The sequence below is a fragment of the Suncus etruscus genome, chromosome 7 (genome assembly GCF_024139225.1).
Source record: "Suncus etruscus isolate mSunEtr1 chromosome 7, mSunEtr1.pri.cur, whole genome shotgun sequence".
Classification (NCBI taxonomy): domain Eukaryota; kingdom Metazoa; phylum Chordata; class Mammalia; order Eulipotyphla; family Soricidae; genus Suncus; species Suncus etruscus.
The window spans coordinates 123,201,904-123,266,954 of NC_064854.1; the positions used below are offsets into that span (position 1 = coordinate 123,201,904).

General features: G+C 52.9%; 2 protein-coding genes across 3 annotated transcripts in view; both read left to right on the top strand.

The window, feature by feature from the left end:
* SLC38A3 (solute carrier family 38 member 3) overlaps positions 1 to 9,673 on the top strand; it is a 16,672-nt gene extending 6,999 nt beyond the window's left edge. The window contains exons 2-16 of one of the 2 annotated variants that reach the window (XM_049777362.1): positions 2,099 to 2,257; positions 2,347 to 2,428; positions 2,583 to 2,698; positions 3,089 to 3,162; positions 3,232 to 3,324; positions 3,410 to 3,491; positions 5,140 to 5,222; positions 5,299 to 5,357; positions 5,731 to 5,898; positions 5,978 to 6,057; positions 7,071 to 7,171; positions 7,360 to 7,484; positions 7,570 to 7,714; positions 9,339 to 9,442; positions 9,532 to 9,673. In XM_049777362.1, coding sequence (XP_049633319.1) covers positions 2,157 to 2,257; positions 2,347 to 2,428; positions 2,583 to 2,698; positions 3,089 to 3,162; positions 3,232 to 3,324; positions 3,410 to 3,491; positions 5,140 to 5,222; positions 5,299 to 5,357; positions 5,731 to 5,898; positions 5,978 to 6,057; positions 7,071 to 7,171; positions 7,360 to 7,484; positions 7,570 to 7,714; positions 9,339 to 9,442; positions 9,532 to 9,636 — 1,518 coding nt within the window. In that variant the 5' untranslated portion in view covers positions 2,099 to 2,156 and the 3' untranslated portion in view covers positions 9,637 to 9,673. The remainder of the gene's footprint in view (positions 1 to 2,098; positions 2,258 to 2,346; positions 2,429 to 2,582; positions 2,699 to 3,088; positions 3,163 to 3,231; positions 3,325 to 3,409; positions 3,492 to 5,139; positions 5,223 to 5,298; positions 5,358 to 5,730; positions 5,899 to 5,977; positions 6,058 to 7,070; positions 7,172 to 7,359; positions 7,485 to 7,569; positions 7,715 to 9,338; positions 9,443 to 9,531) is intronic. The other variant, XM_049777363.1, reaches the window with a different exon arrangement.
* A 28,263-nt stretch (positions 9,674 to 37,936) lies between these two features.
* GNAI2 (G protein subunit alpha i2) lies at positions 37,937 to 60,742 on the top strand. The gene is made up of 9 exons (XM_049777389.1): positions 37,937 to 38,121; positions 54,084 to 54,126; positions 54,365 to 54,506; positions 54,645 to 54,805; positions 57,591 to 57,719; positions 58,151 to 58,280; positions 58,361 to 58,514; positions 58,724 to 58,938; positions 60,268 to 60,742. Exons 1-8 carry the CDS (start codon positions 38,004 to 38,006, stop codon positions 58,912 to 58,914), a joined length of 1,068 nt encoding a protein of 355 aa, XP_049633346.1. The 5' UTR covers positions 37,937 to 38,003; the 3' UTR covers positions 58,915 to 58,938; positions 60,268 to 60,742.
* Positions 60,743 to 65,051: the final 4,309 nt, after the last annotated feature.

The following is a 65,051-nucleotide window of genomic DNA, read 5'->3' on the forward strand; positions in this document are numbered from 1 at the left end:
AGATATAGGCCAGTGTCTTTGTGGGGGGACTAGAGACCCTGAAGCCAAGACCTCAGACACCTTGATCATGGGGCCATGACCATGGTCTCTCTGGAGGCCGCCCGGCTGCTCGGAAAGGTTCTCAGGGCAGAGAAGGGTGCTCTGTCCAGCTGCAGTCTCAGCACTCTCTCAGGGCCTGTCCCAACCTGCCCAAGGCTGGGAGCCCTGCAAGAGCAATGCAGCTGAGTGCCAGGGGGTCCTCAGAAGTGGCTCTGGCACCCCCCTCACTCCACTGAGCTCCTTGGAGAGGGCACTGAAGTGAGGCTCAGGCAGGCGTGTGAGGAGATGAGAGAGAGCTAGCTGATCTCAGTGGCCAGCCTGAGTGGGGCAGGGCCAGAAGGGTAGAATTTACAGTATGGTCCCAGATGAAGGAGAGGCTAGTTGAGGGAGTCCAGGCATGGGGTCCCCAGGATCAAGATGCCTGGGGTCTTCACTCTGTGCCATCAGGACAGCCAGCCCCCACACTTGAGAGAGTTACCAGGCGCCATGCAGAAGAGCAACTGTCCGCACAGGAACCCCTATTGCTAGGTAGAGGGGGGTGGGTTGGCACTTCAGGCCCAGGCTTTAGCAGTGTACCCCTCTCTGGTCTTCATCTTGGCCTCACCTCTTGTCATGGTGGCCTTCAGAATGTCCTCACAGGGGCCAGAGCCATAGCATAGCAGTAGGGTGTTTGCCTTGCACGAGGCCAACCCTGGATGGATCCTGGTTCGATTCCCAGTATCCCATATGGTCCCCCCCAAGCCTGCCAGAAGCAATTTCTGAAGCACAGAGCCAGGAGTAATCCTTGAGTGCTGCCAGGTGTGACCCCCCCCCAACCAAAAAACAAATTAAAAATAAGTAAATAAACTGTCCTCACAGATGTCACTGTGAGTCAACGGGCACAGGTCTCTCTCTAACCAACCAAGGACCTGAGCTCCTGGCCAGGGACACTAAAAGTCGAGGGGTCAGCTCAGAGTCCACTCCTAGAGGGTCTGCCCCTCAGAGTGGAGGTTCCCCTAGCAGAGGAGGAGAAGCTTGAGGGAGAACAGAACCCTGAGCCAGGACTGTACAGAAGGCAAGGTCTGTGTGGCCCAGAAAACTGGGCCCTGGGGCACCAGTTTCCTGGAAGGCCCCCGAGGGCCCTTCGCAGCCGGGTGGGAAGGGTCCAGGTGTCAGCCACCAGTGCCGCCTCAGGCCTCCTGGGGGGTGGGGGGGCAGCCTGTGCGCCTGCCGATCTCTGCGCCAGCGGTCAGCCTACAGAGGGCCTTTTGTTCCGGATGCCAGCAGTGCCCGCCGGGCAGCTGGGAACGGGGCCCACAGCCCTCACCCTCTCCCGAGGCCTCTAGCCGTCAGGCAGTGCCATTCTAGGTTGGCTAGGAGGCCCCTGGCACACAGGGTGAGCACAGGAAACTGTCTCCCAGTGTTAATGTCAGAGATGGGGATTTGGTCCAGGGCCTCCCTGCAGAGTGAGGTTGGGAGCCTGGGCCCAGCATCCCAGGGCCTGGCCATGGACCATGAACTCGGGTCATCCTGCCAATCTTCTCCCCAAGCAGCAAAACAGTGGCCCCCCCCAGGGCCTTTCTGGGCTGGTATGGGGAATGGTTGCCTGTCTTGACCGAGGTATTCTAGTGGGACATCCTGAAGCACCTGGTGTCTGAGATCTGTGTCCCCGAAGCCAGGTCTGGGATAGGATCCTGAGCAATAGTTAGGAATCAGGGCCCTCGCCTTGCATACACCTGACCCCAGTTCAATCTTCAGCATCACAAGCCCCATCCCACCCCCTAGCATCCCTGTGCGTGTCTCATGAGGCTTTGAGCATCACTGGGGTGGGTCAGGTGGTTCCTGGCATCACAGAGCATCTTTGGGCCCTTGAACTGTGAGACTGAGTTGGTTAGGGCTGTCTGTGAGTGGCCCCAGGCCCCCTCAGCATCTCCCAGATCCCCCCACAAGACAAATTCCAGGGAGCTGGCAGCAAGTTAAGCTCACGTGCACATGTGTTAAAAAATGACCCCCTCTAGGGTGCTCTGGCTGCATTGCTGTCATGGGCCTGGAAATAACTGGGTGGGGGGGGGGGTTGCAGCTCTGCAAACTTGTTATTAGTGTGTGAGCTGCTACTCCTGGGGTCGGGTCCCTGAGCCATGGAGGCACCTCTGCAGACAGAGATGGTGGAGCTGGTGCCCAACGGCAAACACTCAGAGGGGCTCCTTCCAGTCATGAGCCCTCCAACCGGCAGCCATCGGTGAGTACAAAGTCTGGGCACCCCGATTCAAGGTGGGGGCAGGTTGGGCAAGGGAGGTAGCTAAGAGCTTTGCCCGGCCATGCCCACAGGGTGGAGGGCCCACGACGCAGCTGCGTGGAAGGCGAGGGCTTCCTGCAGAAAGGCCCCAGCAAGGAGCCACAGTTCACCGACGTGAGCCTGGGCAGCGAGGGAGGATCGGGGGCACCCATGGGAGCTTGGGTGCAGCCATGAGGTGCTCTGGGGCTGCGGTGGGAGGCTGAGGGATGGAGAGGGGGGCACTGTGATGGCCTCGGCGCCTTGCTAATGCTCTCCCCCATGCCCGCAGTTTGAGGGGAAAACGTCATTCGGGATGTCGGTGTTCAACCTCAGCAACGCCATCATGGGCAGTGGTATCCTGGGGCTCGCCTATGCCATGGCCAACACGGGCATCATCCTCTTCCTGTGAGTGCCTGCCACACCCCCAAGGGCCTCAACAGGACACCAAACATGGCCTCCACTTATTTCCCTGGCCTACCGCCCTGAAGGTCTGGGCACTTGCCCTTAGCTCAAACCACAGATACAAACACCAGGCATCGTCAGACCAACAGACCTCACTTCCTGTGGACCCTATAGCATTACAGCCTGAGGTCTATCACATCTCCCATGTGTCCCCCGATACTGCATCCTACCACCTGCTTGTCCCAAGAACTCCAGGGACCCTTTTAGTCCTGACCTGCTGAGCCCACATGCATCCTATTAGAGGAACGGAACTCCCTCATCACAGTGTCCCAGAACTCAGCTTCTGCCTGTCCAGGGTGTCCCAGCGGCTTCTCTTTGTCCACTCCCACCCAGGTTCCTGCTCACAGCAGTCGCCCTGCTCTCCAGCTACTCGATCCACCTGCTACTCAAGTCCTCGGGAATCGTGGGTGAGCCTGAACCCAGCTTTTAGAAGGGATGGGGGGCTTAGGGGCTGGTCCTGACTCCTTTCCTGGCAGGCATTCGTGCCTACGAGCAGCTGGGCTACCGTGCCTTCGGAACCCCGGGAAAGCTGGCGGCAGCTCTCGCTATCATACTGCAGAACATTGGAGGTGAGGTGGGCATCGGGGGCCAGTGGGCACCCTGAGCTGGTTGCCTCAGCTGCCCCTACCCTGACTCACCCCTCTTCCCCCTTAGCCATGTCCAGCTATCTGTACATCATCAAGTCAGAGCTGCCCCTGGTCATTCAGACCTTCCTGAACCTGGAGGAGCGAACCTCGTGAGCCCCAGGGTCGGGAGGGAAGTGGGGAAAGGTGGGAGACCCCCTCAGTGTCCATCCAGGTTGTAGGGGCAAGCAGGGCTTGCTGGGAGGAATGACAACAATGATAGCAGGTGATAGAGAATGACTAGCAGAACTAATGCTAAGGAAACCCCTCCTTGGAAGGGCAGCAGAGGCAGGGTGGGGTGAGGTGGGCCTGAGGATGTGGGCTGCAGCCTGTGAACCTGGGAAGGCCTGAGACCCTGATCTTAGCTCTGACACCTGTTATTCCTGGCCACCCCTTGGTGATCGTGCTCTCCAGTAAGCCCCAGGCTGCCCACTTGCCCATCAAATTAGCCAGCATGGATGGGGTGTTGACAGCCAGGCAAGCGGGGCTGAGGCTGAGAGGTTAAGGATTCAGAAGGCAGGAACCAGGCAGGATCTATGGGGCCCCCTCAAGTCCCTGGGCCTTCCCCAGAAAGCCAGCTTTACCCCCGAAGTCCCCAGGTTCCCTTTCTGGGGCACCACAGAGGATCTGGGTGGTTGGTAAGTCCCTGAGATCATCATGGAAAAGACCCCATCCCAAGAGAGTTTTTTTGTTTTGGTTTGGATTTTTGGACCACACCCAGTGGCATTCAGGGGTTATTCCTGGTTCTGAGCTCAGAAATTGCTCCTGGCAGGCTCAGGGAATCATATGGGATGCTGGGAATCAAACCCATGTACAAGGAAAATGCCCTACTCGTTGTGCTATCCCTCTGCTTCCCTCCCAAGAGGTTTTTTTTTTTTTTTTTTTTTTTTGGTTTTTGGGTCACACCCGGCAGTGCTCAGGGGTTACTCCTGGCTCTATGCTCAGAAATCGCCCCTGGCAGGCACAGGGGACCATATGGGATGCTGGGATTCGCACCACCATCCTTCTGCATGAAAGGCAAACGCCTTACCTCCATACTATCTCTCCGGTCCCGGTTTTCTTTTTTTTTTTAATTTTTTCTTTTTTTGGCGAACCAGGTTCGTCCTGGGTCAGCTACGTGCAAGGTAAACGCCCTACTGCTATGCTATGCTCTGGCTCCCCAGGAGGTTTTCTATTATATCCACCTCTGTGTGTCTGTCACAAACACATTCTGAGAGAGGTGCATCCCGACCCGACCCAACCCAACCCTCAGGGTCTGAGATTCGTCCGGTCCCTTCCATAACATTGGGGGTCTACTGAGCTCTCCATGACACTGGTGCTTGTTTGATAAATGGAGACAGGAGAGTGTTTTTTTTTATTATTATTAATATCTTTATTTAAACACCATGATTACAAATATGATTGTAGTTGGGGTTCAGTCATGTAAAGAACACCCCATTGGGAGCCGGAGAGATAGCATGGAGGTAGGGCATTTGTCTTGCATCCAGGACTGTGGTTCGAATTCCGGCATCCCATATAGTCCCTGAGCCTGCCAGAAGCAATTTCTGAGCGTAGAGCCAGGAGGAAACCTTGCGCACTGCCGGGTGTGACCCAAAAACCAAAACCAAAACCAAAAAAAAAGAACACCCCCTTCACCAGTGCAACATACCGGACAGGGGAGTCTTGACTATGGATGAGTCTGTGACTCTTCTTGGGGTAGAAGCGAGAAGCGAGGAACCCAGCTTTAAGAGCTGGTGCTAGAGCCTCCCCTTAATTCCGCAGGGACTGGTACATGAATGGGAACTACTTGGTAATCCTGGTCTCCATCACCATCATCCTCCCGCTGGCACTCATGCGGCAACTCGGTAAGCAGGTGGAACCAGGGCCCGAGGGGGCTGTGTGGTGGGGGACCCCAGCCTCACAGTCTCCCCCACTTTGCAGGTTACCTGGGATACTCCAGCGGCTTCTCCCTCAGCTGCATGGTGTTCTTTCTCATTGCAGTGAGTCACCCTCAGGGCTGGTCAAAAGTGGGAGGCAGGGGGGCCGGAGAGATAGCATGGAGGTAAGGCGTTTGCCTTTCATGCAGAAGGACGGTGGTTCGAATCCCGGCATCTCATATGGTCCCCTGAGCCTGCCAGGGGCGATTTCTGAGCATAGGAGTAGCCCCTGAGCACTGCCGGGTGTGGCCCCAAAAAACAAAACAAAACAAAAAAGTGGGAGGCAGGCGGGCATTCTAGAAGATTCCTCCCCTGAGGGTTGTGAGGTCATCCTGGCAAGTCTTGGTCAGAGATCTAGACGTGGTTTCTCTGTCATTCCTCACTTCCTCTGCAGCCTGTCTGGCCCTGAACCCTTGTCCTCCCCTCCCTGAACCAGGTTATCTACAAAAAGTTCCAAGTGCCCTGCCCACTGCCCCTACATGCTGCTAACATGACCGGCAACTTCAGTCTCAAAGATGGCGCCCAGGAAGAGGTGGCATGGCAGCAGCATGGCGCTGAGGCTGACGAGGCCTGCAGCCCCAGATACTTCATGCTCAACACTCAGGTTCCGACCCTTTGGGGGTGGGGGCTTGGGCCCAGGCAGGTTGTGGGGGCTGTGCTGACATGGTCCCTTATTTCCCCAGACGGCGTACACCATTCCCATCATGGCCTTTGCCTTCGTTTGCCACCCCGAGGTGCTGCCTATCTACACTGAGCTCAAGGAGTAGGTGGCCTCGGGGTGTGGGTGGAGCTGCCTCGAGATGAATGTGACCTGACCTGGGGGAGGCATCCCTGGAGGCAGCTCAGAGCAGTAGAGCACATGTTGGGCATGTGGGTGCACTTTTCAGGCCCCCCATGGTACCCAAGTATGGCAGAGTGTCCCCGATGACTTCTAGCAGCACTATCAGCCAGGCCAAGTATTTTTAGGAGGGCCCCCCAGAACCTACTGACCATTGTTTGGGACCAATTGCTGACCAATGGGACCATTGCTGATCTCCCAAAAGAACTTCCAGGGGCCGGGCGGTGGCGCTGGAGGTAAGGTGCCTGCCTTGCCTGCGCTAACCTAGGACGGACCGCGGTTCGATCCCCCGGCGTCCCATATGGTCCCCCAAGAAGCCAGGAGCAACTTCTGAGCGCATAGCCAGGAGTAACCCCTGAGCCTCACAGGGTGTGGCCCAAAAACCAAAAAAAAAAAAAAAAAAAAAAAAGAACTTCCAAAGATCTTGGGCTGGAGAGATAGCATGGAGGTAAGGCGTTTGCCTCTCATGCAGAAGGTCATCGGTTCGAATCCCGGCGTCCCATATGGTCCCCCATGCTTGCCAGGAGCGACTTCTGAGCCTGGAGCCAGGAGTAACCCCTGAGCACTGCCGGGTGAGACCCAAAAACCAAAAAAAAAAAAAAAAAAGAACTTCCAAAGATCTCTAGGACATAGAGCAAGAGCAATAGTACAGCAGGTAGGGTGGTTGCCTTGCATGCAGCCAATCCCAGTTCAATCCCCGCTGCCACTAATGGTCCACTAAGCACTAGAATAATGCATCGTGAGTAATCTCTGAGCATCACTGGCTGTGTCCCCAAACCAAACAAACACCCAAAGATTTTCAGGACTGCTATAAGGGGGAGTTGGGAGCAGGAGGGAGGCTCCCTCAACTGTCAGATGTTTTGGGGAGCTTGGGGGGGGGTAATCTCTCCTGTGACCCAGCTTGGTTGGCACTAATCCCCTCCCTGCTGCCCATCTAGCCCCACCAAGAGGAAGATGCAGCAAATCTCGAACATCTCCATCGCAGTCATGTACGTCATGTACTTCCTGGCTGCTCTCTTCGGCTACCTCACCTTCTATGGTACGGCTGGATGTGGGGGTAGAAGCCAAGCTGGGGGGGTGAGGGGTTACCCAGGGCTCTGTACAGGGACACCCATCCCAGTATGTGGGTTTGCAGCCATGGAGGTGAGCCTGGTTGCCATGCCCCCCACACTGAGCTATGGGAGCCAGGCCCCCTGCTGATCCCCTTCCCATCTGCCTGCCACACAGATGGGGTAGAGTCGGAACTGCTGCATACCTACAGCAAGGTGGACCCCTTTGACGTGCTAATCCTGTGTGTCCGCGTGGCTGTGCTGACGGCTGTCACGCTCACGGTGCCCATTGTCCTGTTTCCGGTAAGCCTGTGGGCTGGAGTCTGAAGCAATGGGATCAGGGGGCAGACACCTGAGCGCTTGTTCACTTGTCCCCTCTGGCCCCCAGGTGCGCCGTGCCATCCAGCAGATGCTCTTCTCCAACCGGGACTTCAGCTGGCTGCGACATGTGCTCATTGCCGTCATCCTGCTTACTGGCATCAACCTACTGGTCATCTTTGCTCCCAACATCCTGGGCATCTTCGGGGTTATCGGTAAGATTCTGGCCCTCTGGTGTATGAAGGTGGGGTACCACCCCAGAGGCTTTTTCAATGGTAGATCCCTAAACTGGAATCCTGCATTTAAACCATGGCAGAGAATCAGCTGCAGGGCTTAGACTCCCATCTGAACAGTTGTCCTATGGCAGTTGTCACCACAATTGTTCTCACTGAGGTTGGGGATCACTGAGCTAGGGTTCATTGATCTTCACAGAGGATCCTGTTAGATCCTGTCCCTACTTTTCCTATGAGAAACTTGGGTTCAGGTAGACAAAGGAAATAGAAAAGTTGAACTCCTGACAAATAGGGAGAATTTATTAGGTTCCAGAATCAGGTAATCATTGTTTGATGCTCTGTCCTCTGTCCTGTCTCCATTGAGCCTCTGAGTTGGAAGATCAGACAATTCATATACATCTCTGGGGGACCCTATTTAAGAGTCTGACTCCCCAGCTGAATTCTTTAGGAATTAACAGAGCTTTTGGTACTGAGTATCTTGGATCAAAGGGTCTTGGTACTAGGGGCTGGAGCGATAGTACAGCTGTGGGGAATTTGCCTTGCAAGTGTCTGATCCAGGTTTGATCCCCGAATCCTGTATGGTTCCCCTGAGACTTCCAGGAATAATTCCTAAGCACAGAGAGCCAGGAGTAATCCTGAGTACCAGCAATGTGGTTCAAAAACCAAACCCAAAAATATTTTTCTTGGTTCTAGATGATTGAAATCTGACTAAAAGTAATTTCAGCACAAAGGAATATATTGACATAAATAATGGAGAGACTGTGGGGGCCGGAGAGATAGCACAGTGGTAGGACATTTACCTTGCATGCAGTTGACCTGAAACGAACCCTGGCTTGATTCCTGGCATCCCATATGGTCCCCAGTGCCTGCCAGGAGCAATTTCTGAGTGCAGAGCCAGGAATAACCCCTGAGTACCTCCGGTGTGACCCAAAAACAAAAGCGAAAACAAAAAAAGGAGAAACTTTCAGGAAGCATTCTATTCAGGATTCAATAGTCTCATAGCTATCCAGGAGTCCAAGAGCTATTGCCTGCCTTTCCTCCTTGCCAACTGGATTCACTGACAGATTCTCTGACACCAGCAGTATTAGAGTCCTATCTTGATTGACAGAAAATAAGGGAATGGGCAGATCAGCTCTCTAGAATCAGGGAGTGCACTCTAGTGAAATAACAAGATGGATCCCTCAATCAATATAGAGTGTTTGGAGACCAGAGAAATAGTACAGCAGGTAGGGCATTAGCCCTGAACCAAGTCAATCTGGGTTTCATTCCCAGCATCTCAAATGGTCCCTGGAGCCCACCAGGAGTAATTGTTGAGTGCAGAATCAGGAGTAACCCCTGAGTACCTCCGGATGTGCCCCCCCCAAGAACACTTTATAGTTTGACCCTGGTTGAAGAGAAAATATAAGAGCTAAGGCACTTGCTTTGCATGCAGTTGACCCCAAAGTTATCAATGATATCACATAGGGTCCCCCAAGTACCACCAAGACAGAGCACACAGCCAGTAGTAAGTCCTAAGCATTACTGAGTGTTATCCCCCCAAAAATTCAGACCTCAATGAACCTTTGCTAAGAACAAGCCAACATTGATGAATCCTTCTCTGCTGTAGGTGCCACATCTGCCCCGTGTCTCATCTTCATCTTCCCTGCCAGCTTCTACTTCCGCATTGTACCCACTGAGAAGGAACCTGCTAAGTCTATCCCCAAAATTCTGGTGCGAAGGGCCTGGAGGTCGGTGGTGTGGAGGTGGGGGTTCTGGGGCTACACTAACCTTAGCTTTAACCTTGATTTCTGACCTTGCAGGCCCTGTGCTTTGCTGTATTTGGCCTCCTGCTGATGACCATGAGTTTGAGTTTCATCATCATTGACTGGGCCTCAGGAACTAGCCGGCAAGGAGGAAGCCACTAGGAGACCCCCTCTGTCACCTCCTTGGTCCTAACAGCACCCACCCCGACTTCTCAGCTCCTACATCCAGGGGGCAAAGGTGTGGGAGGTGTGGTCAGCACTACGACTGTTTGGTCTGCCCCACATCCACTCTGTGGAAGACTTTCGTTAGGGGCCCAGGACCAAAGTCTTTAGACCACGACCCTGCTGGGTTCCTAAGGCGCAGGGGCTTCCTGAGCTGGGAGGAGGGTGGGACTTCAGCACCACTTTCATTCTCTTGCCTCAGAACTCCCCAGAACCTCTGTCCTACTGCACATTTGCATGCACTGAGGCCCAGCAGTGGCCTCTGGTGGGGGGACTGTCACATCTCCTACTGGAGCATGCAGAACTAGAACACAGTTTGTATCTTGCACTCTTGCCCCTCACTTTCTGTCTCTGTCCCCGTTGGCTCTGTCAGCCCTTGGATATCCTTGTCCCCGCCTCTGTCTCCTGCCCCAAGAGCAAAGTGGATACTTGGAAATAGCAGATTCTTCTGGAGGGGAGGCTTCACATGGGTTCCCCGAGTCCTGGGGAGGCTGGGCCTCCTCCACCCCCAATCCAGGGCCACAGCTCACATTCCACGACTGGGGGGAAGAGACTGTCTCTGCCCTGGGGAGACAAAGACCCGCCGAGGGACCAGCCTGGGGCGGGGTGGGGGGAGAGGCTGGCACCCCCTTTTATAAATATGATACATAAGACCAGCTGTGTTTTATCTTCTCCAACTTCATGATCCCTGGACTCCTGACGAGTGGGCTAAGTGTGGGGCTGTGATGGACGATGGGGCCCCTCACCCCTCTTTCCCTGGATGAGGTAGGAAGCCGGGATTCTCCACCCTGCCCACCCCTGCCTCCCAAACCGGCTAAGTGGCAATGTAAGATCCAGCTTTGGACCTGAGCCAGGCTTAACACAGACCTGCTTTCTCACGGGGTGAGGTGGGGAAGAATTAATGAGGCCCCAGGAAATGGGACAGAGCGAGGCCTCCGGAAGGAGGCAACGTGAGGTGCATCTCCAGCAGCCATAGGGAGGGTCTGAGCGAGGGGCAGCTGAGCCCCCACTGAAGCCAGGGTAAGAACCCCCCTGCCCGCCCGGGCTGCCATGTCAACCCGCTGTCAACGTCTTGAGCCTGGAACAAAAGTCCAGGGATCTTGGGCCCTTAGGCTGATCTTTTGATTACTAATAAAAAGCACTCTGAATAAAGGTGTCCTGACAGGGCACCCTGAGTGTTGAGTGGGGGTATCTGAGGTAGGGTAGGGACTACGAGGGTTCAGGGCAGCCCCAGGTGCCCTAGGCTGGGTAAAACTGGGAAACTTTTGCCCGAGGCAGGCCTGAACCAGCTGGGGCCCAGCGGGCTGGAACTGCCCAAGCATTGGCACCAAAACCTCATTAGGAGAGACCCCGCACAGGCAAGGCTGCTGGGGGAAAGAGCAGCAAGAAAAATCTAGTTTGAACTTACAAGGCAGCAGCCAGCTTGGGAAACCCTTGAAGAAAGAACTTCCTCAAGCTGGTGGCTGCGAAGCCCAGGACAGTGCCAGCTAGTCAGAGGGGGGCTTCCTGAATCTGGTTCCCATCAGCCTCAGGCGCCTGACTCCAGCCTGGGGACTTGCTTAAGAGTCCTGTGGTCCCAGAAAAGGAGCTGGACACTGGCCTGGAGGTGGCTGCACCTCAGCAGGCCTCGGGCATGTTCCGAGGGGCCTATGGGGCTCCTTCATCAGATGGTTCCATAGCTCTGCAGGGTCTCAGGCTCCTGTGAGCATAAAGTGTTTCAGGAAAGCTGCCACCTATGGATAGAAAAGACCTGAGAGTCTTTTCTCATTTTCTATTTTTTCTTGGGGGGGGGGAATAGAGCCGGGGGATCGAATCTCGATCCTTCCTTGGCTAGCGTTTGCAAGGCAGACAGACACCTTACCCCTAGCGCCACCTCATCTGCCCCCTTTCCTCATTTTCATTCAAAGAAGGCTACCGAGATTCGCTGGAGATCCTGGTTTGTCTTCAGTGCTGGAGGATGTGCAGATGGTGATTATACCAGCTGCGCCCATGCACAGAGCTGAGGTGGATGAAGGATCAGATTCCATGAAGCTTCTCTGCCCAGAAAGGCTTCATTCAGCCTAATCAGTGGGCAGCAAGCTGCAGGGCCATGCAGTAGGTGACACGGTGGTCACACTATATCCAGATTTTTGTTTTGTTTTTGGATCACACCCGGCAGCGCTCAGGAGTTACTCCTGGCTCTACGCTCAGAAATCACTCTCCTGGGCCCGGAGAGATAGCACAGAGGCGTTTGCCTTGCAAGCAGCCGATCCAGGACCAAAGGTGGTTGGTTCGAATCCCGGCGTCCCATATGGTCCCCCGTGCCTGCCAGGAGCTATTTCTGAGCAAACAGCCAGGAGTAGCCCCTGAGCACCACCGGGTGTGGCCCAAAAACCAAAAAGAAAAAAAAAAAAAAAAAGAAATCACTCTCCTGGAAGGCTTGGGGGACCATATGGGATGCCGGGATTTGAACCACCATCCTTCTGCATGCAAGGCAAATCACTCTACCTCCATGCTATCTCTCTGGCCCATATCCAGATGTTAAGTACCCAAATAATTGAGTGTATGTCAATTTCCAGCCACTCAGCCCATACGGTATTGGTCATTTCTTTTTTTCTTTTTTGGTTTTTGGGTCACACTCGGCAGCACTCAGGGGTTACTCCTGGCTCTATGCTCAGAAGTCACCCCTGGCAGGCACAGGGGACCATGTGGGATGCTGGGATTTGAACCACCAACCTTCTGCATGAAAGGCAAATGCCTTACCTCCAGGCTATCTCTCTGGCCCCAGTATTGGTCATTTCTAAATAGTTCTGGAATTGGGGGGGAGCCACAAGTACTCAGGTGCTACTCCCATCTAGGTGCTCAAAGGCAGTGGTTAGGGGGATCATGTATTACTGGGGATCAAACCCATTCCTCTTGCATGCAAAGTATATCTTCTATCCCTTAGAGCCATGTCCACTTCTGTATGATTTATTTTATTTTGTTGGGTTTGGGGTCACATCCGACTATACTTAGGTTCTGCTCAGAAATCATGCCCTGGGGCCCGGAGAGATAGCCCAGCGGCGTTTGCCTTGCAAGCAGCCGATCCAGGACCAAAGGTGGTTGGTTCGAATCCCAGTGTCCCATATGGTCCCCCGTGCCTGCCAGGAGCTATTTCTGAGCAGACAGCCAGGAGTAGCCCCTGAGCATCGCCGGGTGTGGCCCAAAAACCAAAAGAAAAGAAAAAAAGAAAAAAAAGAAATCATGCCCTGGAGGAGTTTGGGGGACCTTATGTAATTCCAGGAATTGAGCTCAGATCAACTCTGTGCCAGGCAAGCACTTTGCTCACTATATTATCTTTCTGACCCCCATTTTTGTATATTTAAAATTTTTTCCTAGATTTTTGGTCTGTTTTATTGAGGGGCACTATTTTTTGTTTGTTTGTTTGTTCGGTTTTTTGTTTGTTTCTGGGCCACAGCCAGCAGTACTTATGGGTTACTCCTGACTCTGCACTCATAAATTACTCTTGGCAGGCTCAGGGGACCATATGGGATACTGGGAATCAAACACCCTACCCACTGTGCTATCCTTCCAGCTCCCAGGGGTTGGGTGCTGTTTAGAGCCACTCATGGTCATACTGGGACTACTCCTGGCTCTGTGCTCTAAGTTTGCTCCTGGAAGTCCTCAGGCACCATAGATACAGTGGACAGAGCTAGGGCTGGTAATGTGCAAGGAAGATGCTTTAGTCTTATACTCTTTCTAGCTCTATTTAAAATAAAAGCAAACAAAAATAAAACACTGCTCTGGGGTAGAGACTGCCCAGAAAGGTTAAGGTGATTGCTTTGCACACCCTGGTTTCGTCTCCAGAACTGCATATGGTCCCCCGAGAACCAGCAGGAATTATCCAAAATGAAGACCTAAACACCCTAAAAATTTAATAAATCGGGATCAGAACCATAGCACAGTGGGTAGTGCTTTTGTTTTGCACTGTGCTGACCCAGATTCGATTGCTGGCATCCCATATGGCCCCCTGAGCCTTTCAGGAGCGACTTCTGAGCATAGAGCCAAGAGTATCCCCTGAGCACCGCCAGGTGTGGCCCAAAACCCCAAACTCCCCCCTACAAAAAAAAAAAAAACTGCTCCTGGCAGGCTTGGGGGACCATATTGGATGCCAGGAACAAACCTGGGTCCGTCCTAGGTCGGCCACATGGAAGGCAAATGTCCTACCACTGTGCTATCACTTTAGTTCCTAGGAGTAATTTCTGAGCACAAAGGCAGAGTAACACTTTAGAGCCACCAGGCATGGCCCCAAAAACAAACCAAAAATTTAATAAATCACTCCTATGTGTGGCCAAAGAGAATATGAAGGTTAAGGCTTGCACCCTGCTGATCCCAGTTCAAATCCTGGCACCATGATTGTTCTCCTAAGCATTACAGGGATCACTCCAGAAAAAGAACCAGAAATAGCCCTTGAATATCAATAGGAATGGTCTCCACTCTCCCCTCAAAAATAAAACTGCTTCTAAGGGTTAGGAAAGGGTTAGGATGTAACCCCTGTTTATAGCTGCACAATGAAATTAAAAAAAAAAAACTGCTCTGAAAAAAATAACATGTTTTTTTTTTGTTTGTTTGTTTTGTTTTTTTGTTTTTTTGTTTTTTTTTAGTTTTTGGGCCACACCCGGCATTGCTCAAGGGTTACTCCTGGCTGTCTGCTCAGAAATAGCTCCTGGCAGGCACAGGGGACCATATGGGACACCAGGATTCAGATTCAAACCAACCACCTTTGGTCCTGGATCGGCTGCTTGCAAGGCAAACACCACTGTGCTATCTCTCCAGGCCCCCCCCCTTTTTTTTTTTTTTGTTTTTGGTTTTTGGGCCACACCCGGCGGTGCTCAGGGGTTACTCCTGGCTGTCTGCTCAGAAATAGCTCCTGGCAGGCACGGGGGACCATATGGGACACCGGGATTCGAACCAACCACCTTTGGTCCTGGATCGGCTGCTTGCAAGGCAAACGCCGCTGTGCTATCTCTCCGGCCCCGCCCCTTTTTTTTTTTTATCTACTTGGAATAGAGACAAAGATAGAATAGCCAGAAATTCCAGCACAGAGCTTTTCTGATTTCTTTTCACTGTTTTCCCAATGCTGCTTGTGGAATACACACACACACACACACACACACACACACACACACACGAGAAAAGGCCAAGGCCATGCTCACACTTAACTTCAATGGAAAGGGCTCGTTAATCAACCAACAAAACATTGTTTTGTTTTGGGTCATACCTGGTGGTGCTCAGAGGTTACTCCTGACTTTACACTCAAGAATCACTTCTGGGGCCCGGAGAGATAGCATGGAGGTAAGGTGTTTGCCTTTCATGCAGGAGGTCATCAGTTCGAATCCCGGTGTCCCATATGGTCCCCCGTGCCTGCCAGGAGAATTTCTGAGCATGGAGCCAGGAATAACCCCTGAGCGCTGCCGGGTGTGACCCAAAAACCACAAAAAAAAAAAAAAAAAAAAAAAAGAATCACTTCTGGGGAGATAGCACAGCGGTAGGGCGTTTGCCTTGAATGCAGCAGACCCAGGACAGACTTGGGTTCAATCCCCGTCATGCCATATGGTGCCCCAAGCCTGCCAGGAGCGATTTCTGAACGCAGAGCCAGGAGTAACCCTTGAGCTTCTCTGGATGTGGCCCAAACCCCTTCCCAAAAGAAAAAAAATTATCACTCCTGATGGGTTCAGGGGACCATATGGAATGTTGGGGATTGAACCTGGGTTGGCCAAATGCAAGGCAAATGCCTCCCAGCTATACTATTACTCTGGCCCTTCCATAAGGATTTATTAATAAGGATTTATTAAGGGCTGGGGAAATCATACAGTGGAGAAGGCACTTGTCTTGCCCAAGTTGGATCCCCAAAATCCTACATAGTCACCTGAGCTCTTCAGGAGTGATGCTGAGCAGAGGTGAGGAATCTAACTTGTGTTGGCAATATGCAAGGCAAGTGCATTGCCTCTGGACTATTTCTTCAGTGCTGTAGTGTCTTGGACACAGTCAGCCACAGTTAAACCCCTAACACTGCATGTGATTCTCAAAGCACTGCCAGTGGTCACTCCTTAAATACAAAGTTAGAAGTAGCCCCTGAGTTCCTCCAGGTTTGACCTAAACCCCCATGTCCACTGCCACAAAATAAGGCTTCATACTTCAGTGAACACAATAAAGACCCAATACCTCTTCGAGCTTATCTTCTAGATAGAAAAAGAAATACAGAGCAAAACATAAGACCTGGTCACCAAGTCACACCACTTGCCAGATGTTCAGGACTCTAGGAAAAATCATTACAAGTTATCCTGGGATGTGGCTGAACAGTAGAAACCATGCCTCAAATGTATGAGGTTGGGGCTGGCGTGGTGACGCTAGAGGTAAGGTGTCTGCCTTGCCAGCGCTAGCCTAGGACAGACCGTGGTTCGATCCCCTGGCGCCCCATATGGTCCCCCAAGCTAGGAGCGACTTCTGAGCGCATAGCCAGGAGTAACCCCTGAGTGTTACCGGGTGTGGCCCAAAAACCAAAAAAAAAAAAAAAAAAAAAAAATGAGATCCTGGGTTTGATCCTGAGTACAAAAGAAAAGAAATTAAATGAAAAACTGAGGCCGGAGAAATAGCATGGAGGTAAGGCATTTGTCTTTCATGCAAAAGGTTTGTGGTTCAAATCCCAGCTTCCCATATGGTCCCCTGAGCCTGCCAGGAGCCATTTCTGAGCATAGAGCCAGGAGTAACCCCTGAGCGTTGCCAGGTGTGATCCAAAAACAAAAACAAACCAAAAAAAAAAAAGAAATGAAATGAAAAAACAGAAAAGAAAGGAAGAGAGAGAAAGAAAAGAGGAAAAGAAAAGGAAGAAAGAGAAAGAGGGGCCAGAGTGATAGCGCAGCAATGGGGCATTTGCCTTGCATGCAGCCAACCAAGGACGGACCCAGGTTTAATTCTCATTCCATATGGTTCCCTGAGTTTACCAGGAATAATTTCTGAGTGCAGGGCCAGGAGTAAACCCTGAGCACCACCAGGTGTGGCCAAAACAACAACAACAACAACAACAACAAACAAAGAGGGGCTGAATTGATAGCACAATGGTAAGGTGTTTGCCTTGCACACCGCCAACCTGGGACAGACCTGAGTTCGATCCCCAGCATCCCATTATGGTCCCCTGAGCCTGCCAGAAGCAACTTCTGAGCCAGAGCCAGGAGTAACCTCTGGCACCACCAGGTATGGCCCGATGCAGAGAGGAGAGATACAGAGATTGGGGGGGGGGAGAGAGAGAGAGAGAGAGAGAGAGAGAGAGAGAGAGAGAGAGAGAGAGAGAGAGAGAGAGAGAGAGAGAGAGAGAGAGAGAGAGAGAGAGAGAGAATATAAAAAATAGAAAAAAGAAACCAGGCAAAGTCTGGATCATTATTTATAGGGGCTCGGGAAGTGGCAGAGTGGGCCTCACTGAAAAAGCCTTCCAAGAACTGGAGGAGGAAGCTAGGAGGATGCCCACAGGGAATATAGCAGCCAGAGGGATCCAGTTCGTGCAAGGCAGAGAGGCAGGAAGTGCCAGCATGAGAGAGGCTCAGGCAGTGCATGGTCAGAGAGGGACAAATGAGGGGCAGATCTCAGTCCCCCGAAAATTTTGGAATTTTCTCTGGAAAAGATGAGAGTCACTGCTCAGTTTTCAGCAGAGAACAGGCAAGGTCTAATTTGCAGCAACTGAGCCTGCTTGATTCATTGATCACTTAACTGATTTTAGTGTTTTGGGCCACATACAATAATAGTGCTTGAAGGCTACTTCTGGCTCACTCCTGGTTCAAGAGACCATTTGGGGGCTGAAGTGATAGCACAGCGGGTAGTGTGTTTACCTTGCATGCAGCAGACCCAGGTTCGATCCCTGGTATCCCATATATAGTCCCCCAAGCCTGCCAGAAGTGATTTATGGCAAACCCCAGACACTTCCAAGTGTGGCCCCCAAACTAAACAAAACAAAAAGACCACTTGGGGTGACCGGGGTCAACAAGTGCTTTAACCCTGTACTATCTCTCTGGTCCTGTTGATGTGTTTACTTTGATTTGGGGGCCAAACCCAGCAATGATCAGTGGCCACTGTCAGCTCAGAGTTTGGGGGTTTCTCCTAGTGGTGCTTAAAGAACCAGATGGTGCTAGGGAGAAAATCTGGACCTCCTACATGCAAAGTGTGTGTTCAGTCCATGAACTGTCACTCTAAGACAGAGAGATAGCACAGTGGGAGGGCGTTTTCCTTGCATGTGGCAGACCTGGGAGGGACCTGGTTTGACTCCCGGCTTCCCATATGGTCCTCCAGGCTGCCAGGGGTAATTTATTTATTTTTTTTGGCTTTTGGACCACACCTGGTGATGCTCAGGGGTTACTCCTGGCTCTGTGCTCAGAAATCGCTCCTGGCTTGTGGTACCATATGGGACACTGGGGGATCGAAGTGCTTAAGTCAGTCTTAGGTTAGTGCGCACAATGCAGATGCCTTATGCCCTGTGCAGCGGCAATTTCTTTTTTCTTTTCTTTTCTTTTTTTTTTTTTTGGTTTTTGGGTCACACCGGCAGCACGTAGGGGGTTACTCCTGGTTCCACACTCAGAAATTGCTCCTGGCAGGTACTGGGGACCATATGGGATGCTAGGATTCAAACCAATGACCTTCTGCATGAAAGGCAAATGCCTTACCTCCATGCCATCTCTTCAGCCCTCAGCGGCAATTTCTTAGTGCAGAGCCAGGAGTGACCCCTGTGCTGCTGGTTGTGGCCCCCAAACCAATAAATAAATAAATAAATAAATAAATAAATAAATAAATAAATAAATAAAGTGTAAAATAATTTTAAATGTGAGGCCAGAGTGATAGCACAGTGATTGCATGCAGCCTACCTGAGGCAAACCTGAGTTTGATCACCGGCATTCCATATAGTCCCTCGAGCCTGCCAGGAGTGACTTATGAATACAGAACCTGGAGTAACCCCTGAGCACTGCTAGGTGTGGTCCCCCAAAAATATTAAAAAATAGATTATTCTCGGGGCCGGTGAGGTGGCGCTAGAGGTAAGGTGTCTGCCTTGCAAGCGCTAGCCAATGAAGGACGACGGTTCGATCCCCTGGCGTCCCATATGGTCCCCCCAAGCCAGGGGCAATTTCTGAGCACTTAGCCAGGAGTAACCCCTGAGCATGGTCAGATTATTCTGGCTGCTGAGTTGAGACTAACAACTGGAGTAGGGGAAAGGGAAATCACAGGTGGCATAGACTCCACAGCTATTGTTGTTCCAAGACAGAGATACATCAGGGAGTTCAGCTTAGGTAACAAAATAGTTAGGGACACTCTGGACTGATCTTGAAGGTAAAGGTTTTGGGATTGGTGAATACAAAGATAAATCTTTTTTTCTTTTTTTTTTTTTTTTTGGTTTTTGGGCCACACCCGGCGGTGCTCAGGGGTTACTCCTGGCTGTCTGCTCAGAAATAGCTCCTGGCAGGCACGGGGGACCATATGGGACACCGGGATTTGACCAACCACCTTTGGTCCTGGATTGGCTGCTTGCAAGGCAAATGCCGCTGTGCTATCTCTCCAGGCCCCAAAGATAAGTCTTATAATGCCAAGGCTGGGGATGGAGCTGAGGGAAATTCCTGCAGGAGGCTGGTAAGAAACTTTGAGATGGAGACCATTTTCGCCAGGAAGACTAGAAAATACCAGATACTACAGAGGAGAGAATGAGGCCAGGGAGAGAACTCAGAGCATAGAAAGTCTTGGGTTTAACCCCTCTGAGCAGTGGCAAATGAAGGCCTGGTGTCTGCCAGCTGTGGTCCCAGTGACCATAAACGCCCTACCTCCAACCTATCTCTCTGGACCCAAATCCTTAAAATTTTGTGCTTATTCTTATTTTGTATGATTTTTTGGGGGGACCACTACTAGCTATGCTTGAGGGTTACTCCTGGCTCTGTACTCAGGGAACCACATACAATGCAGAGGCTCAAAACTGTGTCTGTCATATAAAAATTAAGCACCTTGATTACTGTACTAAATCCTCAGCCTCATATTTTTATTTTTATTTTTTTTGTTTTTTGTTTTGTTTTGTTTTGTTTTTGGGCCACACCCGGTGACGCTCAGGGGTTACTCCTGGCTCTGCGCTCAGAAGTTGCTCCTGGCTTGGGGGACCATATGGACGCTGGGGGATCGAACTGCGGTTCGTCCAAGGCTAGTGCAGGCAAGGCAGGCACCTTACCTCTAACGCCACTGCCCGGCCCCAGCCTCATACTTTTAATGTAATTTTATTGTTCTGGGTCACATCCAGCAATATTTGGAGCTTACTCCTGACCCTGAACTCAGGAATTATTCCTTGTGGTGTTCTAGAACCACATAGCATGCTAAGAATTGAAACTGGATCTGCCTTGTGTAAGACAAGAACCCTGATCACTATACTATTTCTCTGGACTTCCATAATTTTTTTTTCTGGTTTTTGGGCCACATCCAGTGACGTTCAGGGGTTATTCCTGGCTATGAGCTTAGAAATCGCTCCTGGCTCGGGGGACCATATGGAACGCTGGGGATCAAACCCAAGACCATCTTGGGTCAGCCACATGCAAGGCAAAATCCCTACAGCTGTGCTACAGCTCTGGTCCCTGGACTCCCATATATTCTTTAATTTAAAAAAGGGCTGGAGCGATAGTACAGTGGGCAGGGCACTTGCCTTTCATGCAGCCAACCTCGATTCAATCCCTGGCATCCATATGGTCCCCTAAAGATAGCCAGGAATGACTTTTGAGTGCAGAGCAAGGAGTAACCCCTGATCATCTCTGAGAGTGTCCCCCCCCCCAAAATGGGGAAGGGCTGGAGTGCTAGTACAACAGGTAAGGTCCTTGCGCCTTACATGTGCCTCACCCAGGTTCCATCACTGGAATCCCATCTGATCCCCCCCCCCAGAATTGCCTGGAGTAACTCCTGAGTGCAGAACCAGGAGTAAGCCCTGAGTCTTGCCAGGTATAATCCCCCTCAATAAGGGGGACACTGGAGAGAGAGTACAAAAGTCCTAACTCATCAAAAGTAACTAACTCATCCAGCTGTCTGCCCTGACTTCTGTGTAAATGCATCCAGCAACCAAGTTTTAAACAACGTAAGCATGAGAGCCAAAGGAATAATACAGTGGATAGAGCATTTGCCCTGCAGTGGTTGACCAGAGTTCAATCCCCAGCATCCCATATGGTCCCCTAGCCTGCCAAGAGGGATCCTTGTGTGAAGACCCAGGAGTCAACCCTGAGCACCACCGAGTGTGGCCAAATTAAAAGAAGTGGGAGTTTATAAAGAGGCCTGAGCACTGCTCAGGGATAAATCCAGGTGCTTGGTTTGCACGGAGCTGACCGGGTTCTTATCCCTCGAACCCCATATGTCCTTCACCCAGCACCACTAGAAGTGATGCTTGAGCACAGAGCTAGGATTCAGCCCTGAGCACCGACATGGGAGGCCTTTTGGAGAAAAGCATAACTGGGGAAAGTCTGAAAAGAACAAAACTGCTTTCCCAAAGACACAAAGCTGCAAACCTGCCATGCCATGCACAGCAGGGCCTGGACGGGATTAGAGGGCTACTTAATCCCCCCTAGCACCCCAATTTTGGCCTAAAAAGCGGCCTCTGCTGTCCTCTGGCGGCTAGTGGTGGAACTGGGCCTTGCTTTGACTCCCTCCAGCCAGTCCCTGGTGGGTGGGTGGGTGGTCCGGAGAGGCCTGTGGCTCCAAGGCCACCCAGAAAGTCGTGCTTGTAGGGCGACAAAGAGGCAGGAAGGCTTGGGGCGGGAAGGGGAGGGAAGGGAGAGGCCTGGGGAGGCTCTGGCCTCCTGGGTAAGTGACAGAAGAGCTGCCAGTACCCCACACTTGGCTTGCCAGGTCCCTGGGGAGACACTTCTGACCTTAGAGAGATAAACCTGAGCAACAACAACAACAACAACAACAACAATAATAATAATAATAAAAATAATAATAGGGGCTGGTGAGGTGGCACTAGAGGTAAGCCTTGCAAGCGCTAGCCAAGAAAGGACCACAGTTCGATCCCCCGGTGTCCCACATGGTCCCCCCAAGCCAGGGGCAATTTGAACGCTTAGCCAGGAGTAACCCCTGAGCATCAAACGGGTGTGGCCCAAAAAAACCAAACCAAAACAAAACAAAATAATAATAAAGACCCAATTCCAAGATCCACCTTTAAGCAATGTTTTTGCAAGTGTTAACTGGGTCTCTCTCCTTATGCTGCCCAGGCCTTTGTGGCCACACTTAGCTAGGGTCACACACGGCTCAGGCTGCAAGCCACTCACAAAGCTGTGCCACCTTTAGAGAGAAAGGGGGAGCACCCAGGGAGATAAGAGATAATCCCCCAATCAGCTTACTGATCTTCCACAGGGAGGGGAGCTAGGGGTGGGTGGGGAGGCGAGAGCATTTGCAAACAAACATCTGTGAAGACGCTGGAGACCCCAGGACAGCTCAAGGCAGGTGACCTGGGACATTTGGGACCTTTGGGGGGATGGCCTTGGAATTAATTGCAGGGGAGGTAGGCCCCAAAGGGCCTTGGAGTGCCCCAGGATTCTCCCATCAAGGCTCTCTGAGTCTCCCATGCCCTGGAAAGGGGTGTCATTCTGCGGGGCTTTCTAGAAATGGGCCGGTGACCCAGATGGCGGGTTGGCGGGCCTGGTGACAGTTGATGGAAGGAAGTGGGTGGGACTCGAACCCGCCTCCGTCCCCGCGCTGCGCCTCTGCAGCCCGCCAGGGGGCGCTGCTGCCTCGCGGAGTCGGCCTCCACCGCAGGTACCACCGAAATCCCAAACGGCGGCCTAGAGAGGGCCCGGAAAGGGTGGGGCCGCGCTTGCGGGCCGCTTCCGGCTTCTGTGTGGCGGGGAGGCGAGAAGAAGGCGTGGCTTTGGTGGGCGTGGGTTTTTTGTGGGCGTGGCTTGTGCCGGGCGGACTGGGAGGCAGGAGAGGCAGGGGAGAGGCTGGGCGGGAGGGGATTGTCTGTAGTTGGAAGAATAAAATAAAGAAAATAAGATAAAATAAATAAATAATAAAATAATAAGATAAAATAAATAAAATTAAATAAATTAAAATAAAATAGATTGCATCCGAGCCCTAGGAGAGGAAAGGAGAGGAGTTTAGAGGGAGGCCTAGAGCAGAAGGGGCCAGACCCTAGACTGCTAGGAAGCCTCACCCCCAAGAATCCTGAGTTTTTCTCAGGCCTGAGGTTCCTGGAGAGCCTGGTGCTAATCCAGGCCCCATTTGCAAGCAAGGCTTGCTTTCTAGAAATGGAGGAATGGGGAGGGAAGTCCAGGAGAGGTGCACAAAGTTGGCAAGCAAGGTATGGGGTATAGCCAACTTCCTTGGTTTTCTTTTGGAGGAAAAGTCAAGTCTGTGCAGAAGGCCTGAAGGGGTCCTTAAACCAGCCCAAAGGGGCTGTAAGGAAACAAGCTCAGCTCATGTCCCCAGGAAGTTCCTTACTCCTAGGGGATATGGGACTTACCAATCCTGTTTCCCTCCATCATCCCTCTCACTGCCTGCTCCACTTTGGTGGAGCTCCTTCCCTTCTCCCTCTTTGTTTCTCGCATGTGCACTGAAGCAGATCAGGGTCTTGGATGTGTGTTTTGGGTGTCTTGGTTGAGGCCCTAGGTATAAACCCCAACAGAGCAACAACTATAACAAAACGTAGGAAGGTGGCTCGAAAGGCTTAAAAGCATTTATTTATTTATTTATTTATTTATTTATTTATTTATTTATTTATTTATTTATTTTTGGTGTTTGGTTTTGGGTCACACCCGGCAGCGCTCAGGGCTTACTCCTGGCTCTACGCTCAGAAATCGCTTCTGGTGGGCCCGGAGAGATAGCACATCGGCGTTTGCCTTGCAAGCAGTCGATCCAGGACCAAAGGTGGTTGGTTCAAATCCCGGTGTCCCATATGGTCCCCCATGCCTGCCAGGAGCTATTTCTGAGCAGACAGCCAGGAGTAACCCCTGAGCAACACCGGGTGTGGCCCAAAAACCAAAAAAAAGAAAAAAAGAAAGAAAAGAAAAGAAAAGAAAAGAAATTGCTTCTGGCAGGCTCGGGGGACCATATGGGATGCCGGGTTTCAGACCACTGTCCTTCTGCATGCAAGGCAAACGCCTTACCTCCATGCTATCTCTCAGGCCCACCCTAAAAGCATCTTTTACATGTGACAGGCCCAGGTTCTTTTGCCATCACTGCACTTGTCTTGGATCACCACCTAGAGCAACCCCTGAGCACTGGTCTGGAAGTAACTCCTTAGCACTGTCAGATGTGACCCCCAAATAAAACAGGCTGAAGGGATAGATACTACATGGATTAAAGCAGATGTCTTGCACACAGTTTATTCCAGTTTGATCCCCAGGGTATGATCCAGGAATTGCCTGGAGTGATCCCTGAAGACAGAACCCAGAGTAAGCCCAGAGCAAAACTGGGTGTGGCCCAAAAACAATTAAAAAAACATAGGGGCTGAAGCTATAGCTTAGTGGGTTCGATCCCATATAGTTCCCCAGCCTGCCAGGAGTGATTTCTGAGTGCAGAACCAGGAGTAAACTCTGAAGCTTCCGGTGTGGCCCCCAAACCAAAAATAAATAAATAAAATTAAGTAAAATACATCATTCTAATTTTCAAAATCCTTCCATTTTTTCCATCACATATGAAATAAATTTTATTTAGATTTTTGGATCAGACCTAGCAATACTTAGAGGCTACGGCCGGAAGTGATCTTTAAGCACAGAGCTACGAGTGAGCACAACTGGAAGTGTTTCCAAAAATGAAAACAAAAAATAAAATTGGAGATTGGAGGGCCCGGAGAGATAGCACAGCGGCGTTTGCCTTGCAAGCAGCTGATCCAGGACCAAAGGTGGTTGGTTCAAATCCCGGTGTCCCATAGGGTCCCCCGTGCCTGCCAGGAGCTATTTCTGAGCAGACAGTCAGGAGTAACCCCTGAGCACCGCCGGGTGTGACCCAAAAACCAAAATAAATAAATAAATAAAATTGGAGATTGGAGAGATAGCACAGCTTGGTAAAAAAAAAAAAAGGCATTTACCTTGCATATAACAGACACAGATTTTTATCCCTGGCACCCCATATGGTACCCTAAGCCTGTCAAGAGTGACCATTGAGAGCAGAGATAGAAATAAATCCTGAGCACCTCCATGTATGACCCAAAAATAAATTTAAAAATAATTTTAAAAAATTTAGGGGCTGGGCTCGGAGAGATAGCACAGCGGTGTTTGCCTTGCAAGCAGCCGATCCAGGACCTAAGGTGGTTGGTTCAAATCCTGGTGTCCCATATGGTTCCCCGTGCCTGCCAGGAGCTATTTCTGAGCAGACAGCCAGGAGTAACTCCTGAGCACTGCCGGGTTTGGCCCAGAAACCAAAAAAAAAAAAAATTTAGGGGCCAGAGCGGTGATGCAAGTGGTAGGGCATTTGCCTTGTGTGCTAACCGAGGACAGACAGCAGTTCAATCCCCTGGTGTTCCATATGGTATCCCCAAGCCAGGAGCAATTTCTGAGCACATAGCCAAGAGTAACCCCTTAGCGTCACCGGGTGTGGCCCAAAAAGCAAATAAATAAATAAGAATAATTTAAACTTTTCTTAATCTCCATGCCCTGATATCAAGTAGTTTCTTGACTAGAGGTCACAGGCCCAAAACCTTACCCATGCTAGACCATGTTGCTCTTCACCTTGGCCTTTACACCACTGATCCCATCTCAGAAACTTTCTCCATTAGGTTGTCTTCTCTCTGTCTAATTGGCTTTAGCTAAAACTTTTATTTTGTCTTTGAACATACCTGTCAATGCTTAGGAATTTACTCCTTGTAGTACTTGTGGGGGGGCCATATGGGATGCCAGGCATCAAACCTGAGTTGACTGCATAGAAGGCAAATACCCAACCCACTGTAGGGTATTGTATTTGGCCCTTGGACAAAATATTTTCTTTCTGCAGTATGCAGAGCAATGTTCCCTGCTCCCAGGGCTTAGAAACCAGCATACCTCCTAGAATAAGTCTCTCTGCTTCTTTTCCCCTCTCCTCACGGTCCATCCACAGGTTTCCAAGTGTAGGAAACCCCTGAGCCCAGGGCATTGCCCTTGGAGGCACCCACAAACACGAACTGCTGGCTATTGCATCAGCTTCATTAAGGCTGTTTTTGCTCCTTCATTAAATTAAATTCCAGGAAGCATTGCTAATAAAGGCCCTAACGAGTCGAGTCGCGAGAGAGGCTCCCCACCCAGCTTTGGACAGCCTGACTGGAGAGCTGGGCAGCAATTGAGCAGACGAGCAGCTCCTGGGGCTAGAGCTGATTATAATTTCCTGGGACCCCTGGAGGACCCTGGTTTCCTGAGGGATGAGGTCTTTAGAGACTGTATATGATAAGCAGCATGTGAGTTCTTCAGGGATGGGAGGGTGGGCCCTGCTCAGACCTGGGTCCCAAAGCTCTGATGCTTCCTGCATCCATGCCAAGGCAGCAACACCCTGACTGCAGCCCCAGGAAGACATTTTGTAGTGCTCAGGGCTTTTCCTGGCTCTGCACTCAGATCACTCCTGGAGGAGCTCAGGGAATCATTTAATTCATTAATTAATTAATTTTTATTTTTGGTTTTTGGTTCACACCCGGCAGCGCTCAGGGGTTACTCCTGGCAGGCATGGGGGGCCATATGGGATTCAAACCACAGTCTGTCCTAGATTCCTGCGTGCAGGGCAAACACCCTACCACTGTGCAATCTCTCCGGCCCTCAGGAAATCGTTTATAATGCCGGGGATTTAACCTAACTTGGTCATGGCAAGACAAGTGCCCTACTTGCAATTACTATCACTCCCTCCACCCCAGGTAGATTTTCCCACTGGCCTGGAGATGATGGTGCCTGCTACTGGCGTGCACCCACCTCTGGGCATCTGGAAACTCCCCTCCTCCCTACCCCTTGCTGCCTCCTCAACCCTCTCTCACAACCATATCCATCTTGCTTTTACTGTGCTGGCCAAATTAGCCTCCTTCCTTTTCTTTTTTGTTTTTGTTTTGTTTTGTTTTAGGGGGTCACACCTGGTCGTGCTCAGGGATTACTCCTGGCTCTGAGCTCGGAAATTGCTCCTGGCAGGCTCAGGTGACCATATGGGATGGTGGGAATCGAACCCCTGTCTGTCCTGGGTCATTTGCATTCAAGGCAAATGCCCTACTGCTGTGCTACCTCTCAGCTCCTCTGTCCTCCTTTCTATTTTAAGTACCTTTCTGGCCCAGAGGGTCTTTGAGCTTATCCTTGCCTCTACCTTTCACTCTTCCTGTCCTATAGTTGCTCTGTTCTCTTTACTCAAGGCTCCCTCCTCAGTGAGTTAGTTTTCCTCCCTCAGAAAACCACCCAGGGACTCTTATGTCATCTTGTGCATTCTGCCTCTGTGTCTCTGCCACTGTGAGTTCCTGTCTTTGGCATGTGACATATTCCTGGAGGTCAGGGTTTATGTGGCCTCTCTCTCCCTAGGCTTTTAGCACCATGACCCACATCAGGGTCACAGCAAGTGTACTGAACAAGTAACTTCTCCCTTTATCATCCTCCCACCAATGGAGCCCCGTCACCTGTCCAGCAACTTATTTTTTTTTTGGGGGGGGGGGGCATACCTGATGGAGCTCAGGGGTTACTCCTGGCTCTCAGCTCAGGAATTACTCCTGGCAGGTTTGGGGGAATCACATGGGATGCTGGAAATCAAATCAGGCCCATCCAGGGTCAGCTGCATGCAAGGCAAACACCCTACCTCTGTGCTATATCTCCGATCCAACAACTTTTGTTTTCTTTTAATTTTTTTTTTTTTTTTTTTTTTTTTTTTTTTTTTTTGGTTTTTGGGCCACACCCGGTAACGCTCAGGGGTTACTCCTGGCTATGCGCTCAGAAGTTGCTCCTGGCTTGGGGGACCATATGGGACACCGGGGGATCGAACCGCGGTCCGTCCAAGGCTAGCGCAAGCAAGGCAGGCGCACCTTACCTTTAGCGCCACCGCCCGGCCCATTCTTTTAATTTTTAATTTTGTTTTTATTTTAGTTTTAGACCACACCCAGTGGCGCTCAGGGGTTACTATGGCTCCATACCAGGATCAAACCTGGGTTGTTCCCGGGTCAGTTGTGTGCAAGGCAAACACCCTACCGTTGTGCTATCACTCTGGCCACCATCCAGCAACTTTTGGCCAAGAATGTGATGGTGTAAGTTCTCCAACTGTCTCCAAAGCAGGTGCATGACAAGAAAAAGGGAGCCCAGGCCTCAAGGCCTCCTAAATGGGCTGTTTATGACTTCCTCCTAGAGGGAGGAGGGAAGAGAAACCTGGAAAGACAGGCCTGGGAGGAAGAAGCAGGGAGGACAGGTTGTGAACTCCAATCTCAGAATGACTGTGGTGAAAAGAAGCAGAAAGGGGGAAGTCAGGGTCCTGGACTGAGGTGGAGCCTAGTTCTGGACTGCGGGGTGGGGAGGGAGATGGCTCTGCTCTGATCACCAAGATTGACCAGCAGAACTTGCAAAGCCACCCTCAGGCTGGCATTTGGACCTGGCAGTTGCCTGCCAGGGACTCCCTGCCACCCCAAAGAGCACAGAGGTGAGGTGGTCAGGACCCAGGACCTTGGCATCTGGGTATTCCTGGGAGGCACTACTGTTCCTGGACTTTGGGCAGGGCCAGACATACCCACTCTGAAACTGTCTTTGGGGAAGTGCCTGAGCTTCCCCTTCCTGGAGGTTGGGGGGATAGAGGGGTGTCACATGCAGCCCCACAGACAGCTGAGGGGGACCCTAGTTCCTCACCCGGCTGCATCCTGGTGCAGAGGGAACTCAGGTCAGCTGGGTTGCTCCGGGGCGTCTGGCAAGTGCCCAGGTGACTCTGTCTCTCTGGGACCCAGCAGCTGCCATTTCTTCATTAGCCATTAGCCTAGGTGGGGCTCTTGGTACTACAGGCCTTCAGGGATTAGTCAGGTTGGGAAAATCATGCCTCCTCTCCTACCAGGCCCCGAGATCTGGATAGGTCTTAACCTTCCTCCCCAACATCTCTTCAGAAGAGATCTGGGTCCTGAGGAAAAGAGGGGGGCAGGATCCCCATGGGTGATCCACCATGGTGTGTCCTGACTCCTCCTGGTCTTACCTCAGCTGCAAGGCAAGATTCTTTTTTTTTTTTTTTTTTTTTTTTTTGGGTCACACCTGGCAATGTTCAGGGGTTACTCCTGCTTCTGCACTCAAAAATCACTCCTGACTGGCTTGAGGGACCATATGGGATGCCGGGAATTGAGCCTGGGTCTGTCCTGAGTCAGCCACATGTAAGGCAAAGCCCTACCGCTATGCTCTTTCTAGCCCCACGATTTTTTTTTGGTGGGGGGCATATCTGGCATCAGGGGTTACTCCAGGTTCTGAGCTCAGAAATCACTCCTGGCAGACTGGGGCTGGGGGTACATATTGGATGCTGGGGACTGACCTTGGTCAGCCTAGTGCAAGACAAATGCCCTACCTACTGTGGTATTGCTCCGGCCCAAGATTTTTTAAATTATTTTTATTTTTTTAATATAAATCTTTATTTAAGCACCATGTTTACAAGCATGCTTGTAGTTGGGTTTCAGTCATAAACAGTGTAACATTCACCAGAGCAACATTCCCACCACAAATGCCCCCCCTCCTCCCTCATCCTAAAATCTTTTTTTTTTTTTACTTCTGGGCCACACCCAGCGTTGCTCAGGGGCTACTCCTGGCTGTCTGCTCAGAAATAGCTCCTGGCAGGCAGGGGGACCATATGGGACACCGGAATTCGAACCAACCACCTTTGGTCCTGGATCGGCTGCTTGCAAGGCAAACGCCGCTGTGCTATCTCTCCGGGCCCTAAAATCTTTTTTTTGGTTTTTGACGCTCAGGGGTTACTCCTAGCTATGCGCTCAGAAATCGCCCCTGGCTTGGGGGGACTATATGGGATGCCGGGGGATCGAACTGCAGTCTGTCCTATGCTAGTGCTTGCAAGGCAGACACCTTACCTCTAGCGCCACCTTCCCGGCCCCCTAAAATCATTTTTAAAAGTTAAAAGAAAATAATTGAATCATCTTTGAGATAGTTAAAAAGTTGTCGATGGGGCCAGAGAGATAGCATAGAGATAAGGCATTTGCCTTGCATGCAGAAGGTCAGTGGTTCGAATCCCAGCATCCCTATGGTGCCCTGAGCCTGCCAGGAGCAATTTCTGAGCGTAGAGCCAAGAGTAACCCCTGGGTGCTGCCTGGTGTGACCCAAAAACAAAAACAAAAAAAGTTGTTGATGGTTGAGTTTTAGTTAATATTCCAACACTCACCCCTTCACCAGTATTAATTTCCCACCACCAATTTCCCCAGTTTCCCTCCTGTCCTCTCTCTGTCCCCCAGCTACCTCTACTGCAAAATTTTTTTCTTCTTTCTCTCTCTTTTTCCTCATCTTTTCTCTTTAAGCACTGTGGTTTGCAATACTGTTACTGACATCATCACTTCATCTCCTGTTAGGACCCAAAGTGATATTTCCAACTTTTTTTTATTTATTTATTTTTTGCTTTTTGGGCTATACCTGGAAGCGCGCAGGGGTTATCTTGATCCGACTTGAGACAGCATCGTGCAAGGCAAATGCTCTACCGCTGCAAAATTGCTCAGGCCCTGCCCACTATTATTGCTGTAGTGATCCTTTCTCGGTCCAAATGCCACCACCCCTTATTTTTCAAGGGTTTTTTTTTTTGGGGGGGGGGCGCACACACACACACACCTGGAGGTGCTCAAGTCTTATTCTGACTCTGCACTCAGAAATTACTCCTGGCAGGCTTGGGGGACCATATGGAATGCCAGGGACCCAACCCAGGTTGGCCATGTGAAAGGCAAATGCTCTACCCATTGTGCTATCTCTCTGGCCCCCTCAAGATTTTTTCTTTAAACTCTGTCCCTTGGTTTTTTACCAAGGCCTGTTCCAACACTTTTTTTTCCCAACACTTTCTTTTTTTTTGTTTTGTTTTTTTGTTTGTTTTTGGGGGGCCACACCTGGCGGTGCTCAGGGGTTACTCCTGGCTGTCTGCTCAGAAATAGCTCCTGGCAGGCACGGGGGACCATATGGGATACCGGGATTCGAACCAACCACCTTTGGTCCTGGATCAGCTGCTTGCTAGGCAAACGCCGCTGTGCTATCTCTCCGGGCCCTTTCCAACACTTTCTTATGTGCTGTTTCCTCTTCCTAGAACACTCTTCAGGGTTCCTCTTATTCCTTAGTGCTCCCCATGACACCTTCTCCCTCCTCAGAGGCTCCCTGCCCTCCTCCCTAGGTACCTCTTCAAGAGTTTCTTCCCTCTCTGCACACACATCTGTGACAAATATTTTTTTAAGTAGCAGTTAGATTTGTTGTTTACATCTCTGCCAGCTCCAGGATGAGGGAAGGATGCGTAGAGTTTGTATGATTTATTCATCCATCCCATTCGTTTAGTCTGACAAATATTTACCTGCCACTCTCAAGGACAGTATTACAAAGGGTGTGGAAAAAGCCCCAGATAAGATAGACTGCCCACCAGCATAGTGGATTCTGGCTGGGGGAGAAGGAGACTCTAGAAAAAAGGGAGTCTGGGGGGCCCAGCTGGGAGCCAGGGGCTGAAGGGAGGGGCTGAAGGGGGAGTGAGGGAAGAGTTAAAGAGGTGCTGGAGGATGGGAGAACAAAGCCAGTCAGATGGCTTCAGTACTGGTATGTAGTGAGTGGCAAGAGATGAGGTGGAGTCAGCCCCTTTGGGCCTTATAAAAAGCGGTGGCACAAGTGGTAGGGCATTTGCCTTGCATGTGCTACTCTAGGACGGACTGCGTTTCGATCCCCCTGCATTCCATATGGTCCCCCAAGCCAGGAGCGATTTCTGAGTGCATAGATAGGAGTAAACCTTGAATGCTGCAGGAAGTGACCCAAAAACAAAGAGAGAGAGACAGAGAGAGAGACAGAGAGAGAGACAGAGAGATGCAGAGAGATGCGGTAGAGTCAGCCCCTCTAGGCCTAACAAAAAGTAATTACTAGGGCTGGAGCAATAGCACAATGTTATGGCATTTGCCTTGCCCAGGACAGACCTAGGTTCAATCCCCAGCATCCCATATGGTCCCCAAGTCAGGAGCAATTTCTGAGTGCAGAGCCAAGAGTAACCCCTGAGTGCCACCAGGTGTGCCAAACACACACACACACACACACACACACACACACACACACACACACACACAGCAACTACTAGAACAATTAAAGTTGCTAATTAACAAATACCTGAGGGCTTTTGGAGGACACGCACTTTCTGAGCATTTTACCTGTTTGCTCCCTTAGCTCTGACCTCAGCCAGTGTGCTGGGTCAATATTGCTCTTAGTCTTATTATAATGACAAGAAAACTAAAGCCTGGGATAGCGTAAGAGCCAGAAGCTAGTACAGCAGTTCGAGTGTATTCCTAGCACGAACCCCTTGCAGGTTTAATTCCCAACAGCACATGGCCCGGTCAGCTCAGCATCACTGGGTACAATCTGAAAGCTTCAGCTTCTTATCCTTTTATTTTATTTATTTATTTGTTGTTTTTTTTTTGGGGGGGTCACACCCGGCAGCACTCAGGGGTTACTCCTGGCTCTGCGCTCAGAAATTGCTCCTGGCTTGAAGGACCATATGGGACGCTGGAGATAGAACTGAAGTCTGTCCTGTATTAGCCACATGCAAAGCAAATGCCCTACCTCTGTGCTATTGCTCCGGCCTTGATTTTTATTTTTATTTTATTTTATTTTATTTTATTTTGGTTTTGGGGCCATACCCGGCAGCGCTCAGGGGCTACTCCTGGCTCTATGCTCAGAAATAGCCCCCCCCCCCCCCCCCCCGCAGGCTCGAGAGACCATATGGGATGCCGGGATTCAAACCACCATCCTTCTGCATGCAAGGCAAATGCCCTACCGCTGTGCTATCTCTCTGGTCCCTTGATTTTTATCTTTGTGAGGTGTTACTCACATGGGTAGTTGGGTCTGATGCCCCACAGCTTCTTATCCTTACACCCTTGCATTGAACCACTGTAGCAGCAGTCTGGTTAGCCAAGAACTCCTGATGGAGGGGCCAGACAGATAGCACAGTGGTAGGGCGTTTGCCTTGCAAGCAGCCGACCCAGGACCGATATTGGTTTGAGTCCCAGCATCCCATATGGTCCCCTGTGCCTACCAGGATCGATTTCTGGCAGAGACCCAGGGGTAACCCCTGAGCACTGCTGAGTGTGGCCCAAAAACCTAAAGGAAAAAAAAAACTCCAGATGGGGAAGCCAGAGAGGTAGTACAGTGGATAGGGTGCTTGCTTCGCACATGGCTGACCTGGATTCGATCCCTGTCATCCCATATGATTCCTCGACCTGACCCCATCAGGAGTGATCCTTGAATGAAGAGCCAGGAGTAAGTCCTGAGTCTTCCCAAAGGTGAAAATGAAAAAAATATGGGGCCCCCCAAGCTTCCTAAACAGCACTTAGGAGGTTTTTTCATCCCTGCCCATTAAAAAGTAAGGGGAGGACTGGAGTGACAGCACAAAGGTCCAGCAGTAGGGTGTTTGCCTTTTACGTGGTCGACCCGGAATGAACCCAGGTTTAGTATCCCTCATCCCATTTGGTACCCCAAGCCTGCCAGGAGTGATTTCAGAGAACAGAGTTAAGAGTAACCCTTGGGGCCGGGCGGTGGCGCTCGAGGTAAGGTGCCTGCCTTACCTGCGCTAGCCTAGGAGACGGACCGCGGTTCGATCCCCCGGCGCCCCATATGGTCCCCCAAGCCAGGAGCGACTTCTGAGCGCATAGCCAGGAGTAACCCCTGAGCGTCACCGGGTGTGGCCCAAAAACCAAAAAAAAAAAAAAAAAAAAAAAAAAAAAGAGTAACCCTTGAGGGGCCGGAGAGATAGCATGGAGGCAGTGCATTTACCTTGCATGCAGAAGGTTGATGGTTCAAATCCCAGCATCCCATATGTCCTCCTGAGCCTGCCAGGAGTGATTTCTGAGCGTAGAGCCAGGAGTAACCCCTGAGTGCTGCCGGGTGTGACACAAAAAACAAACAAACAAAAAAGTAACCCTTGAGCGCTACTGCCAGGTGTGGCCTAAAAAAACCTAAATAAATAAATAAATAAATAAATAAATAAATAAATAAATAAATGGGGGAATAAAACTGAGGCACAGGGGGCTAGAGAGATGAGTGTTCAGTGAACACTGTATTTATCTCCCAGCACCAGATAGTCTTCTGAGCACTTAGCCTGGACTAGACCTTGAGCATCTCAAAGTGTAGCCTAAAAAAAAAAAATCAAACAGAAAGAAAAGAAAACTGATTTGCAAGAAATTTCTGGTTCTTTTTGTTTGTTTGTTTGTTTTCTTTTTTTTGGTTTTTGGGCCACACCCGGCAGTGCTCAGGGTGTCCTGGCTGTCTGCTCAGAAATAGCTCCTGGCAGGCACGGGGGACCATATGGGACACCGGGATTCGAACCAACCACCTTTGGTCCTGGATCAGCTGCTTGCAAGGCAAACGCTGCTGTGCTATCTCTCCGGGCCCTGTTCTTTTTCTTGATAAAATAAATTATTTAATTGACTCACCATGAGATACACAGTTACAAAGTTGTACATGGTTGAGTTTGAATTTTTGTTGTTTTTTGTTGTTGTTGCCACACCCAGCGATGTTCAAGGTTACTTCTGACTCTGTACTCAGAAATTGCTTCTGCAGGCTCGGGGGATCATATGGGGTGCCGGAGATCCACCCAGATCAGTCTCAGGTCGGCAGTGTGCAAGGCAAAAGCCCTACTGCTAATGTTATCACTCGGGTCCCTGAGTTTGAATTTCTGGTTCTTATCCAAAGTAATATGCAAAAAAACTGGTCTGCAAAATAATCTCCAGAGTCCTCCTTGCTGTCATCTGCTACTACCTCTGCCTCCTGCACAGTTCAAAGCAGGGCCTGTGGGCTTTATCCTCAGGACACCGTGGAGCCATAGAGGGCTTGTAAGCAAAAGAATGACGTGCTATCTTCTACTTGTTATGATTTTTACTTTTATTTATTTATTTGCTTTTTGGGCCACACCCGGTGACACTCAGGGGTTACTCCTGACTCTGCGCTCAGAAATTGCTCCTGGCTTGAAGGACCATATGGGAAGCTGGAGATAGAACTGAAGTCTGGGGGCCGGGCGGTGGCGCTAATGGTAAGGTGCCTGCCTTGCCTGCTCTAGCCTCGGACAGACCGCGGTTCGATCCCCCGGCGTCCCATATGGTCCCCCAAGCCAGGAGCGACTTCTGAGCGCATAGCCAGGAGTAACCCCTGAGCATCACCGGGTGTGGCCCAAAAACCAAAAAAAAAAAAAAAAAAAAAAAAAAAGAACTGAAGTCTGTCCTGTATCAGCCGCATTTGCAAAGCAGATGCCCTACCTCTGTGCTATTGCTCCGGCCTTGATTTTTATTTTTATTTTATTTTATTTTATTTTGGTTTTGGGGCCATACCCGGCAGCGCTCAGGAGCTACTCCTGGTTCTATGCTCAGAAATAGCCCCCTGGCAGGCTCGGGAGACCATATGGGATGCCGGGATTCGAACCACCATCCTTCTGCATGCAAGGCAAATGCCCTACCGCTGTGCTATCTCTCCGGTCCCTTGATTTTTATCTTTGTGGGTATTACTCACATGGGTAGTTGGGTCTGATGCTGTTTTGTGGTACTCAGCTGGGTGTATTTCCCCAGCCTGCGCCCATCAGTGCTAAAAGAAGAGGGCAGTAGGACCACATTTGAAATTTGAAATGCTTTAGGCGCCGTATAGTGCCAGGATGGAGACCCCCATTCTCAATTCCGATCCCTATGAGTGATGTGGTATCTTTCATTGGGATCCCCTTGGCTACCATTTAAAAGATTGACTTTATTTTTTATCATATGTATAATATTTACACACTATATATGTGCATATGCTCTGGGTCACACCTTGTGCTTAGGGCTTACTCCCAGCTCTACATTCAGAGATCACTTTTTTAATTTCTAATTTTTGGGCCACACCCAGCAGCGCTCAGGGGTTACTCCTGGCACTGTGCTCAGAAATCGCTCCTGGCAGGCTCAAGGGATGCCGGGGATCGAACCCAGGTCCGTTCCAGGTCAGTCATATGCAAGGCAAATGCCCCACCACTGTACTACTAGGCCCCAGAGATCACTTTTAGCAGTAGTGCTCAGGGGACTGTATGGTTCCAGGGATAAAACCAGGGTTGGACACTCCTAAGGCAAGTCTCTAACCATTGTACTCTCTCTTTGGCATCAGAAGATTGATCTTTTTACAGGAGAAGAACAAACTGGGGAAATTTTAAGGGAGCAGGCTATTGAGGATGTGTGATGCATTTGGGAGAGGCGTTGGCAGTGGTGGACAGGGCTTTCAAATTGGGGCAGACAGAGTTGGTAGTATCTATCTTAGCCCCTGAGCCCCTAGAGTGGGGAGGTGTGAGAAGGTAAGAGACTAGAGTAGCAAACAGATGCCCCAACATACCCCTGGGAACCCCATGGAGATAAAAGGAATGCAGAGGGAGCTGCCAGAGAGGTGGGAAAGGGGATTGCTGGACTCTTTAGGAAAACCCTGAAACTGGGAGGGAGTGGTGAACCGGTGGGAAGGGTGCGAAAAGCAGGGACTTGGCCCAGGACTGGGAGAGCCCTGCCTCTCAGGAACCCCAGTCTGCTCTTCCTCCCCTCCATTGACTGGGGTCTGCATTGCACCCACCTCTGGCAAGTCTGGCCTCCTAGGGGCTGACAGGCTCTCTCTGTTGCTGGGCAACTGCATGAGCTGTTGGCTGTTGCTAGGAGCAGGCTGGGGAGGCCCGAGGGGGGAAGATGGGCTCTCAGGCTGGGGCGGGACTGGCGGGGGAAGAGGCCCGCCTTGGGTCTGTTTTCTGTGCTGGGATTGGTTGTGTTCTGGACTGTAGGAGCCCTTAGTACGGTACGTTAGGTCTATTGGAAGTGGCAGGGCCTATCTATGGGTTGCCTAGCTGAGTGTCTGTCCCTGGGTGGGCTTTATGTGTGTTCACACTATTTGCTGCTTGCTTTGGAGTCTTGCTAAGCTTTGACTCCAGGCAGGAAGAAGCCCTGGAGAAGAAACATTTGCAGGATTTACAAGGCCAATGGCTTCTCAATATGGGGAGACAGTCAGACAGGGCTATACTTACATTGCAAGACAAACAGTGAGCTCAATTGTGGACTAGGAGCTGAAACTAGATATGCAGGACTGTGGTAATGAGCGAGTTTGGACTGAAGACATGACTTGGGAGGGACAAGCAATAGTGACCAGGCATTTAGCTCTTCTGGCTCTGTGGACCTTCCCTGTCTTTGGGCTGGGACCTTCAGGGTTCCTGGAATTAGGGTGTGTGTGTGTCAGTCTCATCCCACCTTCCTGGGGAATCCTGGGAAGACTCTTTCAATGTCCACTCAGGTTGGAACTCCTACTGGAGAACAGGATCAGAAAGATTAAAATATTGGAAACTCTGCCCAGTTATGGGATTGCAGCCACTGTCCATTGAAGGTAAAAAAAAAAAAAAAAGGTACCCACTTGCATTTCAAGTCCTGGCTGCTCAAGTCCAGCATGGTCCTACTTGCAAGGGAAGATGTTCCCCATGATGAACACACCTGAACTGTTCAGACAAGCGATTGATCGGAGACAAATCAATCAAACAATTGATTAATTGGAGACCATGATGATCTATCTGTCTGTTGCATGATTCCAGAGAAAAGGGGGCAAAGGCAGGGCCCCAACTCCAGGACCAGACACAAGTTTATTGGGCTCATTAACTTTAGCCAAGTGTCCAAGACAAGCCTCCCCTTGCCCAGCTCGCCCCATTCGCCCCCTTGGAGCTCGGCGGCCTGGTTCCAGCTCAGCCCCCCTGGAGAAGCCCAGGTCCCCACCCTCGGCCTTACGAGCTCCGGGCGCCTCGCGTCCAGCCAATCAGAGCCGGACTTCACGGGGAGTCCCGCCCTCTGAGTGGCCACGCCCCATCCTGCCAAGGGTGGGGGCGTGGCTTAGATAAACCACGCCCCGCCCACACGCATTTCCTCCTATCACGGCCTCGTATCATATAGGCCACGCCCATGACACGCCCACTACCCCGCCCAGCCGTCGGTGCGCGGCTGCCTGGAAGGCGCCGCCCGGTAGACGCTCGGAACTGCCGACCCGGGCGCTTGGCGTGGAGGGTCGGCGGCGGGAGCGGAGCGAGTGGGTCGGGCGGGCCAGAGCCCAGCCGAGCCGAGCCGAGCCGAGCCGAGCCGAGCCGAGCCGAGCCGGGCCGGGCCGGGCCGGGGGCCGTGTCGGGGCCGGGGGGCGGCCGGTCGGGCCGGCAGGGCGGCGGCGATGGGCTGCACCGTGAGCGCCGAGGACAAGGCGGCGGCCGAACGCTCCAAGATGATCGACAAGAACCTGCGCGAAGACGGCGAGAAGGCGGCGCGGGAGGTGAAGTTGCTGCTGCTGGGTGAGGCCGCGCCCTTCCTCGGACGGACGGGGACCCCCACCCCACCCCACCCCGCTCCGAGTCCCCAACATCTTCGCATGAAGAAGGTTTGGGACCCCCAAGTTCTGCTAGGATCTCCCCGAGTCCTCCACATCTTCAGATGGAAAAGGTCTTGGACCCCCAAGTTCTGCTGGGACACCCCCGAGTCCCCAACATCTTCAGATGAAAAAGGGTTTGGACCCTCAAATTCTGCTAGGATTTCCCCTAGTCCCCAACATCTTCAGATGAAGAGTTTGGATTCCCCCCCCCAAAAAAAAAAGTTCTGCTGGGATACCCTCACCCTCCTCCTTCTTCCTCCTCCTGAGCCTGGCCGGGAACCCCCAATTTACTTTTTAGAAAACTCTGATCCAGAGCAGAGACCACCCCCCAACATAACCCAGACCTGAACCCCAGCCTTGAACCAGCAGCCAACTGCCATAGCCCCCCTGTATGGCATCTGCCCTACAAGCAGACCAACCTCATAGGACCCCCCTCCCCAAAACCCTTTACCTGGTTTTGCCCCTCCATCCCCAGACCTCACCCCCAATTCCAGCATCACCACCTGTTTCCTCCATTCAGTCCCCTGCCTGGTCCTCCCGAACCCCTTCTCTCTTTGCTCTGGGTTCCATCCCTAAGTCGACCCACACCTGTGCCCCTTACCCCAGGGAGTTTTTAGTGGGCAGCCTCCAGCTGGAATGCCTTGAGTCCCAAGAGATCTCCTACCTGCTGCTTCTAGCCCATCAGGCCTCTCTGCAAGCTTCACCCCAAAGACCCCGGTGGCCCCCCAGCTAGACCGGCCTTCCCAGCATCTCCACCCCGCCTGAACTGCCTGGCCCTGGTGGCTGGGCTAGGAGGAGGGCCAGAGCTGGACTGAGGCCCCACCGGTGCTTTGGGAGGGGGCCAAATTCTGCAGGCTGAATGCTCCCCCATTTCTTAGCCAGGTCCTCACCCATTCAAGGGACATCTGGGGGGGAGCAGGAGGGAGTGTGGAGGACCTGGGGGTACAGCTCCTTCAAAGCCGGGGAAGATGGTGGATGCTCCAGGGGTGGGGGAAGTGGAAGTGGCAGTGGTAAGCCGACATATTGCCCAGCGGGCGGGTGGCAGATGACGGGGACTCCTGCTTCCTGCACCCCTGGGGGGGGTGGCTTGGCCTTCAGGAGTGGGTCTGCCTAGGATCTGGTTGGATCTTACATTCCAGGCAGGGAAAGTGATGAACCAGCTGGAAGAGGAGTTGATGAGGGGGCCCCCCCGCAGGGGTGGGCAACAGAATTGGACTTTTGCAAAGATTTTTACTGTGGGTCTCCTCAGCCTCCTCCTGCAAGCAGGTGTTCTGGGCGGCAGCCTGATATAAAGGGGTTCCAGACCTGGGGGGGGGGGTGATGAGGGAGGACCTCGCAGCAGCATTAGTGGCTGGATAGTATAGGTGGGGGGTGTGGCCCCTCAGTCCCACAGCTGCAATGTGTAGGGGTCCACATCTGGGAGGGGTCCACAATCTGGAAGAGTGAAGCCTCTCCCGCTGGGCCCAGGGCCCAGGGTCACTGTGCCTTCCTCCTGGGCCTATCTGTTGACTGTCCCCCCTGGGGGCCTGGCCTCGGGGACACAGCCCCGGAGATTTCAAAATGGCATCCGCTTCTCTGCTGCTGCGGGAGGAAGAGAAGGGGCGGGAAGGGGCGGCGGCCCAGCCTCCCGGGCTGTTTTGCGTTGGGCGATTGCCTCTTCCTGTCTCCGCTGCGAGTGCGGCTGCGGCCCTGAGTGGGTGTCTCCCCAGAATGCCCGCTCCTGCCACTGACACCGACCAGGCCTGGGGAGGGTGCTTCCTTTCTTCCATCCCCAGTTGCCTGGTCTGGGGTCTCTAGCCAGCCCCTCACCATCCTTGAATGCAGTCACTGTGGCCGCCAGGAGGATGAGGGGTTGAAGGCTTAAAACTGGGGTGCTTGAGGGCACAGGGCAACAGCCTGGGGCATGCAGGGTTCTACGCCCTTCAGCATGTTCTCTATCTTCTATCTGGCCCAGGAGACCACCCCAGCATCCTGCTCCCCTGACTTGGTGTCGTCTGTAAAATGGGTTTACTGGATGGGGGCCAGAGAGTTCCTGGAGGCTCCTACTGGGAGTGGGGGGGTGGAGGTCAGCCCCCCCTGGACTGGGAGAGCAAGCTCTGCAGCCAGTCTGCTATGTATTGCCAGCTCTTTTCCATAGCAAGGTGTTAGGGAGTGATGGGGGAGACCTGGGGCAGATTCACAGCGCTGGGCACCCCTCCCACGTAGCGGGGAAGGACTCTGGCCAGACAACGGGACTCTGGCTGGGCAAGTGCCAGCCAGAACCTCTCCGCCAGAACCACGCCTGCTGCCCCACCCGCATACTGGCTCCTTCCCCGTTGCCAGCCAGCCAGCCAGCAGCCAGGGACAGTCGCTGTCACTGGGACAGAGGCAGATGTAGCCCGTGATGATGTGTCTGGGGGTCCCCATGATCTGGGTGCGGGGAAGGAGTAGCTGCTGACCAGGGGCCTCTGGGAATGCTCCCTACTCTGACCCAGTTAACCCCCAAGTGGAATTCGGACTAGGGACCCAGTACTTAGGGGAATGGAAGCCCTTGTGAGAGCCAGAGGGGGCCGTGTCTCTGACATGGAGGGGCTTTTGTGGGATTCTGCAAAACAGTGTGAGGACATCTGTCTGTTGGCTTCTGAATCCTCGGGGACACTTGTCTGTAGGACTTACTCTGCAGTCGTTGTTCCCTTAGCGTGCGTGCTCTTCCTGTTTCCGCCTCGCTCCTACCTGATAAACAATCAGGTTCCAGACTGCTCAGGAACCTTCCTTGACACGACCTTCACCACCCCTCTAGAGGCTGGTGAAGCCCCTCTTCTGCCTCCAGGTGCCACCACTTCTCAAGTGGGTATTGGTTGCAGATGTCTTCTTCCAATTTTAGTGTATGTGCTGCCGAAGCGAGCACAAGTTGCAGATGTCTTCTAAGACTGGCTGCAGGCAGGGGCTTTGCTTTGATCTACTCATTTTTTTTTTTTGTTTTTGGTTTTTGGGCCACACCTGGTGGTGCTCAGGGGTTACTCCTGGCTGTCCGCTCAGAAATAGCTCCTGGCAGGCACCGGGGACCATATAGGACACCGGGATTCGAACCAACCACCTTTGGTCCTGGATCCGCTGCTTGCAAGGCAAAAGCCGCTGTGCTATCTCTCCGGGCCCTAATCTACTCATTTCTAAGCCTTCTGTGCTGGCACCTTTGTTGGTGTTTGTTTTCTGCGTATTGAGTGAAGAACTGCCACCTTGATGCTGGCCATGGGTGGATAGTTGCATAAGGTGGTCGGTCTGCATGGACACCGCTGCAGCCCGGCAGAACGTAGAGGTGGGCATTGCCTCTGGTCAGCTGATGCCCCAACATTGGGGCAGATACTCGAAGAGATTCTTCAGGCCATTTCCTCCTGGTCTCATCATGGAGCTCTGGCATTTCTTATTCATTTCTTGTGAAACTCTTGAGGGTCTATAGACTTTGTAGGCACTGCAGCCAGTGGGCCAGGAGGGCTTCTTGAAATGCTGCCAAAGCTTCACATTTTTACCTTCACTGCAGGCTGTCTGATGCCTGCCACAGATCCAGCCTGTGGCTTATCCTGCTCCACTAAGGCCTGTCCAGCAGTTGTGGCTATGCTGTCCCACAGCCCAGAATGGTGTCGTGAGCATTCCTGGCCCAGCCAGTAGAGACTGGACATCTGAGGGCTCAATTTTGGTTTGCTCAAAGAAAAAAACGAGTTTTGTGGTCTCCATCTAGCTTTGTCTCTAGCAAAGCCCTGGGATACCATAGGCGCCTATTAAGTGTGTATGGGAAGGACAGAACTGAAATGATGGAGCACCAACGGGCAAAAACTAGGATAAGTAATTCTGGGACGCCTATTGGGCCCTTGTCTAGATGGACTGAATGGGCAGGGCTTGCTGGGATCTGGTTGGGAAATAATTGGGGAAGTGCCTGAGGTAGGGGATATTCCTCTCAAAAGAATTCACAGGCCACAGGGGATGGAGACTTTAATTCTGCAGTGGGTGCTGAGCTAGGAAAGCACTTGGGGGGGTGTTTCCTACAGATGGGGTTTCAAAGCAGCGCAGAGTAAATCCTGGCCTGAGCCACAGGTGTCATGAATGAGGCTTACCCCAGCAGATGCTTCTAACAGGACAGAGACCTCTGGGGGAGAGACTGCCTGGGCCTTGTGGAGTCACTGGGGAATCCCTCCCGTGCCCTCAGACAGCTGCTCCAACAAACAAAGTGGGGAGGCTTGGGACCAGCTGGATTGATTGATTGATGGATGGGCTGCCTTGGGGAACCTTAGGCCCAACCTCTGGGGGGGTGAAGCACCATCCCACCTTGCTGGGGGTGCAGGGGTGGGCTTGCGGCAGGGCCCTGAGCACCAGGTGGACCGACTGGTCGCCTGCCAGCCTCCTCCCTCCTCCCTCTTCCCTGCCAGCGCCTGGGCTGGAGCTCATTAGCACTTGAATGGGGGGCGGGGCGGTCCAGGGGAGAGTCTCTTCTTCCCACCCCTCCCCCAGACCGGCGAGGCTTTTGTCTTCTCTGGCCTGGCCAGCCTGGAGGAGCTGGGTTGGGAGCCGTTTCTGACCCCCCAGCCCGCATCCTGCTTGCATCCTGCTTGTGTTGGGCATGTTGATGCAATTAACTTGAGAAATGTTCCTGCTAAGGGCCCCAGCTAGCCTGGGTCCACTGAAGAAGGGCCCTTTCTGAACTGGGAGATGGGTAGCTCTCTGCTAGGGCACCTGTGAAAGGAAGTGACCTTGGAGCCTGACAGAGAGAGAAAGAGAGAAGAGAGAGACCCTCAGACGTAGGGCAAAGCAGGTGGCATGGAGAAGAGGGGCCTAGCCTGGGTTTGGATTGTAGCATCGGCTGCTAGATGGGGCTGGCAGGGTGAGGGAGAGCACCTGTAGCTACCCATTGAGTAGTGATGGGGTTGCCTGGGGGTTGGGGGACCCCCCCTCCCTGATTGGACTCAGTGAGGTTCCTGGGCCTCTAGCACAGGACGAACACTTGGCAAAACAGCTCAGTTGCACGCCGCACAGCACACATCAGTTCTGAACGCTTTGTACTCCATCTCAGGGCCTGGATGTATCTTTTGGTCATTATCTCTTAAAAAAAACACACACCCATTCTCTCTCTCTCTCTCTCTCTCTCTCTCTCTCTCTCTCTCTCTCTCTTTCTCTCTCTCTCTCTCTCTTTCTCTCTCTCTCTTTCTCTCTCTCTCTCTCCCTCCCTCTCTCCCTCTCTCTCTCTCTCTCTCTCTCTCTCTGCCCCTCTCTTCCTCTCTCTCTCTCTCTCTCTCCCTCCCTCTCCTCACCATGGCTCAAACCCAAGGCCTCACACACATGCAAAGCACGCGCTCTACCACTGAGTTACTTCCTGGGCCCCATTATTTATTTTGCTTTTCTGGGCCACTCTCAGTGCTCCCAAGACCATGTGGTACCAGGGATGAACCTAAAGCTTGGGCATGCAATTTGAGGGGAGGGTGTTCGGGTCACATCCAATAGTGTATGGAGCTTGGAGCTTCTAGCTCTGTGCTCAGGCATTTCTTGCAGTTCTTGGGAACCATCTACAGTGTTGGGGATTGAACCAGGATCAGCTGCATGTGAGGATAGTGCCTGAATTCCTGTGCTGTGTCTCTGGTCCCTGAATCCTTTTTTTTGTTTTTCAAGGAAAGGTGGGAAAAGGTTTGTCATACAAAACTCGTCATACAAGTTCTTAGCCATTGAGGATTGGAGAGATAGCATAGTGGGTAGAGGGGGTAGAGCATTTGCCTTACATGCAGCCAACTGGGGTTTAATCCCTGGCATCCTACATGATCCCCTGAGCACTTCTAAGAGTGATTTCTGAGCACAGAGCCAGGAATATACCCTGAGCACTGCTGGGTGTGCCCCCCAAACCAAACAAACAAAAACAAAACAAAGCCCAAGTTCTTAGACATTGAACCATACCACACCCCAATCTGGCTCTGAACCTCTTTTTCCCTGCCACACCCAGTGATGCACCTAGCAATCTTTCCTGATGTGTTCAGGGAGCCATATGGGATGCCAGGGGTTGAATCCAGGTTGGCTTTGTGCAAGGCAAACACCCTACCTACAGTAATAGCTCTCTGGTCTGAGCTCCAGAGTCTCATTCTGCCATCCTGAACCCTTTAGGGGCTGCTGGAGAGCCAGGATGGGCAGGTGAGGGTCTTGGGTGGAATCGTGCCAGTTTTTCAGGGATCTTGGGGCCGGAAGTTCAACCCAGAATGTTAGGGGGTCACTGACAAGAGCCCTGCCTGAGAAAACTCCTCAAGGTGTCAGGGGAAGGCAGAGGACACGGCCCCTAGACATGACTCTGAGACCTAATGTTTTTAGGTAGCCCCTCCCACCATCACAAGTACAGGGTAGGGGCACCTCTGCCCAGCTTCACCTGGCCCAGTATTTTTATTCTTTTTTTTTTTTTTTTTTTTGAGGGGGCCACACCTGGTAATGCTCAGGGGTTACTCCTGGTTTTGCACTCATAAATTGCTCCTGGTTTGGGGACCATATGGGATGCCGGGGATCAAACCACAATTCGTCCTAGGTTAGCTGTGCGTGCAAGGCAAATGCTCTACCACTTGTGCACTGCTCTGGCCCTGATATTTTTATTCTTTTTTTTTTTTTTTGGTATTTGGGTCATACCCGGCAGCGCTCAGGGGTTACTCCTGACTTTATGCTCAGAAATTGCTCCTGGCAGGCTCAGGGGACCATATGGGATGCCTGGATTCGAACCACCATCCTTCTGGTTCTTTTGCATGCAAGGCAAACGCTTTATCTCCCTGCTACCTCTCTCCATGCTATTTCTTTGGCCCCATATTTTTATTCTTAACTAATCTCCAGCCCCATCCTCAGCCATCCTGCCTCTGGGGTCTGGGACTGGCTGGTTTAGGAGAAAGAACAGAGCATTTACTGGGTTGGCCTACCTGCCCTGCCGTGCTGGCCCTGCTGGAGCAACCCAAGTGCAACCTGTAGGCTCCTGGCAGGGTTCGAGGTGGTGGGGGGGGGGAACAGGCTACTCCATCCTCCCAAGGTGCAGCTGGGGTGTCAGTAGGCAGCAGATGGGAGGAGGGGCCTTGAAGTGTTCGTGGCAGGGCTGGGCCTCTCGGGGAAGTGGTGTCCACACCAAAGGAAAAGGAGGAAGCAGCTGGAGGAGGAGGAGCTCAAAAGAGGAAGAAAGCAAAGGGCCACTCCTCTTCTGCCAGGGTGGTGGCTGTGAACCCTGTTCAGAAGTCTCTAGAAGGTGAAACTCACCTGCAGACTTATCTGCGTCACCCCAGGGGCAGCCTCACTGACCAGTAATTTTTCTCTGTCCTGCCCAGCCAACCCTGGCCCTAGGCCCCAGGCCCCAGTGGCGGCTCCCAGAAGGATTCCAACCCCTTCATTGTCTACAGGAAGTCCTGGCTGGGAGAGGGACACCAGTGGGAGGGCTCGCAGGAAAGCAGAGACTGTTCCTGAGCGGCCATTGCCCTCCAAAGCCGGAAGGCCGGCAGCGGCAGGCGGGGATGAATGCCCGGAAATGGAGCAGCAGGTCCAGGATTAGGTCACTCTGGGTTTCCTCTGTTTAGGGCTGGTCAGAGAGGACCGTGGCCCAGCCTGCAGATTTGCTCTGCTACTACCTACGGCGCCAGGGATGTCTTCTCCTGGCTTTAGTTTTCCCTCTGGTAAAAGCAATAACTGTCTGAGTGCACAAGAGGCCCATATTCTGCCCCCCCCAACATCATCTGGTTTTCCGAACTCTGCCAGGAGAGAGCCCCCAAATAGTACAGAGCCCAGAATAGCCCCTGAGCACTGCCAGTGATGGCCCCCCCAAACAGCATCTGTTTCCAATTGAGCCAGGGCTAAATTCTCATGGCTGGTCTCAGGGAGGCTGAGACTGATGGGAAAATTGCAATTGCACCCCGAAATGATTTACCCAGTGGAGAAACTGAGATGTGATGCAGACTGATTTGGAGTGCTCACTAACTGCGGCAGGTCTGCAAGACTTGGTGGGTCAGGACAGGCGGAGGCTGTGGAGGTATTGGAAGACCCTTTTGTCTTGGGGTGGGGTGTCTTGGGGTCTTCCTCAGTTCCTGTTGGGGACTGGAAAAGGGCTCTGCCCTGGCCCTGGAGATACACATCACATCTCTTTGCTGTAGTCTTTTCCCTGCTCAAAGCCAAAAGTCTGTGGAGTGTTCATGAGGCGACCTCGCCTGTTACGTGCAGCTGCCCTCGTTTTTTTTTTGGGCCACACTCAGGGGTGCTCAGGGGTTACTCCTGGCTCTGTGCTCAGAAATTGCCCCTGGCAGTCTCAGGGGACCATATGGGATGCTGGGGATCGGACTTGGGTCAGTCCCGGTTGGCTGTGTGCAAGGCAAATGTCCTGCTGTTGTGCTATTGTTCTGGCCCCTGCCCCTGTTTTAGTTTCCCACCTTCCTCGTGTCCTCTTGCCCCTCTCAGTTGCTCTCAGGTTGAGGTCAGGCTATTTCTTTCCCGACCCGACACTGGTTCCTCTCATCCTGGATTTAGGAGAACTGAACCCGCAGTCCAGGATGCTGGAGACGCAGACATTATGCGAATCTGAGTTTTTTCCAGCAGGCAGGGCCTCTAAGTCTGAGTATAGTGGCCCTGTGGAGCCATCTGTCCTCCTTGGAAGTTTTCTGGGCACCTGCTCTGTGTGGTCAGGTCAGAGGGACCTCAGGAGCCTAAATGAGAATTTGGAGGATGATAACAGAGCCATGCAGGTAGCTCAGGGCTGTGAGGTTAGGCTCACAATAGGGACTGGCAACCCCTGGGCAATCCCCACCCTGACTTTTAGTAACCTTTTCCCACTTGGTGCCCAGTCCTGGTATCTGTGGGATGCTCTGATTCTCAGCATAGACCCATGGGCCCTAGCGAGCACAAGCTGCCAGCTGGTCTGGATGCCAAGGTGCTTGGGGGTATATGAGGGATCCTGCTAGGCCCGGCCTTTGACTTGGTGCATTTCAAGACTGGGAAACTGAGTTCCAGATTCATCAGAAGTGGGGGTTGGGGGGTGTTCGAAGTCTTAGAACGCAGCAAATAAATTCCGTAACCAAAGGGCACAGTTGCATAGGAGGAAGGCTGTGCCTTGGCACCTGGGGTAAGCTAGCCTGGAAGGTGGGATTGTGGCCCAAAGAGCCAAGAGTGAGCCCAGCTCAGCGCCTTCCAGTCCCTTCCAGGCGGGCTTTCCTTCTCTGGGGCCTCGGTTTCCCTGGCTCTGGACAGTGGCCAGAGCTGCCCGTCTGCCTGCTGGCATGGAGGGCCCTTGCTGGCACAGAGCTGACTTGGCAGCAGTGGGCAGGCCCTGGTGGCTGGTGCTTCCCCTTGGGTCGTGAGCTGCTGCAACTGAGAGAGCAGAGGCCGGTTGAAGAGAGGTTCCAGTTTTGTTGGGCGTCCAGGAGCAGACCGGGCCCCAGGTGCGTGGGTGTCTTGGTGTCCCTCTGAGATCACTCAGGAGTCTGCTCACACTTGGAGGGAGCACCTGGAGGAAGGAAGAGACGCCGGGGCAGGACTTAGAGACTTTTTGTGTGGCCTCCCGCTCCCTCCTGTTCCATTGTTCACTTGTATGCAGTCTCTTCCCATGTCCCAGACTCGCCAGGCTCCGTGTGGGGTAAGGGATGAGGGTCCAGTCCTGCCCCCCAGCTGCTGCATTTGAGACTGCTTTACTGGAACAAACGCCTTGCGCCACAGCCCAGCCCCTACCGCTGTGTCTAGCTACAGGGCTCCCCCTGGTGGCCTCCAGATCTAGGCCCAGAGGCTGCAAGGGAGAAGCCGCTTTGGGCCCCCCCCCAATCCCTCCCAGCCTCTAACTGGTTTGTGACGTGGCATCTTCCTGGGGTGGGCTTCCCGGGCTCATCCCCACCTTCTCTCCTCTGCTCCCCGGGGGGCAGGCAGGATTGGTGGCCGGGGCGGGCCTGGTCCTGTGGGTTTGAGCTGGGCTGCCGCCCAAGTCTGTCCGTGCTCCCCACCACCGCTGCTTCTCATCAGTGGGGCTGGGGCCTGCCACGTCAGCTGGCTGCTCTTCCTTCCTGGCCCCACATGTTCAGGGGGGAGCCCACCAGCCTGGGAATCTTTGCAGGGAGGCCTTGCCCACAGCCTGCTGCCCGGCCCTCTTTTGACAGCTGACAGCTAGGCAGCAGCTCTGCAGCAGAGCTCCAGGCTGTCCCGGCACCCAGTGTGTGGAAGGGAAATTGGAACCAAACACTGGCACAAAACACTGAGCCGCTCTGACTTGGGCCTGGTCAGCCCAGTTTAACAGGGAAGTGCCTCCGTTTAGTCAGATGGAGCAAACGCCGGTCTCTGCCCCTCTCTGCATTGTATCTGCAGCCTCATCCTCACCTCCCGGCAAGAGGACCACAGCAAGCTGCAAATCATGGTGGGCTGCAGGAAATGAGGGGCATGCGCACATTGTAAACTCCCCAAAGGGTCTAAAGAAGCAATAGTGACTTTGATTTTGTTTTGGTTAGGTTTTATTTTGGGGCCACATCTGGCAGTGCTCAGGCATTACTCCTGGCTCTGTGCTCAGAAATTGCACCTGGCTTGCTTGGGGGACCATGTGGGATGCCCAGGATCAAACCTGGGTCAGCCACAGGTCAGCCATACCCGCTGTGCAATCACTCCAGCCCCAAGATTTTTTGTTTGTTTTTGGGCCACACCTGGTACGCTCAGGAGTTACACCTGGCTATGCACTCACAAATTACTCCTGGTTTGGGGGACCGTATGGGATACCAGGAATCGAACCTAGGTCCATCCTGGGTCAGCCATGTGCAAGGCAAATGCTCCAGCCCCTGGCCCAACGATTATTTTTATTTATTTGCTTGTTTGTTTGTTTGTTTGTTTTGGCTTTTGGGCCACACTCAGTGGCAGTCAGGGGTTACTTCTGCATTTGCACTCAGGAATCACTTCAGGCTAGGCTCAGGGAACTGTAAGGAATGCTGAGGATCGAATCTCCAGCGGTGCCCATGTACTATACTATCATTCTGGCCCCAATACTGATTTTGGTCAGAGTGCTTACCCTACCTGTGCCTGAAACTGCAGGAAGAAGTTGGTGTTGACTCCTCAGCCTCTCCCTGAGGAGGAGAGAATGGGGTGTCCTGTTTCACAGGTGAAGTGCCAGAGCAGGCTCAGGAAGGATGAAGGTTGGCACCTGGTCTTGGATGCCTGGGTCCAAGCACTCAAAGCTCAGTGTGGCCTCTGCAGAGGAACTACTGAGGCCCAGAGTGTCGTAGAAAGCCATGTCCCTGAGGTTGAGGGCCCAGGAAGGGCGGAGAGCAGTGGAGGGGCCTGCTCTGCCATTGCAGTCTGCTCAGGCTAGTTGGTACCCTGCTATTCCTCTCTCTTGGATCATGCTGAGCCCCAGGAGTGGGAACAGATGTTCAGTTGAATAGCTACTTGCTTGCCAGGGCCATGAACTACAGAGGCCTCTTCCTTGGTGGGGAATAGCTAGGCTCTGGGGATCCCCTGTTGGGTCCCTTTGGTATCTCTCAGTTGGAGTTGGGGTGGCCTCTGCATGCAGGAGAGTCAGGCACAGTAACCCCCCACTGTCAGCATCTTGGCACTGATTCTGAACTGGGAGGAGGGATGTCCTAGGGGCTAAGTGCAAGGGAACCTGAGCTAAGCAGCAGCCTGATGCTCAGGAGTTGTTCCTGGCTCTGCATTCTGAGATCACTCCTTGTGGTGCTTGGGAGACTGGGATGTTGGGAATCAAACCCAGATTGGCTGTTTGCAAGGCAAACACATTATCCACTATACTAACTCTTTGGTCCCTGAAGTGGGCCCTTTGAGCAGAGCATGATCCAGAGTAAGGAGCACTCCAGAAATAGGGATAGCCCCCCCATCTACTACCCTCTGATTTGCCAGGTACCTGCCTTATGTCTGTCAAATGTGGTGCCACCGTGAGATGCAGAGGGATTTGGTGTCATTATCCCAAGGCTGGGCAGGGTCACCAAATGGCTTTTGGTATCTACCAAAAAAATGATTGGCCAGCTGGACAGAGACAGAGTGGACCAATCAGGGGCCGGAGCAATAGCACAACAGTAGGACATTTGCCTTGCACACAGCCAACCAAGGATGGACCCAGGTTCGATTCCTGGCATCCCATATGGTCCCCCGAGCCTGCCAGGAATGATTTCTGAGTTTAGAGCCTGGAGTAACCCCTGAGCTCTGCCAGGTGTGACCCCAAAACCAAATAAATAAAAAAAAGTGGACCAGTCAGCTGGATAGAGATCCAGAGTCCCTAAATCTTAGAGTCCTGTGTGTCAGTTTTGGTCTCCCCTACCTACACTTCCTGTGCCTACACCTACATTGGGAAAGCCAATCAATCCCCTCAGAACACCAGCAAATTTCTATCCTTGTTGGTTTAGATTTTATGTTTTTTATTTGTTTTTATGGTCCATACCCAGCAGCACTTACTCCTGGCTCATTCAGTGATCACTTTGGCAGGGCTCTCGGGGGACCATATGTAGTATTGGGGATCAATCTCAGGTTGGCTGCATGTAAGCCAAGTGCCTCCACCCTGTACTATTTATTGCTCCACCCTCCTTTACACCTTCAGCCTCTGATCTGTGGGTGCCTTCTGGGATGGAGGGCACTGAGGCCTGGGGGCAGAAAGGCATGGAAGTCACTGCAGCCTTGGGGCGAGCCTGCACTGTGGCTGTCTCCAAGAACATGTCTTGCTAGCTGTGACCTTCCAAGATCCTCTTCTTATGACCCCCCTCTGAGATGAAGGTGTCAGTGGGGACCCTGCCACAATCCATTGCCCAAGATGTGCTACCCAAATAAACCTGTGACTCACCTATCACCTTCCTCAAGCCTATCCAGTGCCTGCCGATCTGTGCTCCTTCTGCCCCCTAAGTTCTCCCACTCTGGGCAACTGGGTGCTTTACTGAAAACACAACCCTTCTCAGAGGGGACTTCCCACCCCTCTGAGGGCCACAGCTGTGCCTGTTTCTCTTAGGCAAATGTGGGCCTGCAGTGGGTGGAGCGATCCAGGGCAGATCTGGTGTATCCTGCAGACTGGGTCATCGTGTGTTGAGACTCAGGCCTTGAACCTGAGGCAGTGGTGGGGCTTGGTCCCCTCACTGGAGCTGCTCTGAAATGGGGGTTCAAGTGATTAATTAGAGCACCCTGATCTCAGCTCACAACCCTGCCAGAGAAACTTTATTCTTGCTTGATCATGTTGGTGAGCCTTTGGGCTCTGAGTGGTTTGGTTTTGTTTTTGTTTGGGATCTAACCCGGGTCAGCCGTGTGCAAGGCAAATAAATACCTTACCTGCTGTACTATCACTTCGGCTCCCTGCTGCTGCTTATTTTGGGGGCCAGACAGAGAAGACCTACACTCGGCAGTGCTCGGGCTAATCCTGGCTCTTTGTTCAGGAATTATTCCTGGAGGTGCTCAGGGGACCATATGAGGTACTGGGGATTGAAGCCGGGTTGGTTGTGTACAAGGCAAGCACTCTACCTGCTGTACAATTGCTCCAGTCCCAATTTTATTTTATTTTTTCTTACTGTTTTTGGGGGCTTCCCGAGCACAACATTCACATTTTCAGGGTCACTCCTTGCAATATTCAGTCAAGTGTACATGTGGGTCATTGCCAGGACCAGGCAGTGCAATAATGTTTGGGCCCAGTAAAACTAGGGTGGGGTGGGTGTGAGGTGGGGATAGGGGCTGATAAAGGCTGAACTGAACTTGGGTCCTGATACACAGGGTATGTGCCTTATCCCTGAGAGATTCTTGCCAGGAGAGTATTGGGCTGGGATATGTATACTAAAGAATCTTGAGTTCAGTTTGAAGCACTACACCGGGGGGTGGGGGAACCCTAAAAGACTACTGGGTGTGGCCCCCTCTGAATTATCTGTTGTGGTTTTTTGATTTTTTTTTTTCTTTTGGGCCACACCCGGCAGTGCTCAGGGGTTACTCCTGGCCCTGCCCTCAGAAATTGCTCCTGGCAGGCTCTGGGGACCATATGGGGTGCCGGGAATCGAATTGGGGTCCTTCCTATGTTAGCCACCTGCAAGGCAAACACTATACCACTGTGCGATTGCTCTGGCCTTCTGAATTATCTGGTTTTATTCCCTCACCCTCCCTGCTTCAATGTGGATATTGTGGCGATGGGGTTCCTGCACATGCCTGGCCATCGTGTGCCAGGGCTCACACATCAAGCTGCATAGCTGGCTCATGTGATCATCAGGCCCACACTTTGAGTTTGTGAGACACTCTAGCCATGGTCGTGGTACTTACCAGGGATTGTACCCCTTTCTGTTTCTCTCATATCTGAATATAGTGGAAATGGCTTGTGGTGCCAGAGAGTGTAGTGGAAGCCTCATACCCCAGTCCCAAAGGATTGGGGAATGTGGATCTAGAAGCAAAGCTGACACAGGAAATAATCTACACAAGGTTAGGGAGATAACACAGGCTCAGGAACTTCCACCACAAGCTTTCTGCAAGCAGACGAAAGGTACCGGCAGGCAGGCAGGCTAGCTCTGGGACCGAAACCGGAAGAAGTCTCTGACCTGAGGTCTTTATTGGGAAGAGTAGGGCCACCCTCATGGGGTGGAGAAATGATTGGGGTAGAGGGCCAATCCAGAGGCACTTTCTGCTCATGAGGGACAAGCACAAGCAAAAAAAGAATTGTCCTGAATAGTGTAAGAACCCAATTACTCCAACAATAGATCTCTGACAGAGCTGTCAGCTCCTTGCTTGGTACATGTGGGACACCAGGGATTTGAACTTGGGACCACTTACTGCAGAGCAGGTATTCTTTTTTTTGTTTGTTTGTTTTTTGTTTTTGTTTTTTTTGTTTTTGGATCACAACTGGCAGCACTCAGAGGTTACTCCTGGCTCTACGCTCAGGAATTGCCCTTGGCAGGCATGGGGGACTCTATGGGATGCCAGGATTCGAACCACTGTCCTTCTGCATGCAAGGCAAATACCTTACCTTCATGCTATCTCTCCGGCCCCAGAGCAGATAGGTATTCTAAGCCCCAGTGCTGCTCCTATAGGCCTGGGAATACGCTTGTTTGGATCCATCACAGCATCATTTGGTGTCTGGACCACATTTTTGTTTGTTTTATTTATGGCCACACCTGACTGCACTCAGAATTACTCCTGGCAGACTCGGGGAACCATATGGGATGCCTGGGGTTAAATCTGGGTCATTAGTGTGTAAGGCAAATGCCCTCCCTGCTAGACCATCGCTCTGGCCCCCAACCACATTTTGACAATATTTAGGGAGCACAGTTAATGTAGTCCTGTATGTTCCTTTGCTCTTCTGAATTCTGTCTGGAATCATGGACCTACACTCGACTTTTCTACATCCAATGTCCCCAGTCCTAAAGGGAGCAGAAGTCCTTTCATTTTGGGGATGTCAGGAGAGCACGGTAGGACACCCAAGAGAAAAGCAGGTGGGGCTCTTAGGTCAGAGCAGAGAAGCTTAGAATATGCACATTCCTGCTGGGCCTGGTCTAGAGTAGGGTCTAGAGCTAGACCCTGGCCAGAACAGCCAGAGGAACAGTCTAGCCCAGCCCTGTGGTAGCTCCTGACAGGCTCAGAGAACCATATGGATGCCAGGGATCAACTCTGGCCAGTCCAGCCCTGCAGTGGGAAAGGTGCTGGCCCACAGTAGCGAGCCTCTTGTGGAGCACCTCTGGCAGGACTGGCTGCAAGTCTCCTTGCAGGGGACCATGGTGGGCAGTGGCACGTGTGGGAAGCGAAGGCCTGGGGAGAGCCTTCTGGGTTGCACTGCACCCTGAGGGCTGCGTCCCATCAGCCCCACCAACATGGCTCCCCTGCCTCTTGGGCCTGATGACCTTCGTGTTGCTGCTGGGAATCCACTGGGAAGGGGACTTGGGTCTCACGGGCTCCCCAAGATGGGCCTGTCCTAATAACTGTCTTTGCCCTCTGTTCCAGGCGCTGGGGAGTCAGGGAAGAGCACCATTGTCAAGCAGATGAAGTAAGTGCTATGGGGGCAGAGCCGGACCGTCCCCATTCTCATCTCCTACCTATGGGCCTGTACTGTCCCTGTCCGAATCTGGACCGGGCCCTTCCCAGAGGTGCTTGATCCCAGGGCAGGTCCCGTGGGATGGGTCAGTTGCCTGCTCTCTGCAGGAGGTCGCTGTAGGTACTAATAGCCTCAGTCAGGCTAGGGCCCTGTGCCTTGTGCTCCCTAACCCTTGACCCCTGGTGGCTAGGATCATCCATGAGGACGGCTATTCAGAGGAGGAATGTCGGCAGTACCGGGCAGTCGTCTACAGCAACACCATCCAGTCCATCATGGCCATCGTCAAAGCCATGGGCAATCTGCAAATTGACTTTGCTGACTCCTCCCGTACGGTAGGTGCTCCCTCCTTCTCCCCTCTGTCCATTTCCACTCCCTAAGAACAGATCCTGGGAATGCTCCCCCAATTTTGGACACCTACTTGATGGGTGCTATTCGGCCTGCCTGACGGGACCCCGTTCTGTTCTGCCCAGGACGACGCCAGGCAGCTGTTTGCTCTGTCGTGCACAGCCGAGGAGCAGGGCTTGCTCCCAGAGGACCTGTCCGGCGTCATCCGGAGACTCTGGGCTGATCATGGTGTACAGGCCTGTTTTGGCCGCTCCCGGGAGTACCAGCTCAATGACTCCGCCGCCTAGTGAGTACCATGAAGGCTGAGCCAGGCAGGGTGGGGTGGGGTGGGGGTGCCTGGTGTTGAAGGGCCTAGAGTCAGGCAGGGCAGCCTAGAGAACACCTCCTCTATAGGCCAGGGACCCCATCATTCTTAGGGACACTCATAGCACTGACAAGCAGGGCAGGCGAATCTCTCAGCAGGACTCCCTGGGGTGTTAGGGCTCACATGGAATAGGGGTTTAGGCCACAGATGGGACGGGGTTCCAGGCAGAGGTACAGCATACTCAGAATCCTAGGATTCCACAGTGGACTGGCCAGCTGAGAAGGGTAAGACGGTTGTCACTCCAGACCTGGCTGGAGGGGCTGGAGCAATAGCACAGTGGTAAGGCATTTGCCTTGCATGTGGCCAACACAGGACAGACCTCAGTTCGAATGCCGGCATCCCATGTGGTCCCCAAGCCTGCTGGGAGCGACTTCTGAGTGCCGCCGGGTGTGGCCCAAAAACCAAAAAAAAAAAAAAAAACCAAAACGGGGGACCAGAGATGGCATGGAGTTAGGGCACTTGCCTTGCATGCAGAAGGACAGTTGTTAGAATCCCAGCATCTCATAGGGTACCCTGAGCCTGCCGGGGGTGATTTCTGAGTATAGAGCCAGGAGTAACCCCTGAGCGCTGCCGTGTGTGACCCAAAACAAAACGAAACAAACAAAACAACAACAACAAAAAAACAGACCTGGCTGGCTGGAGCTGGGCCCAGTTTGAGCCACAACACAACTGGCAAATCAGTCTGCAAGGATCCCCAGAAGCCCAGCCCACAGAGGTAAAGCTCCAGACGCTAAGCCTGTGGTGGGGTGCTGCTCAGTGCTAGGTGCTAGGTGCTAGGTGACTGGACCAGGCTGGAGGGTGATACTAATGACTATAGAAATCTGTGCAAATTCTCAGGCCTGGAGGCCACCGAGAGGATGCAGTTCCTTCACACTCCATTCCCTGCCTCTTCTGCCAAACCTTTCCACACTGTCCATCACATTCTGTGCCTTCCCTGGCGTGTGAGCAGTTTCAGAGCCCCACTCCAAACCCCTGCACAGCCTCTCCCTTCTTGTAGGGGCCTCCAGGGGGTGGAGGAGCAGCTCTAGGTCAAGTTTCAGCACTGCCCCTCCCAGAGATTGGGGAAATTTGGCCCAGCAGAGCTTGTGAGTCCTAACAGCCAGTACCACCCCAATGCCGGGCACATGCAAGGGTGAGATATAGCCATGCTCCAGGCTCCTCCCACTCCTGCCCCTCTTGTCTTTCCTCCCCACGAGTTGGGCATCCGTTTTGTGCTCAGCACTGTCACCTGTTACATATCTGAGCAGTGGACAGGGACCACGTTCTCCCTCAGAGCTCACTATGATAAGATCACAGGTTGGAGTGTAGAGAGGCCACACCTCAGGGAGCAGGGGTCCTCCCAATCCCCCAAGACTGCCTGGGGCAGCAGTAAGCTCTGTTGGGGAGAGGAGGTGTGGAGCCCACCACAGTGCCTGGAGGCTGGAGGCCTGTGGTAGGGGCGTGCCGTGGCCTGCAGGTCATAGCACATGCGTCATGGTTCCCCATGGCCCTTCCTGTTTTTCTGTTCTGTCCCTGTGTCTCTGAGGTCATTTCCCTTTGGCCCAACTGCGAGTGGGAGCCAAGGGCTAGCCCAACAGTCCTCCTTAGGAACAAGTCAGCTCATTGTACAATGGCTCGGGGCCTGTCTCCAGTTCCAGGGTAGTAGGGAAACTGAGGCAAGGACAGAACTAGTCCTCTGGCAGGGGTGGCATTGAAATTAATTAAGTGGGTGCCAGAGATATAATACAGCAGTAGGGCATTTGCCTCGCACACAACTGATTCAGGACAAACTGGTTCAAATCCCAGCATTCCATATGGTCCCCCGAGCCTGCCAATAATAACCCCGAGCACCGCTGGGTGTGACCCAAAAACCAAAAAACAAAAATTTTTTTTTTTAATTTTTAATTGGGGGGCCCGGAGAGATAGTACAGTGGCATTTGCCCTGCAAGCAGCCGATCCAGGACCAAAGGTGGTTGGTTCGAATCCCGGTGTCCTATATGGTCCCCTGTGCCTGCCAGGAGCTATTTCTGAGCAGACAGCCAGGAGTAACCCCTGAGCAACGCTGGGTGTGGCCCCCAAAAAAAAACAAAACAAACAAACAAAAATTTTTAATTGGGCCCGGACAGATAGCATGGAGGTAAGGCATTTGCCTTTTATGCAGAAGGACGGTGGTTCCAATCCTGGCATCCCATATGGTCCCCTGTGCCTGCTAGGGGCGATTTCTGAGCGTAGAGCCAGGAGGAACCCCTGAGCACCTCCCGGTGTGACCCAAAAACAAAACAAACAGACAAAATTTAATTAAGTGAACTGACAATGAGGAGGAACCCCCTCGGACTTCTGCCAAACAGGTGCCCCTGCTTTCCCTCTAAGGAGCCCAAATTTTAGTGTGTACTGGACAGAAGGCCTAGAGGGCCTGCAGGCCTCAACACATCCTGCGCCCCATCATGGGACATGAGGGACTTGGTAGGCTCTCTACGGGCTCTCTGCAGCAGAGTTGTAATTGCACCTATGGCAGTTGCGTATCCCCTGCCCGCCACAGCTGCACCACTGCCACTGGATCTCTCATCAGAGGCAGGGAAGAGAGAGTGAGTTCAAATCTCTATCCTTGGCAAGGGACTAATGCAGGTGTGGCTTCACCTGAGAAGTGAAGGAATAGGAGGGAAAGCGGCCCAGGTATGGAGACCTGGCCGCTCCACCTGACCCCTGGGCCCACCACCCTCACCCCCAGCTACCTGAACGACCTGGAGCGAATCGCACAGAGCGACTACATCCCCACCCAGCAGGATGTACTGCGGACCCGTGTCAAGACCACGGGCATCGTGGAGACGCACTTCACCTTCAAGGATCTCCATTTCAAGTAAGGGTGACTGCGAAGGAGGCCAGCAAGCACCAGCCTTGGGGGCTAGCGGGGTGTTGACTCATTCGGGCTCGCTAAAGTCGGTTGGGGAGTGACTAGTACAGAACTCCCCAAAGAATAGTAGTGAGAGGAGGTTGGAGCGATAACACAGCAGTAGGGCATTTGCCTTGCACGCAGACACACACCCCGGGATGGATCTGGGTTCAATCCCCGGTATCCCATATGGTCCCCAAACCTGCCATGAGCGATTTCTGAGCACAGAGCCAGGAGTGACCCTTGAGCGCCGACGAGTGTGACACCCCCCCCCCCCCAAAAAAAAAAGAACCTAAAACAATGGTGAGAATCAAGGGTGGGCCTGAGTGGCCTCTGTCCTCAGTGGGGCCCCGTCTCTGAACTCCCGTCTCTGGAGCTAAGGGGCCCCATGTCCGCAGGATGTTTGATGTGGGTGGGCAGCGGTCAGAGCGGAAGAAGTGGATCCACTGCTTCGAAGGAGTCACAGCCATCATCTTCTGCGTAGCCCTGAGCGCCTATGACCTGGTGCTTGCTGAGGACGAGGAGATGGTGAGCGGCCGAGAGACCACGGGCGAGGGCCGGGGTGGGCGGGCATGCTGGCTGGCACTGACTGTATCCCTTCCGCCCAGAATCGAATGCACGAAAGCATGAAGCTCTTTGACAGCATTTGCAACAATAAATGGTTCACGGACACATCCATCATCCTCTTCCTCAACAAGAAGGACCTGTTCGAGGAGAAGATCACCCACAGCCCCCTGACCATCTGCTTCCCTGAGTACACAGGTGCGGTGAGCTACCTGTTACGGGGGTCACTGTGGGCACCCCCTGCTGGACAGAGGGTAACCCTGGCACCTTTTCCTGGTTGGGGCTGGAAGCACCACCCCTTTCCTTTCCTGTGCTCTGGCAGTCTGCTCCAACAAGTCTCGATGCCCGTGTGGGGTGGGGCCACCTGTCCCCTTCACCCCCGAAGCATCAACTCTCTGTCCCTACAGGGGCCAGCAAGTACGAGGAGGCTGCCAGTTACATCCAGAGTAAGTTTGAGGACCTGAACAAGCGCAAGGACACCAAGGAGATCTACACGCATTTCACGTGCGCCACTGACACCAAGAACGTGCAGTTCGTGTTCGATGCCGTCACTGATGTCATCATCAAGAACAACCTGAAGGACTGTGGCCTCTTCTGAGGACCAGGGGGGCCTGGCAGGAAGGTGAGCCTGAGCGAGCCTGAGGACCTGGGGGTAGTACAGAGTGGGAGGGACTCCAAGCCTAGCGCAGGGCAGAGCCTGGAAGTACCTGTGGAACTCAGACACCCATTTAAAGCAGGAGGGTAGAATTCAGGCCCGACCGGAGAGATAGCACAGTGGCGTTTGCCTTGCAAGCAGCCAATCCAGGACCAAAGGTGGTTGGTTCGAATCCCGGTGTCCCATATGGTCCCCCGGGCCTGCCAGGAGCTATTTCTGAGCAGACAGCCAGGAGTAACCCCTGAGCACTGCCGGGTGTGGCCCAAAAACCAAAAAAAAAAAAAAAAAAAAAAAATTCAGGGCTGGACAGCATTGAAGGGTACTGGGAGGCTCCATTCTGCTGCGACAGCAGATGTGCCAGGCCAGACCCTGAGGCAACTATCAAACTATCCTAGCCCACCTTGGAGAACCCCCCCCCAATGTCCCTCCTCCCCCTTCCCTCCCTTCCTCTTCCTTTTTTTTTTGGGGGGGGGCACACCCAGTAACGCTCAGGAGTTACTCCTGGCTGGAGAGAGAACACAGCGGTGGGCCGGGCGGTGGCGCTGGAGGTAAGGTGCCTGCCTTGCCTGCGCTAGCCTAGGACGGACCTCGGTTCGATCCCCCGGCGTCCCATATGGTCCCCCAAGAAGCCAGGAGCAACTTCTGAGCGCATAGCCTGGAGTAACCCCTGAGCGTCACAGGGTGTGGCCCAAAAACCAAAAAAAAAAAAAAAAAAAAAAAGAACACAGCGGTAAGGTGTTTGCCTTGCAAGAAGCTAATCCAGGACAAATGGTGGTTCGAATTCTAGCATCCCATATGGTCCCCCGAGCCTGCCAGGAGTGACACCTGAGCGCTGCTAGGTGTGACCCAAAAAACAAAAACAAATGAACAAAAAAAGTCACTCCTGGCTTGGGGGACCATATGGGACACCAGGAGATCGAACCGTAGTCCGTCCTAGGTCAGCCACATGCAAGGCAAATGCCCTGCCACTATACTGCTCCGGCCCACCCTCCCTTCCTCTTCTCTCCCTTTCTTCTCCTCTTTTCTTCTGCCCCCTCCATCTTCCCTCCCTCCCCACAAGCCTTTGATTTAAGAAGGCTGTCTGTCTCCCACCTCCTGAGGGCTGTAGACTGAAGCTGTCCCTCCATCCTTGGGGAGCGGAGGGACTCTGCCAAGACCACTGACTGCCTCCCTGACACAGCCAGCCCTTCTCCAGGATGCCATGGTGTTTGTTTAGGGCAGCTGGAGGAGAGACCCTCTCCCCTGGTTCTTGTTCTCTCCACCCACAGCCTGACATGTTCCTGTCTCCCCCTTTAGGGCCAACGCCGACTCTGCTCCCCCCAGCCCCTGAGGAACATGAGGCCAAGAGGACCACGTTCCCCGCCTGTGCCCCAGCCGCTTCTCTCTCCCCTGCCCCCCCCCTGTTCTTGACTCCCCTCGCCCCCACCTCCTTCCGCTGCAGGTCTTGGGGAGGTCATCACAGGTCTCCCTTTTCAAGGCCTTCCCTCCTCCTCCTCCTCCTCATGGGTGCTGGGCATGACCGTTGGTCCCTTCCGGTGTTTCACCATCGTCGTGTTTAGCCAAGTCTCTGACGGGGCACCAACTTCTCCAGCCTGGGACCCCTGACTTCACCCAACACCAGCCCCTGACCAGCCCAAGTCCTAATGTTTACAGGGGCCTCCTCCCCACCATCCCTCACAGCCTCCCGGAGGCCCCAAAGGATAAAGCACAAGAAACGTGTAATGCCAGATTCTGCTACACCTCCCCTTAGCTTTTAAAACAAAACAAGACAGTTACAAAAACTACCGCAGATGAAGGAACTTTTTAGAGATCAGCTATTTAGTGCTCGCTTTGGCAGCACATATAGAGATCAGCTATTTAAAACTCAAATTTGACCAGCACCCCCCGCCCCATTCAGTGAATCTGTGCCTTGAGTGTTTTTGCGTGTTTACACCCATCCCTCCTCTGCCTGCCCTCTGTGTGGGCCGACAGCCCGCCTGTCCTCCACAGAACTGGCTTCCAAGGGCTGTTCCAGACAACTGCCAATGTCACCACCGATGGTCCCCGTTCTAGCAAACCTCCGTGTAGCTCCTTAGTGCTAACCTAACCTAGGAATCACCGCTGCCTGCTGAGGGGCCTTCCCCCTCCTGCCCTCCCTCAAGGCCCAGATCCTCAGCATTGAACACTTCCTTGCTTTTTTCACGTTTTATGGAATTGTTCACTTGGTTTGAGATAATAAAACGGTAGAAAAAATATGTTCCACGTTTTCACCCAGAGACAGAGACCCACGTCCAGGGCTGTCAGAGTGCTCCTGATCCTTGTGGAGGCCCAGAGGTTTGGGGTGATATGCATGGCTCTCCCAGTGGCACACAGACCCTGTCCTCAGGGCCCCATTTTTCTGCTTTGACTAGTCTTTGACTTGGGGCCACACCTAGCAACAGGAGTTACTCCTGGCATTGCTTGGGGTGTGGGCATATGGTGCCAGAGATCAAACCTGTGTCGGGTGCGTGCAAAGTTAGTTACTGCCCTAATCCTCTAGACTCTCTGGTTCCTGACTAGCTTACTTTACCTATCGGTTCCTTGTCCTCCCATGCATCTGAAATCTGGACCCAGGGTGACTAGGGCAGAGAAAATGATCAGCCCTGAGGCCAAGACCACACGGCCTCTTGCACACATTCCACCTGCACTTCCGTCACACACACACACATTTTCCCAATTTAGGATCCTTTTCAGAACCCCTGTTCAGAGGCCAGAACACACACACACACACACACTTTCCCAATTTAAGATCCTTTTCAGAACCCCTGAAAGACACACACATACACACACACACACAATTTTCCCAATTTAGGATCCTTTTCAGAACCCCTGTTCAGAGGCCAGTGAGTAAGGTACTTGCTCAGTGATGACCCAGTTGGATTCGCGGGTGATGCGTGGTCACACGCACGCACGCACACACACACACACACACACCCCTACCTTTTCCCAAGTTCAGAGGCCAGAAAGATAGTCCAGTGGGTAAGGCACTTGCTCCGTGATTCATGGTCTCTGGAGTGCAGAGCCGGGTGTGGCCCGAAAACAAACCAAGAAGACCCAGAAATGTCTGGGTAGGGTGGAAAGCAGCCTCGGGGTGGGTGGAGGGATGTATTCTCTTGAGGGCACATCACGGCCTCAGAGGGTTCCCCCAGTTGCACACATGAATAGAAGGGGAGCAGGGGCAGGCAGAGAGGGACAGTGGGGAGAGTTGAGTCTTGGAGGAAGAAAGCACACCGCTGAGAAAGGGACTGAAGTACTGATCGAGGCCAGGGGTGCTTGCAGGTGGGTCCTGAGCCCCAAGCAAGGCTGGCACCCGGGGTGGCAGGGCTGGGCACTTCTGTCTCTGGCCGGCAGGAGGCACCGCAGGCCCGGCCCAACCCGGCCGGGCACGGAGGCTGACGTCAGCGGGTCCCGAGCAGCCGAGGGGCACAAAGGCGGCTTTGTGGGGCGACCGGACAAAGCCATCAGGGCCCGGGTCGGCGCCGCGGAGGCGGGGAGGCCACGCGGTGGCAAGAGGAGGGCACAGGCACGGCCGGGGGCCCGGGACTCTGCCCCCGCACACCTGCCAGACCCACCACTGGCAGCAGATGAGAGGCTGGGCCGCCCCGTCGGAAGGACAGCAGCGCCCCGCAGCCGCGGCCCTCCCCGGCCCAGCCCCAGGTCCTCGGGCCTTTCCTGCTGCCCTTGGGGCCGGGCAGAGGACTGGATCCGGTGCCCAGACAGGATCTCTCCGCTTTCCTTCCTTCCTGCCTTCAGTGGCTAGGGTTAGGCCCGGGCCCGTTGAGCCCCGGGTTCACTCTTGCGGGTGGAGCTCCCCGGGGCCCAATCGCACGCACACCCAGCAGGAAGGGACACCGGAGATGGGGCTTCCCCTCCCGGAGGGAGCCCTTGCACAGAGGGACCATTGAGGGGGCCTGCATTGTCTACTGACAACCAGTGTCTGGGAAAGCTGAGTATGCTGGGTTCTCTGGTACCCAGAGGAGGAGGAGGAGGAGGAGGAGGAGGAAAGAAGAGGTGAGGGCTTCCCTGGGTCCAAGACTGGACCCCCACCTGCACTCCCACCTGCCTTCCCCCCTGCTCTGACTACAGGGCATACAGAAGGCTTCATTGTCCCTGCACTGGCTGGCGGGGGTGGCGTTCAGTTGTCCTCGTCTCTAACAGTTGGGAAATTCCCAATCTTTTTTTTTTTTTAATTTTTCAAAATGGGCAGCTATAGGATGCCCCCCCCCACCCAGGTGTCCTGTACCCCAAGGAGAGACTATGAGCTCCATGAGGTTGACGCCTTCCTGGGAATCTTCCAGTCCCAGGAACTGTCCAGGTCTGGAGCCCAGCCACCCCTTATGTTCTGGGCACCAAAGGTCTAGTTCTTCCTACACCTCTCCCAGTCAGAGAAGGCCCCTTTCCCTGCAGCCCTTGAGTTGCATGAACCTCAGGTAGTCTGGCCCAACGGTGGTCCCAGGGCAGAGGGTCTACTTTGTAGTTGATGAGGCTGACCCACCCCTGAAGTCCCACCCGGCTCAGAGTGGCTCCTGGTGTGCTGGCATCCTTGGTATTTTTAACCCATCTGGGGGTGGGGAAAACAACTGAGGAGAGGCAAGGACTGAGAGTCAGACCCAAAAAGGGGTGAGGAGGAGTCAGCAGCCACTTCTAGTCATTGCAGCATGGAGAGGGGTCCCATTGCACTGGAACCTCTGAAGATTTGTGTGAACTGCCAAGTCCTGGAAGGAACTTTCCCTGTAGTTCATCCTGATGGAGACACCCCCCACCCCACTCCACTTGAAGTCCCTGGCCAGGACTAGCTATGTCTTGCTTGTCCTAGGAGAAGTGAGAGGGACAGGAACAGAACTAGTTTCCAGCAGTTTTGGGGGCCAGATGCACTTCCAGTCACAGCCTCCCATCCTTGCCTTCTGTCCCAAAAAGCTGGAAGGGGGAAAATGCTCCTGGGGGTCTAGTCAGTCAGTACTGGAACTTGGATTGTGTATGCTGAGCTCTGAGTTTCATTCCAACAGCACTAAAGGCAGTGACTGACCTAAGCAAACAAAAAGATCCTAGGACTCTCCTGCTGCAGGCTGCTTGTCCCCATCTTCAGAGAGACCACTGCCATCCTGCTTTGAACACCTGAGTCAGGCTCCCATCCTGTACACAGGAGGGTCTCGAGCCAGCTGTTCTCTATGGGCATCCTAAAACATTATGCCTGTTGGGCCAGAGAGATAGCACAGAAGTAAGGTGCCTGCCTTGAACGCGGCCAATCAGAGACAGACCCGGATTCGATCCCCGACATCCCATATGGTCCCCAGACCCTGCCAGGAACGATTTCTGAATGCAGAACCAGGAGTATAACCCCTGAGTACCGCTGGGTGTGTCCCCCCCTCAAAAAAAAAAATTATGTCCATGTCCTTGCCACTTGGCAATTCAGTTAACCCCAGTGGGGTTGCAGCACTGTTCAAGGACAGGTCCCTCCCTTTCTCCTCCCTGCCTCAGGCATAGCCCTCTGTACTTGCTCAGGAGGAAAGAGCCCCCAGATTCCAGAAGCTGTTGTAGGTTGGCTCTTCTCTGTCCACCCTACCTAGGTTTCCACTTGGGTCAGCTACCAGCAATCCCAGAAGGTTCTCTCACTGGCCTTCTTGTGCCTGTCCTCTTTCTAGTCCAGGGACCCTCAGTAATGTGTAAATGCTAGAATTCCCAAGTAGTTAAGAAGGGTAAGGTCTTAGTGAGAAAGTATGACTGGCAAATGAAGGGGCCTAATGGAGGAAACAGCCCCATGTCCTGGCAAAGGAAGAGCTGACACCTCCTAGAAATGAGGTGTCTGGGAGGAAGGGCAAGGTTTGGAGGGCAGAGATACAGGGAAGAGACCCAGAACTGCAGGGTACGTTGGGGCAGCTTTGCCAGCAGGCTTTTCCTCTAAGTGGTAATTGGGGAGGCTTAGGGCTCTCGGGGGCCACTCCCAGCATGACTGGACTACCAGCCTGAGGGCCTGAGGATGCAATATTGCTTGAGCCTTACAATGCCAGGGACCACCGAGACCAGGAGATCCTCTGTGCTGGGGAGCTAACTCCATATAATGT

Excerpts from the sequence above, each read along its gene's own strand:
- GNAI2 (XM_049777389.1), top strand. The coding sequence starts at position 38,004 with ATGGGCTGCACCGTGAGCGCCGAGGACAAGGCGGCGGCCGAACGCTCC. Across the intron at positions 54,507-54,644 it reads TTGCTGACTCCTCCCGTACG|GACGACGCCAGGCAGCTGTT; the intron begins GTAGGTGCTCCC and ends TGTTCTGCCCAG. Across the intron at positions 57,720-58,150 it reads TTCAAGGATCTCCATTTCAA|GATGTTTGATGTGGGTGGGC; the intron begins GTAAGGGTGACT and ends CCATGTCCGCAG.